Source organism: Arachis ipaensis, chromosome B3 (genome assembly GCF_059453495.1).
Source record: "Arachis ipaensis isolate K30076 ecotype BB chromosome B3, ASM5945349v1, whole genome shotgun sequence".
Taxonomy (NCBI): domain Eukaryota; kingdom Viridiplantae; phylum Streptophyta; class Magnoliopsida; order Fabales; family Fabaceae; genus Arachis; species Arachis ipaensis.
The window spans coordinates 63,899,747-63,971,835 of record NC_142438.1 but is presented as its reverse complement, the minus strand read 5'-3'; the positions used below and the strand labels follow the sequence as shown (position 1 = coordinate 63,971,835).

The 72,089-nt window shown below is 38.4% G+C and overlaps 1 protein-coding gene across 6 annotated transcripts; it reads right to left on the bottom strand.

Annotated features, from left to right (window-relative positions):
* Nucleotides 1–50,574: 50,574 nt before the first annotated feature.
* Nucleotides 50,575–57,081, bottom strand: LOC107630550 (benzoyl-CoA reductase subunit C, putative (DUF630 and DUF632)). 6 transcript variants are annotated; one of them, XM_021118953.2, is made up of 8 exons: nt 56,781–57,079; nt 55,924–56,009; nt 55,414–55,846; nt 54,741–55,280; nt 54,334–54,503; nt 53,112–53,335; nt 52,255–52,585; nt 50,575–51,228 (listed from the first exon to the last, which is right to left on the bottom strand). In XM_021118953.2, exons 4-8 carry the CDS (start codon nt 55,138–55,140, stop codon nt 50,782–50,784), a joined length of 1,572 nt encoding a protein of 523 aa, XP_020974612.1. In that variant the 5' UTR covers nt 55,141–55,280; nt 55,414–55,846; nt 55,924–56,009; nt 56,781–57,079; the 3' UTR covers nt 50,575–50,781. The 6 variants fall into 6 exon arrangements, with proteins under 6 accessions (XP_020974612.1, XP_016189207.1, XP_088366102.1 ...); XM_016333721.3 differs by having other exon boundaries at nt 54,741–55,846; XM_088509976.1 differs by lacking the exon at nt 55,924–56,009.
* Between the last annotated feature and the right edge of the window lie 15,008 nt (nt 57,082–72,089).

The following is a 72,089-nucleotide window of genomic DNA, read 5'->3' as shown; positions in this document are numbered from 1 at the left end:
GAGGTCAAACTTTTGCTCAAACATTGGTCCCCTTGTGTCTATGTGTGGCGCTAACGTTTGCCAAAAAGCTTGAGGCAAACATTGGCGCAAGCTTTTCTCCTCCAGGGTGTGCAAGTGTGGCGCCAACGTTTGCCAAAAAGTTTGAGGCAAACGTTGGTGCAAGCTTTTCTCCTCCAGGGTGTTGGTTTGTGATGCCAACGTGATGAGATATTTTGGTGAAAAACGAATCTCTCACAAAACATCACAAAACTAACCGGCAAGTGTACCGGGTCGTATCAAGTAATAAAAACTCACGGGAGTGAGGTCGATCCCACAGGGATTGAAGGATTGAGCAATTTTAGTTTATTGGTTGATTTAGTCAAGCGAATCAAGATTTGGTTGATGATTGTGTGACTTGCAGAATGTAAATTGCATTGAAGTAAAGAGAACAAGAAATAAATTGCTGAAACTTAAAGAACAAGAAATTAAATGGCAGAAACTTAAAGTGCAAGAAATGTAAATTGCGGAATCTTAAAGTGCAAGGAATATAAATTGCTTGAAATGTAAAGGGAATTGGGGAATGGATTTGCAGAATTTAAACAAGGAAAAACTAAATTGCATCAAACAGAAGAGGGAAAGGGAATTGGGATTGAACCGGATCTTGAAGCAATAAAGTAAATTAACAGAAAAAGCAATAAACAGGGAATTGAAATGGGAAATTTAGATCTCAGGACCCAGAGACTAGAAAACCAAGTCTAGATCTCAATGCCTTCCTAGATCCAACAAGAACAATAGCAAGGAAATTGTAAATTGCAAAGGAATTAGATGAGAAGTAAGTAACAGAAACGGAAATTCAATTAAGCAGTAAATAAATAGAGAGATCCAAGATTGAGATTGAAACAGAATTTCTTCAATTCTCCAATCCAAGATCCAAGACAAAAGTAAATTGAAATTGAAAGCAATGGAAACAAAGAAATTAAAGTTCAAAAGCTCTCCGAAAACTATTATGAAAATTCTAAAAGGAAAGCTCCCTGAATAACTTGAATTCTATCCTATTTATACACTTTCAAAAATGATCTTCAAGCCTTGAGTTGGGCCTTTGTTCTTGGTGGAATTGGGTTGAAAGAGGCCTTGGTTGATTGCTCTTGAAGTTTGAAGAAGAACCGAAATGAACCAATTGAACCGGTTTTGAAGTTAGCCATAGTTGGACCTAACGTTTGAGCCAAAGTTAGGGGTCTAACTTTGGCTCCAACTTTTCATAGCAGCAAGCAACATTCTACTGGTATGGACGTTGGTGCCAACGTTAGGGGTCTAACTTTGACCCTAACGTTGGCAATGCTTTGTGCTAGTGGCGCCAACGTTAGCCTCCAAGTTAGGGGGCTAACGTTGGCGCAAACGTTGGTGCCCCTCCCTTGTGTCTTCATGTGCCAACGTTAGCCTCCAAGTTAGGGGGCTAACGTTGGTGCAAACGTTGGCCCTTCCCCCTTTGTGATTCATGTGCCAACGTTAGCCTCCAAGTTAGGGGGCTAACGTTGGCGCAAACGTTGGTGCCCAGGGGAGAAACTCTCAAGTGCCAACGTTAGCCTCCAAGTTAGGGGGCTAACGTTGGCTCAAACGTGGGGAGCCCAGGGAGTAATCTTCATGCCTAACGTTAGCCTCCAAGTTAGGGGGCTAACGTTGGGGCTAACTTCATGCCTTCCTAGTTCAATTTTCACTTATTCCATTGTCCTCTCTTCACTTCTAGCCATTCCTCTTTGCTTCAATCTTTCTCCAAGCTTTCTTCACCTATCATTAATCAACCAAACTCATCAAAGCTATGCTCAAAATCATGAGATCTTCATTCTTTCATAATATGCAACAAATATAGCATAAAACCTCATGAAATGGCATGAATTCATATATGGTTGGTTCAATCAAGGGAAACATGAAAATCTACTCAATTAGCTTGCTTGTAGCTCAAGAAAGTGCATAATTCTAATGAAAACAAAAGAAAAAGGCTAGCTAAAATAGGCTAGGATGACTTGTCATCACAACACCAAACTTAAAGCTTGCTTGTCCCCAAGCAAGAAATGAATTATGCTCAGAGATTCTTTCAATTAAGATGGATTGAGGAACACTTGTAAAGTACAGTGAGTGAAGTGATCAAGTAACAGTGGGGTGAATTCTAAATCATATGTTCATGCAAGGGCTTCAGTGCTCACTAGTCCTTACATATTGGGAGTCGTAGGTCTTAGGATTTTCATCCAAATGGTATCATGGAGATCTCTTTATATGTAATCACCTTGAAGCAGCTTATAGTTTCTGTGCTCTGGCCTCGACTCTAAGTATCATGTCTCAAAGCGGCTCTTTAGATAAGCTTTCAATCAATACTCCTAAACCAGTTGATTTTAAGGTATTAGGTGTTGAAGCACCCCTAAGGATTTACTTGCTCAAGCCTCTTTCTTTGACACACTTCAACCACAAGCATTTACTAGGATAACAACTCTTTGAGTTTTTGTTTCTTTCTTTCTTTTTCTGCCTAGTAATTGATGCTCAGAGCCTTGGGCCATGTTCTTTTTGTTTTTGTACTTTCTTTACTTTCTTTTGTTTTGTTTGCTGCTTCTCGGATCAATTGATTTTTGAGAATCTCCACAATACTTCTTTGAACTTCATGTCCTGCCTATGAGCTCCCATGCAAGTTTTCACAAGCATGCAACCTCAATACAAAATCATATAACCAGAACCACCACTTTTCCTAATCTTTTGCTTGCCTCAAAATTGTTTAATTCCTCAATCCTTCTTTTCAAAGAACTTTCATGTGATGCATTTCTTGAAAATGGAGTGCAAACAAGTTTTGAAGATAAGAATGTTGTGAATGATCAGACACCTTGCTTATTGAATTATAAAGAAAGACTATGCTATGCAGGCAGGGGTAATTAAAAAAAAACTATGCTATGCAGATAGGCAGGGCAGATCAGGATATAATCCAACTTTCAATCACAGCAATATTTGATGTAAAACAATCACTTAACAATACAACCTGTTGGAGTTTAATTGCTTTCCTTTTTCTCATCATCATTGTTGCTGACCTTCATGTTCATCTTTCTCCTTTTTGATGATGTTCAAACCTCCAAAAGCTTGTATGACATTCTGCAATGATGTTTGAAAGTTGCTTGTTCCCCAAGCACTTGGAAACAATGGTTAGCATGCAGGATTTATTTGTGGGCCTTTGTACTTACTTTGGTGTGGGAACACCAAACTTAGTACCTTGCCAACGGTTCTTGTGCATCAAGATTAACCATGTGTAAAACCCTTTTTCTTTTTCAAAAGTAATAAAACTGAAAACTAAAGAATAGCAAAATAGTTGACTAGTTTATCTAACTGCTTGAAGCTAGCATTATGCAGAAGGTGAGAATATGTTTTATGATGAAATTTTGGTGGAACACCAAACTTAGAATCCTTCATTCTCCCTTAGATTGTTTTGGTGTGCAACACCAAACTTAGCTTCTTGCAATATAGATAAAACTAAGTAACCTTTTTATTGAAATAGCTATGAAAAGAAAGTTACCTCAGGTTGGGTTGCCTCCCAACAAAGCGCTTCTTTATTGTCACTAGCTTGACATACTTCATTCTTTGATCATGGAGGCTGAAAATCATAGTGCCTCAGCTTTTCTCCTCTCACTATGGACTTCCTTCCGGTCTCCTCCATTTCTTGGTGCCCTTCTTCAAAAATTCCAGAGGTGGAGAACTCTCTCCTGGTTCATGTCATACAACCAAAACAGCAAAGATGCACAGAGCATTCTGTAGCTTGAGTGCAGTGGGGGTTAGTAGAGACAAAGTCTCAAACAGTTAGTGTGCAAGTCAAAGATTAAAGAAACAGAAAAAAAATGCTTGATCTAAATCACCACCTCACTTAATCATTGTCAATCTAATCAATCCCCGGCAACGGCGCCAAAAACTTGATGAGATATTTTGGTGAAAAACGAATCTCTCACAAAACATCACAAAACTAACCGGCAAGTGTACCGGGTCGTATCAAGTAATAAAAACTCACGGGAGTGAGGTCGATCCCACAGGGATTGAAGAATTGAGCAATTTTAGTTTAGTGGTTGATTTAGTCAAGCGAATCAAGATTTGGTTGATGATTGTGTGACTTGCAGAATGTAAATTGCATTGAAGTAAAGAGAACAAGAAATAAATTGCTGAAACTTAAAGAACAAGAAATTAAATGGCAGAAACTTAAAGTGCAAGAAATGTAAATTGCGGAATCTTAAAGTCCAAGGAATATAAATTGCTTGAAATGTAAAGGGAATTGGGGAATGGATTTGCAGAATTTAAACAAGAAAAAACTAAATTGCATCAAACAGAAGAGGGAAAGGGAATTGGGATTGAACCGGATCTTGAAGCAATAAAGTAAATTAACAGAAAAAGCAATAAACAGGGAATTGAAATGGGAAATTTAGATCTCAGGACCCAGAGACTAGAAAACCAAGTCTAGATCTCAATGCCTTCCTAGATCCAACAAGAACAATAGCAAGGAAATTGTAAATTGCAAAGGAATTAGATGAGAAGTAAGTAACAGAAACGGAAATTCAATTAAGCAGTAAATAAACAGAGAGATCCAAGATTGAGATTGAAACAGAATTTCTTCAATTCTCCAATCCAAGATCCAAGACAAAAGTAAATTGAAATTGAAAGCAATGGAAACAAAGAAATTAAAGTTCAAAAGCTCTCCGAAAACTATTATGAAAATTCTAAAAGGAAAGCTCCCTGAATAAATTGAATTCTATCCTATTTATACACTTTCAAAAATGATCTTCAAGCCTTGAGTTGGGCCTTTGTTCTTGGTGGAATTGGGTTGAAAGAGGCCTTGGTTGATTGCTCTTGAAGTTTGAAGAAGAACCGAAGTGAACCAATTGAACCGGTTTTGAAGTTAGCCATAGTTGGACCTAACGTTTGAGCCAAAGTTAGGGGTCTAACTTTGGCTCCAACTTTTCATAGCAGCAAGCAACATTCTACTGGTATGGACGTTGGTGCCAACGTTAGGGGTCTAACTTTGACCCTAACGTTGGCAATGCTTTGTGCTAGTGGCGCCAACGTTAGCCTCCAAGTTAGGGGGCTAACGTTGGCGCAAACGTTGGTGCCCCTCCCTTGTGTCTTCATGTGCCAACGTTAGCCTCCAAGTTAGGGGGCTAACGTTGGCACAAACGTTGGCCCTTCCCCCTTTGTGATTCATGTGCCAACGTTAGCCTCCAAGTTAGGGGGCTAACGTTGGCGCAAACGTTGGTGCCCAGGGGAGAAACTCTCAAGTGCCAACGTTAGCCTCCAAGTTAGGGGGCTAACGTTGGCTCAAACGTGGGGAGCCCAGGGAGTAATCTTCATGCCTAACGTTAGCCTCCAAGTTAGGGGGCTAACGTTGGGGCTAACTTCATGCCTTCCTGGTTCAATTTTCACTTATTCCATTGTCCTCTCTTCACTTCTAGCCATTCCTCTTTGCTTCAATCTTTCTCCAAGCTTTCTTCACCTATCATTAATCAACCAAACTCATCAAAGCTATGCTCAAAATCATGAGATCTTCATTCTTTCATAATATGCAACAAATATAGCACAAAACCTCATGAAATGGCATGAATTCATATATGGTTGGTTCAATCAAGGGAAACATGAAAATCTACTCAATTAGCTTGCTTGTAGCTCAAGAAAGTGCATAATTCTAATGAAAACAAAAGAAAAAGGCTAGCTAAAATAGGCTAGGATGACTTGTCATCACAACGTTTGCCAAAAAGTTTGAGGCAAACTTTGGCTCAAACTTTTTGTTCTCTCTTGCTCCTAGTCCTTTCTTCTTCCTTCAACCTTCTTCAAACTCTTTTCACCTATCATCAATCAATCAAAACAATCAAAGCTATGCTCCAAATCATGGGATTGTGTTTCTTTCATAATATATGACAATTATAGCATAAAATCTCATGAATGCATGAATTCATCCATGCTTGATTGAATCAAAGGAAACATGGAAATCTACCCAATTGGCTTGCTTATGGCTTAAGAAAGTGCATAAAATCAATTGAAAACAAAAGAAAAAGGCTAGTGAAACTAGGCTAAGATGACTTGTCATCAAGGTATTTCAGATTTATGATTGTTTTATTCTATTTATGATGCTTTTAATTTAATTTAGATTTTTTTCCTTTTGGCTTTGGTTAAGTAATTGGTAACACTTGAGTTGTCAAACTCAGCAGTTGATTGAGATTTGGGAATTGCTTATTGATTTGGATCGCTCTAAAGCTAGTCTTTCCATAGGAGTCGACTAGGACTTGAGGATCAAATTGATTGGTCCACTTGACTTTCCTTTATTTAGTAAGGGTTGACTAAGTGGGAGCAATAAACAATTCTGATCACACCTGATAAGAATAACTGGGATGGGATTTCCAGTTCTCATAACTTGCCAAGAGTTTTTATAGTTAGTTTGTTTCCATTGCCATTTACTATTGTTGCTTTTTATCTTATACAAAAATCCCAAAATATACCTTTCCATAACCAATAATAAATACACCTCCCTGCAATTCCTTGAGAGATGACCCGAGGTTTAAATACTTCGGTTATCAATTTTATTAGGGGTTTGTTACTTGTGACAACCAAAACTTTTGTATGAAAGGATTCTCTGTTCGTGTAGAAACTATACTTACAACGTGATTATTTTTATAAAATTCTTTACTGGCAAAAATTAGATCGTCAAAATGGCGCTGTTGCCGGGGAATTGCAACTGTGTGCCTTATTATTGGTTATTGTAAATATTTTCTTTTACCTGTTTAATTTTTTTTATTATTTTCATTTTTTAGTTTTTATTAGCTACTATGAGTTCTCACCTCCGTAGCTTTGAGTTTGGTTCTAATGTTGTTGAAAGGAATGGAAGCTATAACAGGAACATGCATCAAGGTGGAAACAATCACAGATGGAAGGAGCCACGAGGATCTGATGAACCCTTTAGGCAACGACACCTTCCAAAGTACCATGGACGACGACCACTCTACAATGCATGCCAAGACAATAGTTACGGTGGACCTCTTCGTGACAACCAACACCCACCAGTATACTATGGACAAGAGCCATTCCGAGGTGCGTACCAAGATGATAGATATGGTGGACCCCTTGTGGTTACCAACAAGCCCCATCATACGCCTATAACCCATCTCCTCAACATAGCTATGAACCACCACACTCACAAGCCACCTACCAACATTCACCTCCATATGATCCTAACCCTTACCCACCCCAATTCCAATCCAATTACTCCCAAGAACCACCACTTCCATATGCACCATGTCCATATCCATCAACCTGAGAATTATAGGAGCGTCTCAAGGAAACAGTGAATAAATTTCATGCAACCCTTCACCAACTAGATCAAGCGATCAATCAACTAGCTTCCCGACGTTCGGACACTAAAGGAACCCCCATGGCTTCATGTGGACAATCTAAAGAAGAACGAAGCATGAAAGAGATACTAGAAACTCCAGTGGACAGTACAGGGCATGACTTTGTACCGGAACAAGTAGAGGAAGCCGTAATTATTGAAGAAGAAGAATTGGCTGAAGACTTAGGAGATGCTGAACCTCCATGGGAACCAAGAATTGAAGAGAATTCCGTCAAACAATTTTCAATCGATGCTGAGGAGGATAGTGCACAACCCCCAAAGCATGTACCTTATGAAGAACTGGACGGAACAGCTCAAGAAGCAAGTTCCCTTGGTACTAAAAGTCATGAATCAAGTTCCCCCAGTAATGAACTTGCTTCCGCAAGTGAATTCTTTGAGACTGGAGAATCTTCCCCAAGTGAATACGAAGATGATACGGAGGTAGACTTTTCTCAACCTCCAATTTATGACTTGAGTGATGAGGAAGATATCGAAGACTTTGATCAAGACGTGGTTGCAGTTGAAGAAGTTTGCAAAGAAGTGGAGGAATTCGCAGAAGAATACAAGGGAGTAGAACTTGCAAAACCACTGGAAACACCTATCCCAAGGCCATTACCACCAAATACAAACTTCAAGTGGGTAGAATCCTTAGCCTTTATCTTTACTTTTCTGTTTGAATATGGTTTGCTTGAAACAGATGGCCAGCTTAGAGCTCTTTGCGGCTTTAAGAGTAAAAGGGCAATGGTTCGTACTCAGAGCTGGTATGCAAGATTCAATGAGGTTCCACGCTTTAATTTGAAGTGCAAGGATTGGTATCAAGTTTGATTGAATGGGTCTCGGAAGATGTTTGGTCATCTTAGTGAGAATTCAAATTCCGTACTACCTGGCTGGAAAAATGTAGATCAAGACAAAGATGGGTACAGAAGCAAGGTTTGGGATCCTGAAATCTATCCTGATAGTCAACACCCGTGGAGCCTGAAAACCTGCTTTGATTTGCTCGAAAGCTTTACATGCCTAGTTTGGGACCCCGGAGGATATTAGAACTGCAAAAGTTGGTGGAGATTTTTGGATGAGTTCAAACACAAGCCACCATGAAAATGAGCTCATCAAAATGTCCAACTTAAGGACTTTAACTAAAAGTGCTAGGTGGGAGACAACCCACCATGGTATGATCGTTCCTTTTTCAATTTTAATTTTATTTTATTTTGTTTGTTTTTAAGTTTTATTTTATTCTATTTTAATGAACCTGGAATTATTCATGACATCCATATCAGCATTGCATTTTGCATCCTACATTAAAAAAACAAAAAGCACCCCACGTGTGTGCATGGGCCATGCGTGGGCGTCAATTGCAAATCGGCGTCAACATCCAACGCCCAGAAAGTTGGGCTGGAATCGTGCAGCTGTAATGCGTTAGGCACAAAATTGGGCCACGCATTCGTGTCAGTGACGCGAACGCGTCACTTTCACTTCACACACACCACGCGAAAGCGTGAGCGACTCATATGCGTCGCGTGAATATTATTACCCCCTAAAATGGAAATAGAGAGTTGCGCCAAAACGACGCTGGAATTGTGCGTTTAGCACAATTCTGAGTGACACGTACGCGTCACTTTCGTTATACCTCACTCACGCGATCGCGTCATTGCCTTTCCACCCTAACCACACATTTGCGTGACCCACGCGTTCGCGTGGATTTGAATCCACTAAGCCAACCCACGCAAAACCCTAGCCCCCTACGTCACCATTTTCCCTTCCCTCCCCCTCTGCACTCTCTCTTCTCCCCTCCCCAACCACCAAATCACCACCACCCCGCCCCGCCTCGCTGCGCCATCGCCACTGCACCGCCCTCGCAAACCCCGCTCCTCCCTTCTCTTCTTCTCCCCTCTTTCTCCCCTTCCACCATTCTCCCTCCACGACCCTTCACTTCATTGCCGAGCCACCACCAGCGTCGCCGCGCCCCTAGAACCACCGACCACCACCCCCCATAACCCTCACCCTCCTTGCCCCCTTCTTTTCTTCCCCCCCACAACCCACTTTCTCCCCCAACCACCCAGAACCGCCGCCCTGCCTCCACCATGGACTGCCGCCACACCGCCCCTCAGCGCCGCCGCATCGCCACCACCACTACCACACCACCACCATCTCTCTGAGCCCAATATTTGTTCCTTTTCCCACCAGGTTCCGCTGATCAACGATTTCTCTTTCAGTTAGTTAGTTGCATTTTTTTTCAAATTTTCTTCAAATTAGGATAGTTAGAGATGCATGATCGTAGTAGATTTTAGGTGGTTAGGTAGCTAGGATGTGGTTAGTGGATTTAGGCCTGATAATTGCGCCGTTCTTGTTACTCGTTTTATTTGCTTCGCAATTCATATGTTGTTCTTTACTATTCTTTAATGCATATTGAGTTTGTTTATTCTGAATTCATGTGAATTACTATTTGTTACTCTTTTCTGCACTACCTTATTACCATATGAACTGTTTCTACTGCTGTTTATTACCCGGGAGTGTCTATTTTTTTGCCAAAATGCTGCCCAATTTTTTTCAACAAATTATGTCACTCAAATTCCATTCATGAATTAGTTTTGGAAATTTCAAGTTTTGCACTACTTGGTTTCAACCAAAGCAATTCATGAATGCACGGGCTAGCTTTCTTATTCTTTCTGATTCCCTTATTCATTAAATAACATTATTGATGATTCCACTTTCATTTTGCAATTCTTTTCTATGATTAATCATCAATAATCTGCAATATTTACTTGCATGTGAGTTACCTGTTATCCAAGTTTCTGCAAATTTTTGTTAACTAGGACCCACGTTACCATGCCACTTACTTTAACTTCACTTTTTAACTACTAACCACCTTAACTTTCTAACTTCTCTTTTGGTTTTTCCTAATTACCTTCAAACCATTTCATGGCATGATGACTGTTGTTCCTGATTAAAAAGAATTCTGTATATTATAGATTTTAGATTGTGATCTTCATTCTCCAACTTTTAACTTGAGTACAGTCCAATATCTTATATTTATTTAACTCACTCAATGCTTATATTGCTACTTTATTCCTCTTTTTCCCCTCTATACTTATATTGATAAATTCCTATTTGCTTACCTGTTTTCCTGCTTTAGTTTCTTAACCTGTATCCTAGAACTTTTGCTTTTCAGGATGTCTGACCCCAAGAGCAAAGGAAAGGGCAAAACAGCCACAGGCAAAAGGAAACGAGGAGAATCCTCCATCACTATCTTAGACATCCTCCATGATGATTCCTGGCAGGAAAGGAATTTTACCCCGTAGGAAAAGGCTGATCAGCTACTAACTGCCACAGACCCTGTAAAGTTTGCCAACAGATATTGTAAGCTGAAGTATCCTATTTTTGCCACTTCCAGGAACCTATACCTGGAAAGGACACTCAAAATCCCAGAAGAACTCAAACAATACACCTCAGAACAAATTAAATAGAGAGGCTGGTTCTTCTTGGAGAAGAACTTGACTGAAGTCAACTCATCCTGGGTCAGAGAATTCTACTGCAACTACTTCAAAACGTCCCTGGATGCAGTACAACTTAGAGGCAAGCAGATTCTGGTTATTGAAGAAGCAATTGAAGAAATCCTCCATCTTCTACCTAAATTAGATCAACCAGATGGTTACCAGAAGGCTGAAGAGGATATGAGATTCATGAGATTTGACTGGGACGCAGTGAAGCAGAGAATAACTATTGATCCTACTGTCCCATGGGTAATGGGAAAGTCGACAGTGACCCCAAAGGGAATAAAGATTATCTATTTGAATGATGAGGCTCGACTTTGGCAGCATATTCTGAGTAACTACGTGATGCCGAGCACTCATGAAACAGAGGTGCCAACGGCCATGATTACCCTCATTTGGTGTGTGATAGAGGGCAAGGACCTATATCTTCCTTGCTTTATCCGGTATTACATGGCCAGGGTCCATGTCAGAGGCACTCTGCCTTTCCCATACTTGATCACACAACTAGGACGCCGAGCTGAGGTGCCCTGGGAGATTGCTGATGAGAAGCCACCTGCCGCCGAATGCAAGAAAATTTTCCCACACAGCAGGAAGTTCCAGGCTTTGGGCTACAGACCTCCCTTCCTCACTGCCTCCGCTGAGCCAGCCACATCTTCTTCTGCCCCTTCAGCATCTACTGCCCTAGCAGCCACTACTGCACACTCGCTTGCTCCCGAGCCCATTTATCACCTCGTGCACCGACTCTTTGCACGCCTGGATCGTATGGAGCGTCGCAACAAGCGACGCTATGAGCACCTAAAGTTGATGATCCGATCCAACAGTTACATCCCCTCAGAGCCTAACACACCATCGGAGCCATCTGATGCAGAGGCAGACGATCATGAGAAGGAGGCACGTGCAGAGGCTGAGCAGGCTGCACCACGTCATGAGGAGCCCCATCAGATATAGCCAACAGATCCAGAGGTCCCTCTATAGACAGAGCCTCCGCTTCAGCAGGCAAATCCTCTGACACTCATAGCGACTGTAGAGCCTCAGCCCACCACAGAGACACCTACTGCCCATCCTTCCAGAGATGACACTTCTTCACTCCCAGCTTGACTAGCTAAATAAGAAGATCCTAATAAGAAAAAGGGAAAGAACAATAAAGGTTGAAAAATAAAAGAAAAAAAAAGAGTAAGCAATAAGGCTAGGCACCAATGGTTTTAATCTTGAGGCATGTGTCTGTGGTGCTCCTGTGTGAGGGATCTACTTGGACGAATAAGCTCTTTGGGGTGCTTTATCACTTGGTAACTTGGGTTAACTAACCCGGGATTATCAGCTAAAAGTCCACTATCAAGAGTAACCTTCACTACAGAGCATTTAGTAACCCAAAGAGGTGCTAGATACCAAGGTCTCAAGAAAAGAAAATAAATAAACTATATGCCTGTGGTGTGTATGTATGGGGGAGAGACTTGAGCAAGTAAGTCCTTAGGGGTGCTTCAACACCTAGCACCTTGAACCAACTGGTTCGGGAGTGTTGGCTGAAAGCTTATTTTAAAGAGTTGCCCCCTTACAGAACACTTAGCTTAAGAACAAAAATAAGCCCTGAAATGACAACAAAAGGATCAATGAATAAAAGTCTCATGGGATGCAATCACAGTAAGTATTCTAGGACATGATAAAGGTCTGAAAGCCAGGAATGAACCTGAGTTGCTATGCATGAAACCACCATAAAACCAGGGACATGACTTCCACAAGAATGACTCATTTCTCTTGGCATTCCATTCATCATTCTCTTGTTCCAGTACTTGCTTAGGGACAAGCAAGCTTTAAGTTTGGTGTTGTGATGCCAAGGCATTTTGGCCAGTTTTACTGACCTTTTTTTTACTGTTTTTAAGGAAGTTTCATGCATTTTCTTAGGAAATAAGCTAGTTTTGGGTAGATATTCACTTACATCTTGATTCAAGCATACATTGTGCACTTTACATGATTTCATGAGGATTTTGCATGAATTATATGATTAATTGGATGATGCATGATCCCATGATTAAGAGCAAGACTTTGATGCACTTTGTTTGATTGATTTCAGGCCAAAAGAAGAAGAGAAGAGCCACGTTAGTTACACTAACGTGGGCACTAACGTGGAAGGAAGGAAAGCCCCAACGTTAGTGAGAAAAGTTAGTGGCATTAACTTTGAAGAAAGGAAATGGAGCCAACGTTAGTGACACTTAACATTATCACTAACGTTGGACCAAGCTCATAAGTGGCCACGTTAGTTGCCACGTTAACTTAGTTAACGTGGCCTCTAACGTTAAAAAGAAAGGGGGGAAGCCAACGTTAGTGACATTCAACATTATCACTAACGTTGGCCAAGTCACATCAAGCCACGTTAACTCCCACGTTAACCTAGTTAACGTGGAAGCTAACGTGAGGAAACAAGGTGGTCCACAACGTTAGTGACACCAAACATTGTCACTAACGTTGGAAGGAACCCACACGAGCCCCAATAAGCCACGTTAACTCCCACGTTAACCTAGTTAACGTGGAAGCTAACGTGAAGAAGGGAGTTGATCGCCAACGTTAGTGACACCCAACATTGTCACTAACGTTGGAATGAGCCCACACAAGCCACTATGAGCCACGTTAACTCCCACGTTAACTTAGTTAACGTGGTAGTTAACGTGAGCAAAAGTCCCACCTGGTAGCCTGACCATGCCTTCTTCAAACACGCATAACTTGAGCCACAAAGCTCCAAATGAGGTGATTCTAGTGGCATTGGAAAGTAGGATTCTAGAGCTTTTCAAGCATATATAGCACTACATAGTTGACACTAAATTTGAGGGAGAAAACCTGCCCCAAAAGTGCAATGATGAATATGGTATCAACCTGTATTAAGGCCAACTGACCTCTTCACCTTCCAAGAAGTGTAACTCGAGTTGTAGAGCTCTAAATGATGCGCTTCTAAAGGAATTGGAAAGTAGACATCCAAGGCTTTTCAACAATATATAATAGTATGGGGTGGACACTAAGTTTGAGCTCCAGAAACTGGTAATAATGAAGCCCTGATCGCTAGCGTTATTGGCACTCAAGTTTTCCAGTAACGCTGGCAACTATGCCAGCGACCATGTCCACTTCAAAGGAGCATAACTTGAGCTAATAGGTCCAATTGAGGTGATTCCAGTTGCGTTAGAAAGCTGACATTCAGAGCTTTCCAACGATATATAATATTCTATAGTGGGCATGAAATTGGAGCACAAACAAGAGGCATCTTTTAAGCCCCAAAAATACCAACTGGACAGCAAGTGCAACGTTAGCCACAATAACTTTAGCACTAACGCCACACTTGTAGCGTTAGTGTGGCTAACTTTAGCACTAACTTTAGCACCTGGACCTCAACTTGACTCACTCTCTCTCAAGTCCACTTCAAAGCTCAAGCAAGCAAGCCCACAATTGTCAACCAATCAAGACCACAAGAAGCATCTAGAATAGGAATTTTCATTTAATTGTAATTTACTTTTAATTTCATTTTGTAATTTAGGAGAGCCTATATAAAGGCCTTAGTTTTTACATTAAAAGCATCTAGGAGGCTGGACAATTCTGGAATGGGGGATTGAAGAGGGGTCTTCGGACTCTCTCCCCTCACATACTTTTCCTTCTCTTTCTTTTAGTTGTAATTTTCATTTATGAATGTTAAATTTTCAATTTCAGTTTGAATCTTCATCTTTACTTGTCTGCACTTTCTTTCTTTTCTATTTTTGTAGAGCAACGATCAACTAACTCTTTACATTGGGTTAGAGAGCTCTATTGTGATTCAATGGATCAATTGTAGTTCTTATTCTTCTTCTTCTTTCTTTTCTCTTGATTTTACTTGAAAGCTTTCGATCTTCATCCAATTGGGTAGTATCTTGGAAAAGAGGCTTTTCAAACTTGGATCTCTTCTGAACCTTGAAAGAGGAATGAAGAGATCATGCTAGAAATGATTTCTCATGCTGGACCAAATTGGGTTTGGATGGATATGTGACTATAATCCTCTCAACACTTGATTTGGGAAATGCATGTGGTATAATCAGTGACCATACTTCATCTCTTCTCATGAGCAATTGACCAAAAATTGGCTATTGATCAAGATTTGAGAGATTGAATTACAAGAAATTGTAATTCGATCAATTAAGATTGCCAAGGAGATCAATGAGTGCATTGATTGAGGAAGAGATGAGAACGAACTTGATCCGGAGGATTGCAATATCTCTTGATCCCAATGTTCATTTTATTTTTAGTTCTTATATTTACTTTTCTTGCCATTTTACTTTTCTGCACTTTATTGCTTTCTTTACTTTTCTGTCAATTTACAATTCTTGCTGCTCATCATCCAAATCTGAACCGTCTAACTAGGATAATCAATTAACCATTGATTGCTTAATCCGTTAATCTCTGTGGGATTCGACCTCACTCTATTGTGAGTTTTTACTTGACGACAATTCGGTACACTTGCCGAAGGAAATTTGTTGTGAGACAAGTTTTCCGTGCATCAGTGAGTATAGAGTCTAGGCTAGCCTAGGTGCCAGCTTAGGGACCTCTTGAACAGGTCAGGACCTGGGATGTTGTATGTATATATATGTATATAGATATTATTTAGCTATATCTAGGGGTGTTCTAACTAACTGTCTATATTCTAATAAAGGTTGAATCACCGAATGTTGTCAACTACTTGTGATGTATTTATGTGTAGTTATTTATAACTATTTTATTTGTTATTATTTGTGAATTGATTATAAATGATTCTGTTTATTAATTCAAACATTTTCAAAAAAAAAGTACCTCGCTAACTAACTATGCTTTTAACAACGAATCAGGCTCATATAATAAATAATAGATAATAATTAGGATGACAAATTGGTAGCACTCAGTTTCTGGTATGTCCTAGGCGTACTGAAAATTGGGTCGTTACAATTTGGTATCAGAGCAGTTCATTCCCAGTAGAGCCTGGGGAGTGGACTGACTATGCTTCATTGCATACTCTGCTTGTGTGTCTCATGCTGTTAGGGTATCTACAAGATACATTTGGCATGAATGTCTATGAGTGCTCATTTTGGGAATGTTCGTGCTTAACTTGAGATATTAAGACTGATCACCTTAATGTTGATTGTTTGGTGCGGATAGACCTTAATGACTACGAATAAGCATAGTTTAATCGAGCTCCGAATGACGAATCGACGTGAGCCACAGCTATCTTCATAGCTGTTATGATCTTCATGGCTATGCCTGTGTGAGATTTGGATGCTGTAAGGAATAGACCGATCTCTTTGTCAGGATGGATTGAAGGAAATAGACCGCTTAAAGATGGATTTCTTGCACGCGGCTGAAATTTTGAGGGCAAAATTTTCTTTTAGGAGGGAAGAATGTAACAACCCCGATTTTTGAGTACGCGAGATCTTTTCTAAAGGCACGGATTTCTCCGGAAGATCAGTAAAGAGAATACCTCTTCTATATCAACAAGTATCTCGATACTCATTGTCATTATGTCATCCTTAACCTAGAACCTTTTCTGAGGCAAGCTCGATAACGCGGTCACAAAGAACCTAGTTTTTGAACCGTATCGGTTAGGAGTTTTGATTCGGTTTTTCGTAAGTAGTCTCATTTTGATGAACCGGACTCGATTCATGAGAGAAGAGAGATAGTAGTATAATATTATCATTATATTAGTATTAGAATATGCTTGAATGATATTATAAGGTTACCTGGTCTGTTTTAGTTAAAAACAGAAAATCGGTTTAACCGGATTTACGGTTTACTAGTGCAGCTTAGCACCAGCACTCTCTGATGACTTTAGCAATGCTAAGGCCTCGTTATACATGTTTTATTATCATAATAAATATGTTACTAGTGTCATTTATGCTAGTAGCTCAGAAAATAATTTTTAGAGATGTTTTTACAAGTGTTCCGATACATCTAGTTTTAGTAGTTATAAACCTGAGATATTTTAATATTAATTTAACCCACCTCCAAGCCAACCAATCACAACTCACCTTACACCCCCAAGACACTCCAAGGCTGATTATTTACTCCCTTTGGCCAAAATTGAAAGGAGAGAAAAGAGAGAAAACTTCATGAACACTTAATCTTCAAAGTTTGATTTCTTCTGAACCAAAACTCAAATCAAAACTCCGATTTCACCAAAATGATCCTCTCTTCTTCCTCTACATAACCATGTGACTTATCAAGGCTGGAAATAAGGTGATATGGCTGTCTCCCTCCCTCTTCAATTCGGTTTTCAAGCAAAACCATGCAAAACATGTGTTTTCTTGATGTTCTTCCTTAGGAATCATGCTTAACTTGACTTGAGGGCCAAGAAACATTAATTTCCAGCAAGTCTAAGGTGAGATATCTCTTCCTAACGTGCTTAGGGAGATTTGGTCAGTTGAGAGTTTGTGGATTTAAAGTTGTTCTTGATGTGTTTTAGGAGGAAAAAGTGCTTTAAGAACAATTCAAAGAGTAACTGGATTTGGAGCAGCAAATCAAGGTAGGGTGTGACGAATTTAATCTTGATTGATTGTGTTTGAGATGTGTGATTATGATATGGTTTGGTTATGCTTGAAATTGATTGCTTATATGAGTTATTCTTGGTGAAAGTTTGTTGAAATTTTGATGAAATTTGATGATATTCAAGCTATGAATGTTGTTCTTGAGGGCTGCTAGAAAAATGAACCCTAGGCCTTAAATTGGGGTTCAATTTATGTTAAAATCATGTAGAAAATATGGGGTTTTAGTGGCTGGAAATTTATTATGAATTTTGGTAAAAATTGGTTGCTAAAAAGACTGAAAAACGGGTAAAAACAGAGAAAGAATCTGAAGAATATACGAAGAACATGAAGAAAACTTTGAGTGTGATGAAGAACATGGAAGAATAGGCCTTAGATCTTGAAAAGGACAAGGAAGTAAAATTTTTGGTGTTTGAGGGGTTATTTTGTAATTTCTGAAAGTTAGGGTGGTTAAAGTAGAAATATTAAAAGTTACGGGTGGTAAAAAGTGAATTTTAAAGGTTAAAAGTTAAAAAGGGGTAATTTTCGAAAATTTAATGATAAAATAATAAATAATAATATTTAATTAAAAATATTATTTTAATAAAAATAATAAAATAATGCGGAAAATGTAGTTTTCTGTAAACGCTTTAGAAAGACAACTTTAAGCGCAGAATCTCATAATTACCTTCATAAAACACTTAGGGAGTGGTAATAACATGTTAGTGAGGCAAAGATAAATGAAAGATAAAAAGTTAAAGAAAAGATAAACACCAAAGAAAAGTCTGTAAAGTTTTAATGACAGAAAAATAGACAGAGATTAGTAAACGAACTAGGAGCAACATAGTTAGTTCTTGAGTTGCACCCAGGGTTAGGTATAATATGAAAAGTTAAACTGTTTCAGTATAGACTTAATGAACCTATACTTGGGACAGGCTAACTATTCATATCGAAATTTACATAAGCTTTAAATACATATGTTTTGAAGAGAAATCAAAGCAGAGTAAAAAAACACAGAGAACAGAGTAACCAGAGAAAAGTAAAGAGATACAGAAAAAAGAGTAATCAGAGCAGAGTAAAAAGACAAAGAGAAAAGAGTAATGTGATAAAGAGAAATGGTTTGAGTTACGATGTTGTAAAAGTAAAAGCTGTAGAGTTTGTATAGCATGATTGAACAGAGAAAGAAAGAGGTACTGCATAAGAATGTGAAAGTGATGATGAATAATGAGAATGATAATGAATGATGATAATGAGAATGATTATGTGATGATCTGCTACGCAAAGGTAGTCAGATAGATGGTGGTACGACCACTGAGATTGCTTTCCTGGGATACTTAGCTATAATGCTATTCTGTAAGTCAGAGAACTCTTACAGAGGTATCGATAACACACGACTAGCATATACTCCTATAAGTCAAAGGAATCTTACAGTGAGAGTGTGTGTATGCTTCTGTAAGTCAAAAGACTCTTACAGAGAGTGTGTTGGGCAGATATAAGTTAACTAGCTCTGCCATGCAAGTCAAAGGACTCTTGCAGTGGGTTGCTAGTGCCGCCCTGCAAGTCAAAGGACTCTTGCAGTGGTTTGCCTCACAAGTCAAAGGACTCTTGCGAGGGACATTGCCAACAGGAAAGCCTTACCTGGTCAGAGGACTCCGGGTAACGTCGGGAGCGGGTATGTAACCGACAAATAAGCTCATTACCTGCACTAGGGCTAGACATGCATCATACTTGGTTATGCATTTCCTTTGTTATGATTGTGGTATGAATGTATGCTTTCCTTGTTTGTATTCTATTCTCTGTTTCTGTTTTGTATTTTCTTGTATCCTTCTGTTTGTGTTCTATTTTCTATTTCTCTATTTCCTCTATTTATCTTCATCTTCTATTTACTGCTTTCTGTATTTTGCCATTCGTTTGCAAAACAACATATAATTAATGAACTTAACTAATAACCCCGACCCTAATAAGAACTCCCCAGTTCTTACCCCTTCTCTCTCCCTTCCCCTTTCAGATGGAAGCAAGAGTTCCTTTCTGTAGTTCGCTGACGACCGTTTGTAAAAAAAGGATTCCGCTCTAGGTAGTCTTCTGAGTCTAGGGTGAATATCATTCTCTGTTTATATGTATATACTGTGAGACCAGCCGATGTCTACACCCCGTTTGTACATGAACTTTAACCTAAATCCTGTGTACGAGACTCCTGTTGTGTGGCTACTTCATGAGGTACCAGAGAGATGTCCTATGGCAATGTCTGATCCTGCAGAGGAGTAGCAGATGATGTTCTACCTTTTGATGACGTTCCACCTGACTTGAGTTTTGAAGACTTAGAACGTACTTTCCCTCAGTTTAGTAGTTTAGAGGGACTAGGTGAGTATAGAGTCTAGGCTAGCCTAGGTGCCAGCTTAGGGACCACTTGAACAGGTCAGGACCTGGGATGTTGTATGTATATATATATATATATATGTATATAGATATTATTTAGCTATATCTAGGGGTGTTCTAACTAACAGTCTATATTCTAATAAAGGCTGAATCACCGAATGTTGTCAACTACTTGTGATGTATTTATGTGTGGTTGTTTATAACTGTTTTATCTGTTATTATTTGTGAATTGATTATAAATGATTCTGTTTATTAATTCAAACGTTTTCAAAAAAAAAAGTACCTCGCTAACTAACTATGCTTTTAACAACGAATCAGGCTCATATAATAAATAATAGATAATAATTAGGATGACAAATTGGTAGCACTCAGTTTCTGGTATGTCCTAGGCGTACTGAAAATTGGGTCGTTACACGCGTGGCGGATGCCACGTGCAGGAATCTGCAGAAAATGCCCTCAGCGATTTCTGGGCCCTTTTTTGGCCCAGATCCAAGTCCAGAAATACAGATTAGAGGCTATAAAGTGGAGGAATCCATCCATTCAGAGAACAACATTCAGAACAATTCATACAACTTTCATAATTCATAATTTTAGGTTTTAGATGTAGTATTTAGAAAGAGAGGCTCTCTCCTCTCTCTTAGGATTAGGATTTAGGATTTCTATTATGATTAGGCTACTTCTCTTCAATTATAAGTTCAATGTTCCTTTAATTTATTTGCTACTTTTATTTATTCTATTACTTTAATTGTTATTTCTCTTTTCAATTTGGCTTATGAATCTTTTCATGTTAGATTTGAATATTCTATTTAATATAATTTGAGGTATTTCAGATTTATGATTGTTTTATTCTATTTATGATGCTTTTAATTTAATTTAGATTTTTCTCCTTTTGGCTTTGGTTAAGTAATTGGTAACACTTGAGTTATCAAACTCAGCAGTTGATTGAGATTTGGGAATTGCTGATTGATTTGGATCGCTCTAAAGCTAGTCTTTCCACAGGAGTTGACTAGGACTTGAGGATCAAATTGATTGGTCCACTTGACTTTCCTTTATTTAGTAAGGGTTAACTAAGTGGGAGCAATAACCAATTCTCATCACACCTGATAAGGATAACTGGGATGGGATTTCCAGTTCTCATACCTTGCCAAGAGTTTTTATAGTTAGTTTATTTCCATTGCCATTTACTATTGTTGCTTTTTATCTTATACAAAAACCCCAAAATATACCTTTCCATAACCAATAATAAATACACCTCCCTGCAATTCCTTGAGAGACAACCCGAGGTTTAAATACTTCGGTTATCAATTTTATTAGGGGTTTGTTACTTGTGACAACCAAAATTTTTGTACGAAAGGATTCTCTGTTGGTTTAGAAACTATACTTACAACGTGATTATTTTTATAAAATTCTTTATCGGCAAAAATAAGATCGTCAGTGGTGTACTGCTGTAATGCAAGTGGAATTCTGAGAGTCTTTTCTAAATATAGGTGCCTTGTATTTACAAAGACCGGATATTTCAGTTCGCAGTAGCGGTTTGCAAACTTAACCGGGTCAGAGGCGGGTACTAATTGATCTTCCTTTTCTTGTGGAGTGAATTTCTTTTCACGCCAGGAATCATCATGTAGTATATCTAACAGAGCCACAGATGACTCTCCTCTTTTCCTTTTACTCGTGCCTGCTTTAGCTTTGCCTTTCCCTTTTGGATCAGACATCCTGAAAAATAGAGTTCCCAGGATATAATTTATTAAACCAAAGCAGAAAAAATAGGAAGGCAAATAGTAAGCAAGTAATTCAAGCAGTAGATGAGCAAAAGAGGAATAAAAGCCAAAGCAGGAAGTGAGTCAGAAAGATATAGAATTTTGGACCGAATGCAAGGTAAAATTCAAAGAGTTCAATCAGAGATCACAATCCAAAAACCATTAAATGAAATGCAGAATGCTTGTGTATCAGGAAACAACAATAAGCATGCCTTGAGAGGGTTGAAAGGAGTTAGTGTAAAACCAAGAGAGAAGTTAGAAAGTCAATGAAGTCAAGAGTTAAAAAGGGAAGTTAAAGTTAGTGGCATGGTACCGTAGTTCCTAGCTAACAGAAGTGCACAGGCTTGAAGAACAAGAAACTCACATTTTGAAGCAACGACGCCATTTTGACAAACGAATTTTTCTGTCGGTAAAGAATTTTTGCAAATAAATTCTCGTTGCAAGTATAGTTTCTAAACCAGCAAAGAATCCTTTGGTACAAAAACTTGTTTGTCAGTAAAGCAAAACCAATAAAAATAATAACCGAAGTATTTAAACCTCGGGTCGTCTCTCAAGAAATTGCAGGGAGGTATGATTTATTATTGGTTATGGAAAAGTATCTTTTTGGGTTTTTGAAATAGGGAACAAGGAAATAAATTGGCAAGAAAGTAAATTAATAATCATGAAAACCCTTGCAAGGTATAAGAACTGAAAATCGCATCCTAGTTATCTTTATCAATTGTGATGAGAATTGTTTATTGCTCCCACTTAGTTAACCCTTACTAAATAAAGGAAAGTCAAGTGGACTAATCAATGGGATTCCTCTAAAGCTAGTCCTTCAATCAGCAAATTCCAATTTTCAATCAACAAGGGGTTTGATAACTCAAGTGTCACCAATTACTCAACCAAAGCTAAGAATGTAAAATGCTAGATTAAAATCATAAATATGAAATACCTCAAATTGCATTAAATAAGAAATTCAAATCTAACATGGAGTTCATAAACCAAATAACAACATAAAGTAATCAATAAGAGAAACAGATAAAATAGTAAGCTAGAATAAATAAAAGTATAAGAGAAACTAAATTAAAGGAACATTGAACCTGGAATTGAGAAGAAATAAACCTAAAAGTAAGAGAAATCCTAAATCCTAAAACCTAAGAGAGAGGAGAGAGCCTCTCTCTCTAGAAAACTACATCTAAAACCTCCAATTGTGAATGAATATTGATGAATCCCTGTGATTTCCCCATTCTGCAGCCTCTATTCTGTGTTTTCAGGCTTGGATTTGGGCCGAAAAGAAGCCCAAAAATCGCTGAGGGCGAATTCTGCAACTTTCTGCACGTGGTGTCTGTCACGCGTGCGCGTAGGTCACGCATGCGTGTCATTCGGCGGTTTTCCTTGTCACGCGTATGCGTCGCTCGTGTTCTGCGCTAGGCACGCATCCGCGTCATCCATGCGTGCGCGTCGCTGCTCGTTTCTCAAATACTTCATTTTTCTCGTTCCTTACACTTTTGCATGTTTCCTTTCTGTCCTCTAAGTCATTTCTGCCCTATAAAGTCTGAAAATACTTAACACACAGATCACGGCATCAAATAGTAATAAAGGATAATGTTTTAATGCCTAGGAAACATGTTTTCACATATATCACAGAATTAGGAAGGATTTGTAAAACCATGCAAATTATGTGAATAAGTGAGCAAAGACTTGATAAAAATCACTCAATTGAGCACAAGATAAATCATAAAATAGTGGTTTATCAGCAATCCCTGGCAATATGTCCAAACACCCCACAAGTATAGCATCGACCATCTCCTTTCGCCAGGTGAAACTGGGCATTGTTGTTTCTTTGGAAGTTTTTGTGACCATAAGAATGACGAGTGGCATGTCCGCCCTTTTTGAGTTCTGGCCTCTTAGGGGAAAATACTTTCCACAACCTCTGCTATGGGTACCCCTGCGAGTATCTCCCGTCAAATTCATCTTCTCAATGCAATCATCCACGAATCTTGCCTCGTTCACTAATTGCGAGAATCTCTTAATCTCAAATAGTTCCATAACGCGCATGATATCTTTCCTCAGCCCTACCTGCTACTTTTCACACTTCCAACCCTCATAGGACTCAGGGGCTCCTCGATATACCCTTGAGTACCTACAGAGCTCCTCGAACTTACTCGTATACTCGGCCACACGTATTGAACCTTGCTTTAGCTGCATAAGCTCTAACTTTCTGGCCTCCCTCACTGACTCAGGAAAATACTTTCTATACAAAATAGTCCGAAAAATCTCCCATGGAATATCCATATTTTGTAGTTGCAGGAATCGACACTCTCCTTGCCACCAATGCTGAGCTTCTCCCAATAATTGATAAGCCGTGTATTTCACGAGCTGATTATTTGGGACATGTTGTGTTCGCAATGCACACTCCACAGCTTGGAACTAGTTGTCTATTTTAGTAGGATTTGTCATCCATTGAAAATCGGTGGATCAACTTCCAGAAAAGCAGCTAGAGTCTTCGGAACATCACCTAAGCTGTCCTCAGCACCCTCTACATTTTCGTTTCTGATTGATTGCCTTATCCGCCACAAAGCATGAGTAGCAATAGCATTGCCCGCTTGAATTGTGTTAGACAAGTTAGTCATCGCCGCCACGAGTTCAGCATGATTGTCCGTCGATGGGTTACTCTCATTTTCTCTTCGAGTACGAGTACGACCTCATCCGCGAGTAGCCATTCAGGGTCCTATCTACACCAAACAATCGATATCAAGGTGATCAGTCTCAATATCAAAAGCCTAGTGCTTTAATTATCCAAAAAAGGCACTCACAAACAAGCATGCTATGAAATATCAAGTAGATAACCTAAATAGCATGAAAGAAAAAATGACCTAGAGTATGCAATGAAGCACAATTGGCCCATCCTTCAGGCTCACGAGGACAAACCGCTCTGATACCACTAAATGTAACACCGTAATTATCCTAAGCCTTACCTCATGCCGTAAAGCAAAGGTTAATCAGAGGTCACGACAATTCTTAGGCTTATACATAAATATATATAGAAGGAATAATAATTCTAGAAGCCCGATGAAGAAATAAGCTCAAAAACTAAGATATAAAAGAGCAAAACGCTCACACAAAGATACAAACTTAAGGCACAAGATATAGATACCAGATAACAGGATATAAGTGTATATGAGAGTATAATAGTCATATGGATCTAGCCACCGCCCACGGAGTTTAAGCTGGCTAGTTACATACAAACAAACAGAGTTCTGAAAGTAAAACAGCTTATACAATATATCACTCTCAAAGTAAGCCTCTAAGGAAAAAGTAAATACAAAAGTGAGAATACTAATAAAAATAAATCAAAGGACTTCAAAATAGGATAAAGGTCCTCCGCTCTGCCACCATCAAAGCAACTCACCGAGGTGGGTTGTGACCTGCATCTGAAAAACAACAACAAAGTATGGAATGAGAACCGGAGGTTCTCAGTATGATAACAGTGCCCAGTAATATAAGGTATAAGACCATGGGACGCTAGAGGCAATCCTAGAGCTTTATATCAACGCAAGATTCAAGCTTAAAGCATAACTAAAATTAAAACCATACTTTAAAACTTAACATTTATAAAATAGGGTAAACTATCTTAAGGGATTTCTAACTATCAGATCACCGCTGTCCCACAGCCTTCACCAACCTAACCACCATGCGATCCCATCGCCACCGCCTACCGAGCCTCCTCAATCCCAGTAGAAAGCACAAATAATTACATACAAGTAATACACAAGAAATAATCAAGTATAGCAAGTAAATCAAGAAGAAATTAGGCATGTTATATAAGTTGGCATAGTATGCAAGTAGACAAAGCAAGCAACCACATAGAAAATGCACATGATGAATGTCTGCCCTATTGGCTGTGATATCACATTGTCGGTTCAGCTGCCAACCCGACACATCTCCATGCAGATGTCGCCCTTCGAAATCATAATGGGAACCCCCGAGATATGGTGCTCGGAACACCGTCCAGGACTTTGTGCCTAAACACTATAGTGATCTGAAGGGATGCGAGCGGGATACTATTGCGACGGACCTCACATCTCAACGTAAGTGGGACGAACCACCGCCCTTACGCTGCATAGCATGTCAACAATGTCTCAGTTTAAAAACATATCATCAGTGATTTTCAAAAATCATTTATTTCAATAATCAGTAGTCCACCACTTCCACAATGCATTTAGAACTCATCAGTCCACCACTCTCACAATTCATTATCAATAATCACTAATACCATATGCCGCCTTCTCACTCAACTAAAACCATCGTCAGTATTGTAGAAACCTAAGCCTCTGTTCTCAAAATTTTTACAAGAAACATCAAACTAGATCGCCAAAGAACTTTTCTATGTTTTAACATCCAAAAACAAGGCAAAAAGTCTTAAATAAGTGTCACAGAAGTTTACAAGCTTGTTCGGAAGGTGAAACAATTAAAAACAAGATTTTAGTTGAAAAACAGGGCATGTGTGTTCGCACAGGGTGTGCGTGCGCACGCCCAGGAGGATTTTCAAAATGTGTGTACGCACAAGCGTAAAATTTTCCAACGTGTGCGTGCGCAAAGGAGTGTGCATGCGCATAGCTTGCAAGACTTTGTTGGTTGTATGTGCGCACAGGGCGTTCTAGCGCTCCCATGAATAGCCACGTCCCCGTGTGTGCGTGTGCACAAGGCTGTGCATGCGCACAAGTTCAAAAATCCACGGGGTGTGCGTGTGCACACAAACCAAAAATCACAAATTCTGCAGCATTCACAGAATTCAGATTTTGGACACCAACTTTCAACGATCATATCTATTTCTACAAAATTCAGATTTCCACAAAATTTAACCCATTTTAAAGATTTTTGAATTATCTTTAATTTGATATAAAAATCATTCAATTTCAAAAACCGTAGCTCAAGCTATATACACATAATTCACAACTAAATCAACCTAGAGTTTCTTTAAAATTACAATTTCACAAGGGTTGAGAATAAACTCACCTTACCAAATGTGGATTGGGTCAAAACCCAATAAGAATCAAGTGCTAGAGTGTACCTAAACACCAAAAATCACAAGATTTCACTCAAAACTAAAACCAAATTTTTGAATTTCACAAAGGCAGAAAACTGGGCAGCAAATTTCAAAATCTTACCTAACGGCACACGAATCGGAGCACCGTAGCTCAAGTTATGCTCCTTTCTCGTCTCAATTCATTTCAGCATGCAAACTTGGGTTTTGTGATGTTATGGGGCTGAATGAGCTTCATTAATTATCTTATATATTGTTGGGATTGAGCCCAACTTGGGCCCTGTCCAACTCCTTAGCGTTTTTTGCCCGTTTGGCCCAATTTCGGGACAAACCTTTAAAACTAGTGCCCGGTTTTCAACTTTAATTATTTTCCTAAGTTTTTCTACTATTTTTACTATTCTTGCATAGTACCGTGTAGACTTAAACCGGTTCGTGGTCTTTCGCGGGTTTTTGCAAAAAAGTACATTTTCCAACTCAGAAAAATCTACTGAGTCAAAAAATCATAATTAAATTTTCTAATTAATATTCTAAAATTTTGACCCTAATTCGGACAATTAAATTATTATTATTTTACGATAATTAATCGGTTAATTAATTCACGACTCTTACACAGCTCACTTTTAACCCTGAGATATAGTGCCCAACTCACTCTTATGCGCATCCTTAGGATATAGTGTCTGGCTCACTCTTTTGGGTTATAGTGCCCGAGTTCACTCTTATGGTAGGAAAGGTTTTGTGAGCAGGAAACTACCTCAGTTGTAAACCCCGAGTAATTAGTGAATGATTATCTAATAAACTAATTATCATTTAAAGAAATTAAGAAATTAAATTTCATAAGTTAGAATGGTAGAAATAATTAAAATATGAATTTTGATACTAATTTTAAAGATTTTGGCCCAAAAATCGGGCTAACGGGCCGAACCGGTTAGACCGGACCCAAACCGGGCCCATGGACCAATATATAAAAGAGAGAACTCAGTCCATCTTCCTCATTTCTGAATGAGAGGCACGCTGAAACCTAAAGAGGGGGGGGAGGGGGAGAACGCAAGTTATAACCCAAAACCCTAGCTCAAACTTCAATCTCACATATTTTTCAATCTGGAGCTCCGATTGACGAGCCATCAGCAGCCACACGTTTTTCTCAAAATTTTCTACAAAACCCATTGAACAATTTGGTAAGAATCTAGGTATTTCTCACACAGCCAGTCTTCCCCTAATTTTGAAAATTTAAGGGTTTGATTTTGAGGGATTATTTGATTTTCGTGCTTTAGGGTTGAATTAAACTTGGAGACTTGCTGGGTGTTGTCCCAAACTCTTGTTAGTAAGGTGAGAAACCTCTAAACCTTGTAAAATTGTTAAATTAGTAAACCCTATATTAATTTTAGTAATGTTGGTACGGAATTAGATTGCATATATGTGATTTGGAACCAAATTGATGGTGTTGGAAGCTTGATTTTAGACCTTGGAGGCTGAGTTGCTATTGGTGTACATTTTGGCATTTGTGTCATTGGTGGGACAGCGGTGTTTGTGGTGTTCCGGGCTTAGGGAGGAATCGACCAAGGTATGGTTTTGGTTTCTCATAGATAATATATAATGCTTTGTGAAAACGTAGGCTACACGACCAAATGATATGTTGAGGCATGTATGTATGTTAAGGGTTAGAAATCTTAATAAAATTGTTGAGTTATCTTGAAATGGGTTGATGAATGATGATTTTGATGGTGATGAATGAGAATAATGAATGTGAATATGTGAATCCTGATAATTTGATGAATTGTATTTGTATAAATTGAGAATTTTCGGAATGAAGTTTCCCAACTTGAGGTATAGTAGGATTGATAGAGTATGGAGCTGTGTTAGATGTATTTGGGTCATTTTGAAGAGTGTATATTGGTTTTGAAATGAAAACTTGGTAAAAATAGAGGTTGGTGATTTTTGAGAAAAATTGATTTTGTTGACCGAACTTCAGCGGGCCATAACCTGGCTTCCGGACCCCCAAACTTTTCCAAACTTATTTTGAATGAAAATTTGGTCCATAAACTTTACGCCGTTCAAAGAACAGACTAAAAATAATCTTTAATATAAAAGTTTTGTTCGTTGATGAATCCATATTTGATGATGAATTTTGGCTTGAAATGAATAGATTTCATCACATAATCTCACATTTATTTATTAAAATAGCTTGCATTTGTGATTTCCTTCTAAATTGCACTTAATTGCAAAAACATGTTTTTTTAGGCTCAAAAAATGCTAATTTTAATTCTCCTAAATTCCATTCGATGCCTTGATATGTCTATTAAGTGAATTCAGGTCTTAGGAATTGAGGTTTGATTGGAAGAGATGGAAAAAGGAGTAAGCAAGAGTAGAAAATCATGAAGAAATGAAGATTTTTGGATATCTGCATCTGTGCGTATGCATCATTACAACGTGCATACGCACACTTCATTTTCCCCTCACCTGCGTACGCGGGACTACTGTCACATGCCTCATTAGTGGAAACACGCTAGGGGCGATTTCTGAGCTGTTTTTGGCACAGTTTGAAGCCCAATTCGAAGCTTAGAGGCTAGGGGTGAAGCAAGCTTGAGGACATACATTCCATTAGCTTAGTTTTAGAAAGTTTGGAGTTTTAGAGAGAGAAACTCCTCCGTCTCTCTAGGTTTTAGTGTTTCTTATTTATTTTCATTTCAATCCATGAACTAGACTCTTGTCAATTTCAGTTTTTATTACTCTAATTGTTGTTTCTCTTATCTAATTTTACTTAGCACTCTTGCAATTTTAGTTATTTTGGGTTATGATTTTGGATCTTGTTGGATTTTGATCTTATTAATGCATTGAAGTTTTTCATGTTCTAATTGTGTTATTTGAGTTGTTATTGTTGATTATTGCAAGTGGGTACTTTTAATTTGGATTGTTTTCTCTATTTTATGATGATTTTTACCATTGCTCACCAAGTGTTTGAAGAAATGTTACTTATGACTATAGAGTAGACTTTCTCTCTTGGCCTTGGGGTAGAATAATTAGAGACTCTTGAATTGCAAGAATTTAGTATTAATTGGTAATTGAAGATTGCTTGTTAGCTTGAACTCCACTAAATCTAGTCTTTCCCTAGGATTTGACTAGGAATTGTGGACTAGAGTTAATGTTGCTCACTTGACTTTCCTTCAATTGTTAGAGGATAACTAAGTGGGAGCGATAGGAATTTACCGTCATATTTGAGGAATGCCATGAGGATAGACATTCTAATTTCCACCCCTAGCCAAGGTTTCTTATATTGATTGATTGACTTTTCTCTTATTGACTTTGATTTCTTAGTTCTCTTAGCTTGATTACTTGCATTTAGTTATATGTTATTGTTATTGCTATCTTTCTATTGAATGCTTGATAATTCATTAATTGTTGAATGCTAGTTTTAGTTGCTTGAATTTATTTGTTAGTTGCTCAATATTTTAAATTCAAGTCACTTTACTTTTCCCGTACTCAACTCAAAAACCCCCAAAAAATCCTAACCAATGATGTGCATCATGTTGCAATTCCTAGGAAAGACGACCCGGGATTCCACTCCCGGTATTTGATTTGATAGTTGTGACATTATTCTAAACTTTGATTTGGGATACTCGTCGGTTGTGACTATACTTTGCGACATTGAATTGGAAAATCCTTTGGTAATTTCTTTACTGACATTTATCTCGCGTCAAGTTTTTGGCGCCGTTTCCGTGGAACTTGCAATGGTGTTATATTGTTGGTTAGTGTGAATATGTTTATACGTGAATAGCTACTCTTTTCTTGATTGTTTGTTAGTTTAGTTCTTAATTAGGATTTATAGTTAGTAGTAATTGGTAGTTACTTTATTCTAGTATATCTTGTTGTTATGAGCTCTATGTTTCTTCTCTCTAATAACATGTTCATTGCCGGATCCGAGTCCCTTTTGATCCCGAAATTGAAAGAACTTTTATACATATTAGGCAAGCTCGGCATCGGTTAGCCTTTGAAGGTGGTGATGACAACTCATTTTAGGCCAGTTTTACAAGCCTTTTTCATTAGTTTTTATTTGGTTTTCATGCATTTCTTAGGCAATAAGTAAGTTTTTGGATGAGAAATTCATGTTTGTCTTGATTCAATCAAACAGCGTTAAATTGGTGCATTTTCATAAGATTTATGCAAGAATTGTTTGATGATATGAATGATGCAAGATTTGATGATTATGCCAAGGCTTTGATGTATCTGCTTGGTTGATGACAGGCAAGAAAGAAGCAGAGAAGTGGAAAAGAGCACCTTAGCGCTCTGTTTGTTTCAAAGAGAGCTACGTTCCTCACCAAGAAAGTTTTGCTAGCTACACGTACGTGTGGGTAACGCATACACGTCGAAGTGGAGATTTGTGGAAGACCAAGTGTACGCATGCATGACGCGTACGCGTGGATATGAGGAGTGTTCTTTAGCCAAGAACGCTATGTTCTCTTTCAACGAGCGCCTGCGACACTTTCAAAATGGGATTGAAGATTTGCCACCAACGCACACGCGTGCATGACGCGTACGCATGGAGGACGCGCAAGCATGAATAGAGTGGCAGCGTGGAAGTGCAAATTTGACATCCACGCGCACGCGTAGAGGATGCGCACGCGTGGGGAGCGCTCATGGCACGAACGTAGCGCTCACTTAAAGAGCGCTACCAAAGGACGCGCACGCATGTATGATACGCATATGCATGATAGAGGCTGGAGATGGCGAGGACGCGCACGCGTATGTTACGCGTACGCATCGATGTGCAGAAAGCGCAAGGGACGCAGACGCGCAAGAGACGTGTACGCGTCGGTGACTAAGCGCTACGCTCTCTTATAGAACGCTACCTTCTCCTGAAGCAGAATTGAAGTGCAAATTAAAAGACCTACTCTAGCTTGCTTCAACAGAGGCCAAGGGCCCACATCCAAGCATTGAAAGCCCCATTATGGGGATGAGAAGAAGAGTATACATAGAAGGTTTTAAGAATGAAAAGGGGGGGAGGCTAGAGACGGATGCAGTAGGAGTAGGAGTAGGGTAGGAGGCTTTGGTACCTAGAGGATTAGAAACTCCAGGGAATGTAGTGACTGATACACTTTTTCTTTTCCGTAATTTTGCATTTCAGTTGCACAAGATTCAATTTAATTCTATTGTAATTTCAATTTCCTGCATCTCTGTTCTTTTGAAATTTTACATTTCTGTTTTAATTTTCCTGCTCAGAGCGATAACCCATTGAACACCAATTCATTCGGGGGAGGAGCTCTATTTTAATTCACATGATTAAATGAACATCTTTTTCTTCTCAATTCATCTGGGTAGCTAAGAAATAACTTCTATTTTGATTGAGATCCATTCACTCCGGAAGGGGGTTTGAATCTGTTGAATTTCCATGTGAGCTTTGGAAGGGAAATCATGGAAATTAGAATTGAAGCTCTGTTTCTCACAGCTCTCTTGATCAACACCATTCGGAAGGAATTGAGATCTTGAAAGTCTGTGTGGCTTATGGATGAGAGACATGTACTTAACCTCTTCTCATGACAATTAGATCAAGGAATTGGTAATATTGATTGTGATTAGAGAGATTGGATTGCCAAGGAATTGGGATCCAATTAATTTCAATCTGCCATAGATCTACTCATATGATTGAGAAAGGAGTTGAAACCCATTGATTCATTTTGGATTATGATATCTCCAATCCCTAATGAATTTTCCTTTCTGTTACTTGTTCTTGAGTTCACTTTAATTGTTTTAATTTACTACTTCATGTCATTTCCTAGCACCCAATTCCCATTTACATTTCTAGCAATTTAGAATTGATGCAATTTAAGTTTCTGTCAATTTATATTCTCTGCAATTTACATTCTGTTAGTATGATTTCACTCAATTCACCACTGTTAGCTTAACTAAACTAATCACCTCATTAAAGTTGCTTGATCCATCAATCCTCATGGGATTGACCTCACTCACGTGAGTTTTACTACTTGATGCGACCTTGTACACTTGCCGGTTAGTTTGTGTGGAATTGATTTCCCCTCATCAAGTTTTTGGCGCCGTTGCAGGGGATTGATTTAGATCGACAATGATTAAGTGGGTGATAATCCTAGATTAAGCATTTTCTTTGTTTTTGTCATTTAAGTTCTTTTAATTCTCTATTTTCTACTGATACTAAGGTGTTTGTGTTATTACCTCACTAAGAAATTCTTATATGTGACATGAGGAGTCTCAATTTTCCTTGGTGATTGTGTTTTACAAAATTCAAATGGAGTTCACCTCATCTTTTGATCAAACAAATTTCATGGGATATTACCCACCACCAGAAAAAGATTCAAGTCATTATCCTAATGGTGGCTGGGAATATCACCAAGAAATGGCAGATTATGAGCAATCCACCCAGTGGGGATATGCTCCAGGGCCATAAAATGATCAAGCAGATTTCATGAGATATTGCCCACCACCACAAGATGATTTATGTCATTATCCTCATGGTGACAAGGAATATCAACAAGGAATGAGGGAGTATGAACAATCAAGTGAAATGAGCTATCTTCCAGAGCCACAAAGTGACTCATATTATTATGATAGTTACACAAATTATGGCTGGGAAGGGAATTTCAATGCTTCATATTCTAATCATCTAAAGACATCATCATTTGATTGTGCTGTCAATATATTCATGCAAGATTGCTCCCTAAGCCCACAAAATAATCCATACATTGATGAATACAACAACTACTCAAGCTATGGGTGGGAGGATCAAAACCAAATAGCATTCAATAATCTATACTCCACCTATCAAGAGCCATCATCACTTTAGAGTACCTTCAATGCATTAATGCAAAATTGTCCAACCTCACCTCCCAGTTTTTAATTTGAAAATCCTTCATCGCTTGACTATGCCTCAACACAAAGTTTCCTCCATGATCCATACAACTCATCTCACCAAATACAAAATTCATTTCACTACAAAGAAGGCTCATTTCAACATCCACAAAATTCATTTCACAACTCACAAAACTCATTTCATACCCCCTCAAAACAACTTCACCACAACACATCCAAGTCCACAAAATTACTCTCAACCTTCATCTCTTGGGCTAGCAGTTGAGGATCACCTTCAAAAGTCCATAGAATATCAGGAAAGAACTAGAGAATTCTTGGAAAGACAAGAACAATCTTGGAAAGAGCAAGAAATCCTTTATAAGAAGATGGATGGGCATTTAGAGCAAATGAGGAAACACCTAAGACTGCCAAGCATTCAGGATGAAGACCAATCTGTGAATGAGGAAGTGGAAGAAGAGGCCCCTGTATCAAGTAAAATTTCAATAAAGAATGAGGTTGTGGAGGTATGTGAGCCTAGGATTTTATATCCACAGAGGCTATGTGAGTTGACAGAGGAACATGAAGACTCACTCCCAAAGGACTTAGTGGAATATCATGTAGAAGAAAGGGAGGAAGTCAATCAAGGGAATTCATACTAAAGTGACGCAGAAAGTTGCATAGAGGAAGGGTTCATTGAACCACCAATTGAAGAGGCTTTTGATGAAGAGCACACTCCAACCATCACACAACACCCAAGTATTGATATCCAAGAGGTGAAGGCAACCAACAAGAGCACCGAGGAGAGGATTATGACCAAGCAACCATTGACCATATCAAGGAAAAAGGAAAGGTCAACTACAAGCAATCCAACCCCTGTTACCCCAACAAGCAAATAAAATCAAGCAAATAACAAAAGGAAGCTTGCTGGGAAGAGGCCAAGGCAGGGGACACTAACTAGCTCTTCTCTCCCCTTGAGTTCATTCCTCTTATCAAACTGAAAGAAGAGGAAGAAAGTCATGAACAGCATGTCAAGCTAGTGACATTAAAGAAGCGCTTGTTGGGAGGCAACCCAACTAAAGTAACTCTCTTTTCCTTTACTGTTTCAATAAGAAAGTTCAGTAGATTTCTCTGTATTGCAAGGAGCTACGTTTGGTGTTGCACACCAAAGAAATTTAAGGGTGAATGTGTAATTCTAAGTTTGGTGTTTGACGATCGGATTCTGTCAGTAAAGAATTTTTATAAAAATAATCACGTTGTAAGTATAGTTTCTAAACCAACAGAGAATCCTTTCGTACAAAAATTTGATTGTCACAAGTAACAAAACCCAATAAAATTTATAACCGAAGTATTTAAACCTCGGGTCGTCTCTCAAGGAATTACAAGAAAGTATGATTTATTATTGGTTATGGAAAAAGTATATTTTGTTTTGGGTTTTTAAAATAAGGAACAAGTAATTTAAATGACAAGAAAAATAAATTAATAATTAGAAAATCTCTTGGCAAGGTATGAGAACTGGAAATCCTATCCTAGTTATCCTTATCAAGTGTGATGAGAATTGGATTTTGCTCCCACTTAGTTAACCCTTACTAAATAAAGGAAAGTCAAGTGAACTAATTAACTTGATTCCTCAAGTCCTAGTTAACTCCTATGGAAAGACTAGCTTTAGAGGGATCCAAATCAATCAGCAATCCCAATTTCCAATCAACTGCTGAGTTTGATAACTCAAGTGTAACCAATTACTCAACCAAAGCCAAAAGGGAAGAAAATCTACTTGAATGAAAATAAATTAGATTAATTAGAACCATCAATAACATAAATTAAAGAAAGCAATCATAAATCTGAAATACATCAATATGTATTAATTAAGAAAATCAATCCTAACATGGAGTTCATAAACCAAATTGAAAAGATAAATAACAATTAAAGTAATAGAATAAAAAAAGTAGAAAATAAATTAAAGGAACATTGAACCTATGATTGAAGAGAAGTAGCCTAATCATAATAGAAATCCTAAATCCTAATCCTAATCCTAAATTCTAAGAGAGAGGAGAGAGACTCTCTCTCTCTAAAAGCTACATCTAAACCTAAAATTATGTATATGAGAGTTGTGTTATGTTATCTATGAATGGATTGATTCTCCCACTTTATAGCCTCTAATCTGTGTTTTCTGCGCCGAAAACTGGGTCGGAAATAGCACAGAAATTGCTGGAAATGAAATCTGCCACGCTGGTTTTTCTGCAGAACGACGCGTCCGCGTGATTCACGAGTGTGCGTCATTTCTCTCTATGGCTACTATAACGAATTATATATCATTTCGAAGCCTCAGACGTTAGCTTTCCAATGCAACTGGAACCACTTAATTTGGACCTCTGTAGCTCAAGTTATTACCGTTTGAGTGCGAAGAGGTCAGGCTGGACAGCTTAGCAATTTCTTCAACTTCTTGTATTCCTTCCACTTTTGCATGCTTCCTTTCCATCCTCTAAGCTATTCCTGCCCTATAAACTCTGAAAACATTTAACACACATATCAAGGCATCGAATGGTAATAAGAGAGGATTAAAATTAGCTAAATTAAGACCAAAGAAACATGTTTTCAATCATAGCACAAGACGAGGAAGGAAAATATAAAACCATGCAATTAGTATGAATAAGTATGCAAAGGCTTGATAAAAATCACTCAATTGAGCACAAGATAAACCATAAAATAGTTGTTTATCAACCTCCCCACACTTAAATATTAGCATATCCTCATGCTAAGCTCAAGAGAAGCTATAAAGAAGTGAAGAGGAATGGTAAAATGTATGAAATGCAACCTATCTATATGAATGCAACTACATGCAAAATATTTCTACCTACTTGGTTAAAAGTAAACAAATCTTTTAAGAACAAATATGAACTAAATTTTGCTAATTCAAATCACAAAATAAAGTACAAGTAAACTTGCAGAAGAAAATAGCTCATGAAAGCCGGGAACAAAGAATCGAGCACCGAACCCTCACCGGAAGTGTATACACTCTAATCTCTCAGGTGTTTAAGGTTCGACTCTCTCGATTCTCTACTAACCTTGATTTCTAAGGCTTGCTTTTCTTATACCAATTAACAAAGAATTAATGCACAGATAAACAAATCAAGAGGTCTTTTAAGGGTTGTAATGGGGTTAGGGTCAAGGTAGGATTGTATTTGGCCAAGTGGACTAAAATCTGAATCCTTAATTAACTCAAACTTTTCCCACCTAACTTAAGACAATCCATGTAATTAAAATACAAAACCTAACTGTCCATTAACCATGTTTTCCACATATTCATGCATTCTAACTTTAGTACAACTCATATGCATTGCTACCAACATTTACTTTGGGGCATTTTGTCCCCTTTTTGTTATTTGCTCTTTTTTTTTTCCTTTAATTTTTTTCTTTTCTTTTTTTTTTATATATATGCCTATATTTTTTTCTTTTGTTTTTCTCAATGCATATGATTGAATTATTGAATGCATGAACATGTCCTAAACATTTCTTTCATATTTTCATAAAAATATATAACACCCAATTCTTAAACCAATGTTTCCAAACCCACTTTTTCCCACACTTAATTCATGAGCACTCTCACTAGTCTAAGCTAACCAAGTATTCAAATAAAGGATATTATTGTTTTCCGCTTAGAGTTAATGATGTGCTAAAGTAAAGAATAAAAGGGGTAAAATAGGCTCAACATTGGTTTGCAAAGGATAATGAAAAGGGTAAGGCCATATGGATATCTGACGAGAGAACTTTTGCGTGGTCTAGAAAATTGCGGATAAATCCTCATTGCAAGTATAGTTTCTAAACCTTCAAAAGTCCTTTCATACAAACGTTTGGGTGTCACAAGTAACAAACCCCTTAAAAATTGTTAACCGAGTATTCAAACATCGGGTCGTCTTTTCAAGGAACTGCGAGAAAGTATGTTCTTATTATCGGTTATAAAGGTTGTAATCGGGGTTTAGAAGGTGAGAAGCAAGTAATTTAAATGACGAGTGGATTAAATGGTAATTAAAAATAAATAATAACTGTAAAATAACTTTTGGCAAGATAAGGGAAATTAGAAGTCCAAATTAGTTATCTCTCTCAACTATAATGAAAGTTGAATCTAAACTCCACTTGGTCAACCTTTACCAGGGCAAAGGAAAGTCAAGGGACTAATTAAATTGACCTTTGAATCCTAATTATTTCCTAAGAAAAGGTTGGGATTATTTAAGCTCAACTCAATTAGCAAGATATCGATTATCAATTACGTTGAGTTTAATAACTGTTGAGTTACTGAATTCTTAACCAGGACCAAAAGGGAAAAAAAGTAAAATTGCTGAAATAATAAAAATGTCATTAGATGGGAGGCAATGATAACTTAAATCAAAGAGAACAATCATAAACTGAAAATACCTCAAATATCATTAATTCAAATAGAAATCTGTAACATGGAATAATTCATAATTTAAATTATAATAATCAATTCAAATATTGGAATCAAATAAATAAAAGTAAAACTGAAATAAAAGAACATTAAAACTTGGATCCAGAGTTACTCCCAAAACAAGAAGAAGTCCTAAATCCTAAGAGAGAGAGAGAATCTCTCTCTAAACTAAATCTAAATCATGAAAACTAGAAATTGGCGAGCTCTCCCTGAATGGATGCATTCCACCACTTTATAACCTCTGATCTATGCTTTCTGTACTTAGATCTGGGCCAAAAAGGGCTTCAGAAATCGCTAGGGGCGTATTCTATAAATTCTGATACGTGGCCTCTGTCACGCGTCCGCGTGGGTCACGCGGTCGCGTCATCTGGAGCTTTTCCTTTCCACGCGGTCGCGTCAGTCACGCGTCCGCGTCGTGGGTGTTCTACTCAAGGCGCGCGGTCGCGTCAGTCATGCGGCCGCGTCACTGCTTCTTTGCTTCTGGCATGCAATCGCGTCGTCCATGCGATCGCATGAATACCAGTTTCCTTAAAGCTCCGTTTTGCCTTCTCCTTCCATTTTTGTATGTTTCCTTTTTCATCCTTTAAGTCATTCAGCCTTAGGAAACCTGAAGCTACTCAACACACTAATCACGACATCGAATGGAAATAAAGGTAATAAAAATAATTAATTTTTAAAGCTTAGGAAACATGTTTTTCACAATATGACATAATAAGGAAGGGAAAGTAAAACCATGCAATTAATGTGAATAAGTAGGTGAAGAGTTGAATAAATCACTCTAATTAAGCACAAAAGAACTCATGAAATATGGGTTTATCAACCTCTCTACACTTAAACACTAGCATGTCCTCATGCTAAATCCAAGGTAAATAATTAAGGTTAAAGTGATGGAATGTTATGAAATGCAACCTATGCTAAATGCATCTACCTAATGAGTCATGCAATTCTAATTCATCCACTCATATATAAAGCCTACATGTAGTCAAATTATTTCACATTCTCAAGGAGATATATATACATATATAGCTAACCCTCAAATAATAAAGCACTTTTTTGCAAATGAGATGAGAGAAAAAAACTTGCAAGACAATCAGAGATAAATGTTAATGAGCTTTTGAACCCTCATGGATTTTGTGTTTTCTCTCTAATCACTCAGTGTTTATTGGGTTAATCACTCTATTCTTCTTTTTATTCTTCCTTTCTATAACCTTGTTTTTCGTCTAACCAATCAACAATTATAGAACATAGTCATACCAAAACTCATGAGGTCTTTAATTAAGGTTGTAATGGGGTCAAGGCAAAGGGTAAGGATATATGTATAAGGCTAAGTGAGCTAATAAGTGAATCCTTAATTAGACTAAGATCTCACCTAACATACATACTTAGTAAAACAATGCTTCTTTACCTATTCTCCCTATTTTCTCACTTTTGATGTCACATGCTCATGTTTCAATTCTTGTTTTTTGTCCCATATGCATTGCTTTTTATTTTTGCATTGGAGAGTTCTTTTTGTATCCCCTTATTTACAAGCTTGAAAACTAACTTTTTTTTGTTTGAATACACATGGTAATTTTAATTAATTTGAATTTTCATGAGCCTGCTTCCCAAAATTTTGAGTTGCTTTATTCTTTTTAATTTTTCTACCTTTTGTCTTTATCAACTATGTTCCCAATAAGTTTTCCACATTTTACTCTATTTATAATTTTCTATCTTAAGCTAACCAAGGATTCACTTGGGATTTTCTTTTATTTTTCTGCTTAAGGCTAGTAATTTGGCTAAAATAGAATAAGGGGGTTTTTTTAAAAAGCTCAAAGGGGGCTAACAAAGGCGATGTAAAAGGTAGGCTAATTTGGGGTAAGTGAGCTAAAATCAAATGATGGCCTCAATCATTATTTTGAGATGTACCTGATGTGTATTTTTGGAGAACGAATTCCAAACACACAAATCTAACCGGCAAGTGCACCGGGTCGCATCAAGTAATAATAACTCACGGGAGTGAGGTCGATCCCACAGGGATTGAAGGATTGAGCAATTTTAGCTTAGTGGTTGATTTAGTCAAGCGAATCAAGATTTGGTTGAGTGATTTGTGATTAACAGAATTTAAATTGCATGAAAATTAAAGGGAATGGGTAAATCGCATGAAAGTAAAGAGCAGAGAAGGTAAATGTGCTGAATCTTAAAGAACAAGAAATTAAATGGCAGAAACTTAGAACGCAAGAAATGTAAATTGCAGAATCTTAAAGTGCAAGAAATGTAAATGGCTTGAATTGTAAAGGGAATTGGGAATTGGATTTGCAGAAATAAATCAAGGAAAAGTAAAATTGCAACAAGCAGAGAAGTAAAGGAGGACTTGAATTGAACCGGATCTTAAAACAGAAATGTAAATGAGCTTGAAGCAGTAAACAGAAATTGAAAATGGGAAATCCGGATCTCAGGACCCAAGAGACTAGATAACCAAGTCTAGATCTCAAATGCCTTCCTAGATCCAACAAGAACAATTGCAAAGGAAATGTAAATTGCAGAGAAAGTAGATGAGAGAACAAGTAACAGAAACTGAAATTCAATTAAGCAGAAAATTAAACAAGATCCCAAGGGGAGATTGAAACAGAAGTTCTTCAATTCTCCACCCAAGATCCGAAGCAAGAAAATTAAAGAGTGCTGGGCAAGAACAAGGAAGAAGAGAGATCAATTCTCCTCCCCAATTCTCCTGAATTAAAACAACAATGCTAGAATGTAAAAGTGAGCTCCCAATCAAACCAGAAAAGAAAGCTCTATGAAAACTAAAAAGGGAAGCTTCCTCAAAAACTTAAATCCTATGCTATTTATACACTTTCTTCAAATGGTCTTCAAGCCTTCAATTGGGCCTTTGCTCTTGGTGGAATTAGGTTGATAGAGGCCTTGGTTGATTGCTCTTGGAGTTTGGAGAAGAACCGAATTGAACCGGGTTTGGAATCATGAAAGCTTGAGTAAAAGTTTGAGTAAAAGTTTGAGGCAAACTTTTACTCCAACTTTTCACATCAGCCACCCTCTTTTGCTGATACCAACGTTGGGGCAAAAGTTTGGGGTCTAACTTTTGCTCCAACGTTGGCCTCCCCTTGCACACTCATGGCGCCAACGTTAGCCAAAAAGTTAGAGGCTAACGTTGGCGCAAACTTTTGCTCTCCAGGGTGTGTTGTTCATGCGCCAACGTTTGCCAAAAAGTTAGGGGCTAACGTTGGCGCAAACTTTTGCTCTCCAGGGTGTTGATTTGTGATGCCAAAAGTTTGCCAAAAAGTTTAAGGCTAACTTTTGCTCCAGCTTTTTGTCCAAAAGTTTGCACAAAAGTTTGAGGCTAACTTTTGGTCCAGCTTTTTGCTCCATGGTTCATTTTCACTTATTCCAAAAGTTTGAGCTAAAGTTTGAGGCAAACTTTTGCTCAAACTTTTTGTCCTCTCTTCCTCCTAGCCATTCCTTCTTTCTTCAACCTTTCTCCAAGCTTTCTTCACCTATTATTAATCAACCAAACACATCAAAGCTATGCTCAAAATCATGAGATATTCATTCCTTCATAATATGTGACAATTATAGCATAAAACCTCATGAAATAGCATGAATTCATACATGGTTGATTAAATCAATGGAAGCATGAAAATCTACCCAATTGGCTTGCTTGTGGCTCAAGAAAGTGCATAATTCAATTGAAAACAAAAGAAAAAGGCTAATGAAACTAGGCTAAGATGACTTGTCATCAGTACCTATATTCTATAATCGAACATATAGACTATAACAAAGTAAAGAACACCAGAATAAGAAAGAAGGTTGGAACACACAGGAATAAAAATTATGGTTTGAATGTAACCATACAGTTAAGCTCAAAACTCACAGGCTATGTGTTCTCTAGCTGAAAAATCATTTATCACTTATGTACGTCATGCAGGTTTAGTTAAAAATTCTCATTATTCTCTTAAAAAGTAATTTAGGGTAGCCTTTGAAGTTTTAATGTTTCTCCTTGATGAAATGTTGTCAGTTTAACTACATCATGTAATGCTATATATACAAGGTTTTATGGATCAAAATCTATTATGTTCAAGTTCCTAGCTTACTCTTTTTTATATTTGTCAATTTAAACTAAGCTATAACTAAGCTGTCTTATGTAAAAAAGGTAAACTATACTAATTGATCCACTCATAAGTTAGAATTGCAAACTAAACTAAATAACTAAAATGAACTAAATAACTAAAATATGAGCAAAAAATGCAAAATGCAGAAAATAGAGTAAAATACACAAGTAGCAATGTATAAGTACTCAGAAAATAACAATAAAAGAAAAAGAGAAAAATACAGAAAAATATCCAAAATAAAAGAAAAAGTATGTAGTAGTTCACCAAAATAAACGCCAGAGATGGCGACCTCCCCACACTTAAAATGAAGCATCGTCCCTGATGCTCAATCAAGCCGGGTGTGAAGGAGTGTCATCACTGGGAGGGATGGTAGCTGGGGTCTCTGTGGCGGTGGTGGGCTGAGAGTCTGGCTGCTGTAGAGGGGATGCTGACTAGATCGGGATCTCAAGATCCGCAGCCTCAAGCTGATGTGGGGCCTCCTGCTGTGGTGTAGCGTGCTCTGTGCTTGCTTGCTGATGAGTCTCTGCCTGGGAATGAGGCTCCTCCTCGTGCTCATCCTCCTCTTCCTCTGATGGCTCTGATGGTGTGTCGGGCTCGGAGGGGATGTCGGCGCCCTGTCTGATCATCAGCTTTAGATGGGAATAGCGTCGCCTGCTGCGGCGCTCCAATCTCTCATACCGGCGCCTGTTACGGCACTCCATCTGATCAAGCTGGCGGAATAGACGGTGCACGAGGCGATAAACTGGCTCAGAGGCGGGTGGAGGTGCAGTGGTGGCAGCAGGGGCAGCTGGGGCAGCTGTGGATGAAGAGGTTCCAGCAGACGGAGGGGCTGTCTCATCAGTAGCAGTGACAGATGGTGGTCTGTGGCCCAAAGCAAGGAAGTTCCTACTGTGAGGGATGATCTTCCTGCAGTCCGCTGCTGGTGGTCACTCATCGGCATCCTCCCAAGGCACATCAGCCTGACGGCCTAGCCGTGTAACCAGATAAGGAAAGGGGAGGGTGCCTCGGACGTGGACCCTGGCCATATAATGCCGGATAAAACGAGGCAAGTACAGGTCCTTACCCTCCAGCAGACACCAGAGGAGGGTGATCATGGCAACCGGGATCTCAGTCTCATGAGTACTCGGCATCACATAATTGATCAAGATCTGATGCCATAGCTGAGCCTCATTATTCAAGTACACTCTCTTGATCCCTCTAGGCATAGTGGTGTCCTGACCCATCTCCCAAGGAACAGCAGGGTCGAGAGCTATCCGTGCCTTCACAGTATCCCAATCAAATCGCATCTGGCCCATGTCCTCCTCAGCCTGTGCATAACCACTCTGTCAGTGGTCTCTCCAGAAAGAACCAGCCCCGTTGCTTGATTTGCTCAGTGGTGTATTGCTGGAGGGCTTCTGGAATCTTCAAGGTACATTCCAGGTATAGATTTATGGAGTTTGCAAAAGTCGGGTACTTCAGCTCACAGTACCGGTTTGCAAATTTTATAGGATCAGTCGAAGGGAGCAGCTGGTCAGCTTTTTTCTACTGTGTGAAGTTCTTCTCCCGCCATGAGGAATCGTGCATTAGAGCAATGATGGACTGGGAGGAATCTCTGCTCTTGCGCTTGCCAGTAGCCTTGCCTTTGCCTTTCCTTTGTGAGGCAGACATCCTGAAAAACAGAAAACCAAGAAATGGATAAAATAGGAAAGCAAATAGGCAATTTAAACAAAGGAAACTCAAAGCGGTAAGGGAGAAATAGAATAAGGAAAATGAGTAATTGAAATGTGATTGAATTAATATTAAATGGAAAGAAAAAAAATCAATATGCCATAGTGAGAATGTTAGAGGAAGTGAAAGTAATCAGAAAAGAGATCAAGAGGGTTAGTATGGTAAAAAGAAATTAGTAAATTAAAATTAGTGAGTTAGGAAAGTAAGTGGCATAGAAAATATTCCATATAACAATGATTCACAGATAAGAATAGAAGTACTCATAATCGAATAAAGAAAACAGGGTGATGCTGATTCGAATAGAAATAAAGAAATCAGAAATTGGAATCAGTGAATCACAAATGCAGGTTATGAACCAGGAAATCAAAGAGGATAAGAAAATGGCCCTAGCATTCATGAAATGGTTTGGGGGGAGCAGAGTAAAACAGAGTTGCAAAACCAAAACAAGAATGAAAACAATTTTCAAAAAAAAAAAAAAATTGGGCAGCATTCCGGCTAAAATTGGATTGTCCCGGAAAATAAACAGCAATCATATCAGTTCATATGAATTAAAAAAATCAAGATGCATGTACATAGATATAAAATAAACATAAAAACTCAATGTAAACAGCAGCAACATACAAGAAAGCAGCATATGAATCATGATTATAGCAGCAACAGATTTGCACATAGGATAAAACAGAAGTAAGAACAGTGCAAGTAAACAGACCTAGATCCACTAACCACAGCCTAAGCTACCTAACAACCTAAAAATCCACTACAACATGCAAGTCTAGCTATCCTAATCATGAACATAAACGGAATAAAAAATACAGAAAAGTGACGGACGGATAAAAAGGGTTGCGTGTTGCGGAACCTGGTAAGCGGAAGGGGTGGAACAGGGAAGAAGGTGGCTGCGGTGGCGTCCGGCGCGGTGGTGGTGCACGGCGTCGCGGTGGCGGCTGAGGGGGCAGTGGCGGAGGGAGGTATTAGAGTTAGTGAGAGAGGGAGAGGATAGGGGAAGGGAGGGTGGTGGTTGTTGCTGGCCGAAGGGGGCGGGTGGCGGAGAGGGGGGGCGCGGCTGGATGGCCGGCGGTGGCTGGGCGGTGCTCGCGAAGGTGGCTGTGGTGGAGAGGGAAGGAGAGAGGAAGAAGGAAGAAAAGAGAAGGGGAGGGGATGGTACGGTGGCGGCGTCTGGGCGGCGGCGGCGTTGGGGTGGTGGCGTGGTGGCTGGCCGGCGGTGGCTGGGGCAAGAGGAACAGAGAAGGAGAAGAGGGTTGGGGGTGAAGGGGGGGCTGCACGACTAATAGGGTTCGCGGGGCTGGGGGGTTATATTTTCGAATCCACGCGGCCGCGTGGGGCACGCGGTCGCGTGGTTGGGGTGAAAATGGGGGAGACGCGATCGCGTGGGGTGCGCGATCGGATGAGAGGGGGAAAAGAGGGGTGACGCGATCGCATGGGTTGCGCGATCGCGTCGCTGGAATTCGTGCTAAACGCACGACTCCAGCGCCGTTTCAGCGCAACTCTCTGTCTCTTTTTGGGGTGATATGCAATCCATGCGACACGATCGCGTCGCTCACGCGGTCGCGTGGGATTGGTATTGGGTAAGCGACGCGATCGCATGGGGCATGCGATCGCGTGGGCCAATTTGTGCGAAACGCACAAGAGCCGCACGATTCCAGCCCAACTTTTTGTTCGTTGGATCCTTACGCCGATATATATATCACGCGGCCACGTGGGTCACGCGGTCGCATGGGTGGTGTTTTTCGCGATATGATGCGATCGCATGGGGCATGCGGTCGCGTCGTGCAACCCCTTTTTTTTTAACTGAAAAATGCAGGATGCAGTGATTAACATGAATGCTATGCATGATTCCAGGTTAATGTTAAAATAAAAAAAAGGGTAAATTGAAAACAATAGACAAGAAATAGATTGAGAAAGAAGCGACCATACCATGGTGGGTTGTCTCCCACCTAGCACTTTTAGTTAAAGTCCTTAAGTTGGACATTGGAAGAGTATCCTGTTATGGTGGCTTATGTTTAAATTCGTCCAGTTTGGATCAAGGTTAGGATACCTTGCTTGTAACGGTTGAAGTACGATATCCGGAGCTCCTTGCTCATGCAAAGTGATCCGGCGTGGCTCCGCCATGTGTGGCTCACCTGTAGGATGCAAAGATGTATCAGTAGTGCCAACAGAAGAATAGGAAGTAGCGGACTCCAAGTCACTCTCGGTGACGTCTAGTGATTCGGTGTTTTCCTCAAGAGAGGCCGAAGTACTAGGCGTGTAGTCCAATCGCCTTCTAGCTTGCCGAGTGTGTAATAAAGTTCTTTCAATCTCAGGATCAAAGTTGGCTAAGCTAGAATTCGGTTGAGACCGAGTCATCAAACTTGAAAGTCATAGTACAAATGCAAAAGAATTTTAAACTATAGCTAAGTATTGAAAGAGCAAAATATCTACAATATTCACATATTCACATAACCAATATCAAGGCATATGTTGCAACCATTCCCCGGCAACGACGCCAAAAATTTAACGAACGCCCCAGCGGTGTATTGGTAGATTTCTCTTTAATAACACCTCGTTGTGAGTATAGTTCTACCAACAACAATCCTCGGGGGGTCAAATTTAGAAAAGGGATTTGGTTGTCACAAGTTCAACCCCAATAGAAATAACCGAAGTATTCAAACCTCGGGTCGTCTCACAAGGAATGGGCAAACATGTACTTCGACATTGGTTAGAAATCCGGGGTTGTGAGTTATGAGCATGAAAATAAATGGAAATCTTAACAAGCAAGTAATCTTAAATTGCAATAAACTAATTCAACCACCTAAGTAAAACTTGAGCAATTCCAATGAACAAGAAATATTCTATTTAATTCTACTTAAACCAAACAAGTAACTATAACTAAGGCAATTGAAATTGGAAATTGGGTTCAAATATGAATGATAAAAACAACTCTTGACTAGGCATGGGAATTGGGCTCACAATCCTTGTCCAACAACTATATCTTGACAATTATGAGGAACCAAGCTCATTAAGTCTACCCCCAAAGTCTTAAGTATGTGATATCTACCCCTAGACTTGAGGTATGTCAAATGGCTTTGGCCGCATCAACCCATAAGTCCCAACCTACCTACTAATTAAATTAGTAGTGGGTTGGCGTCAATGAGTATCAAATTGACCACCAAGGGCTCCGAAATCATCAGATCTATTAGACCCAATGACTCAAGTTTACCCAATTCCCTTGACCTAGGCCAAGAGTGGAAAAGACTACTCCATAATCAAAGTAAACAATTCATCAAACACTTGGTAAGCATTAATAAAAGAGATGTTCAAAATAGCAATTAAATTGAATTCCACAAATACCCACTAACAATTATCAACATACAATCAAGTAATCAACAAGATTAAACATAAAAATCATCAATGTAACATCAACAAGTCAAGATTCACAACATTCATGAAATGGGTATAAGATGACAATTGACAAGAATCATAAAACTATCACTAAATGTAAGCAAGATTGTAACAAGGAATTCAAATTTAACAATTAAAACTGCAATTAACAAAATCCAATTCACAAATCAACAAGAGAAGATCAAAATGGAAACTAGATCTAGAGAGGAACAAGGGTTTCTCTCTCTAGAATAACCAAAGAACCAAAAACTAGCTAAAAATTGTGTCCTAGTGTGAAATTGAGTCATCTCTCCTTTTCCCCTAACATCCTTGGGTCTTTTCCATGCAGAAACAGCTTGAAATTGGGCCTCCTTGGCCTCAGAAATCGCCAGGCACGACTTCTCTTAATGAGGTCACGTGCAGCTTCCCACGCATGTGCGCCAAGTGCGCGCGCGCGCCGATTGCTTTCATGATCCACGCGTGCGCGCCAGTTGCGCGTGCGCGTTAATAGGAATCTTCCAATCTGCGCGGATGCGTCCATCCTTTCGCGCCGCTTCCAGCCAATCCCATCCACGCGTGCGCGTGGAGTGCGCAGACGCGCCGATACTGCTGCTCCCAAGACTTCAATTCTTCATGTTCCTCCCTTTTTGTACATGCTTTCTCCCTCTCTTCTAAGTCATTCCTACCCTATAATTCCTGAAATTACTCAACAAAAACATCACGGCATCGAATGGCAATAGAAGAGGATTAAAATATGGCAATTTCAAGGCAAAATAAGCATGTTTTTCATCATAGAGTAATATTGGAAAGTGAACACAAAACCATGCATTTCTTGTGAATAAGTGTGAGAAATATTGATAAAATTCCCCAAAATAGGCGCAAGATAAACCACGAAATCGGGGTTTATCAGCCTGACTTCTCATTGTCGGCCTACTATCTTCACATCATGGACCACCTCATGGACTTGGTTATCGTCTTTATCCCGGATCAATGACACAATGCAGTTCATCTTCTCTCAAAATTCACGCTACACCTTCTGAAAAATGTCATTGGCATATTCGGATTGAAACTACACTTCAATCTCGCTGTTGGAGCAACATGGCACAACCTTATTCAGAGAGTTAAAATCCTTTGTGGCCTCCTTTTCCACCCAAGACATTAGAGCATTGTTGTACTGACTTACGGCCAAGGTTGTCTGCGAATTCAGATACTTGTCAAACAAAAAATGGACGCTCTCGTTTCTCTGAGTGGATGATATTCCAGCCCAGAAGTCACCCTTCAGATACACTAGAACCCAGTATCTGTAATCATTCCACATCCCTTGCAACCATTCGTTATCCTCGAGACAGTAGGCATTCACAAAACCAGTCCAATTGTCTTCAAACTCCTCTATAGTCAAAATTTGGTAGAGGACTTCACTCAAGAAGTATAGATTGCCCGTGATGGTTATCTCTGATAAAGGCAGCAAACAGCTTGTCGTACTTGTTTGTTAGGTATGTCGTATCAAAGCTAACAACATTCCCAAAGTACTCGTACAAGGCAATACTCTGAGGATCAGCAAAAAATATCCAAATAATTCGACATTCCTCATCGTAATCACCGTCATAGTAAAAATGGTTGTCTCGCTCCTTTATCTATCTAAAATAGTCTATCACCGCTTTACCATCACCTCCTTTCCTAATTGACCTCATATCCAAATCAATAAAATTTCTCACATCTTTTTCCCCAAAACAAAGGCTATCAGGCCCGCCGGCATGGTTAAGCAGCTTTTGAAATATCTTAAATACTCGAATGCCGACTTGAGAATCAATTTGGCAAGTTCATTTAACCTGCATAGAAATAACCTTATTTCTCCTCAATATGCTAGAATTAGTGCAATTCAGATCGTGACAGTGTTCGAGTTTAACTACCCTAATAATCCAACTACCGCCGACATCGGAAGAGGCAATCATCCTGGCTTTACACCCTGTAGGTCCTTTTGGATAGGTCTTCCTCGTTTCATCAACCTTTGATTCGGCTTTGCCCTCCCGGTTGCAGACAAGCATAACATGGTATACAACCTTATCGGCATTCTTTTTCGAATTCCTATTCCTCCAGTCAAAACCAACTCTTCTTGGGTAGGTGTCGTAGAATTCGATTATTGCATCCAGAGATTCAAATTCCATCCCAACAATGGGAACATCATCACCAGTCTCTGACTCCATGACGGAACCTCAATTGATAACACACTTCCGAAAGTTCCCTGGAAGAAACTCACAAAGGAGTCGACAAAGTTAATATCTAACAACAAATGCTTAAACCAACAACACAAATAAAATCAACGGAAACATATGGAATCAAATAAATGCATTAAATGCAATCAATAGAATTTAAGTTGAAAACCAAAAGACTACTTTGCAAAACAACGATGTTTTGGTTCAGGTAATAACCGGAAAACTCTGCCTCCAAACTAACTAATGATTAATAACTAACAAAAACATTTCAAAGTCACTATATTGGTTGCAACTATCCTAAGCAATTTTCACAAGCCATTTCTTAATTTGTTTAATTCAATATTGAAACTAAAAAAAAAGTCTAATCTCAACACGGGCCGTGTGACATCAGTCTGATTCTCACACGGGCTATATCACAGTCCTCTCCCGTTTGATCTCTCACACAGGGCGTGTTATAGCCCTCTAATTTATCACATGGGCCGTGTGACAGCCATCACCATCTGTCTCAAAGCGAGCTACTTTATCACCTGGGTCGTGAGATAGCCATCTGATCTCTCGCACGGACGTGTTAAAGCGAGACGCTTTCTAACATGGATCGTATGACAACCATCTAACCTCTAGCATAGGCATGTCAAAGAAAACTGGTTTCTCACACGGCATTGTGAAAGCCCACGGAACCCCCGGGTGTCCAGTCCAACGAAATTAACATCAAACATGAATTACGAATTAAATTGATGAAATCCTAAATCAAACACGAATTTAATGGATGAAAGCCAAAATTTGGCTGGGTAAAACTGCCCTATATTTCCCCCACCAGGCTCCGTTAACAATCAAACTGAAACTCTGAAATCGTCAAAATCACAAGTATTGATATAATCATCCAATCAAATCTCAAATCTAAAAAATTGAGTTCAGCTAGGTAAAACAACAAGTAGCATAAAGTAGTAGAGGCTTAAAGACTACATACCTCAAACACAGTAACGTAATCGCCAGGGGAGTCAACTATCAGACCCCGATTTTGTTGTGGCGCTGCAATTTTGTTGTGACGCCGCGATTTTGTTGTGGGGTTGAAGAGGATAAACAGTGCACTGGCTGGGATTTTCGTAGAAAAGGAAAAAAGAGGGTATATTCTTTGGCGACAAATCAAACAAACGGAATTTAAGTTTTGGGGGAAAACGAGTTTTGGGGGAAATAACTATGTAGTATTCCGTTGGTGAAATAACATGGCTCTTTTGGATATTACTTCCATTTTAAACTTTTAAAAGGGTTTCCAGAGGGTATATTGTACACTGTAGGCATCTAAAATTGGATGAAATGCGAAACTTTCAAATTCATCTATTGAATTTCAAATTCATATATTGAATTCGCTTGGACCGAATATGGAAGTGCGAGTCAAAATCCAACGTTCCTTAGAGAAATTAAACCTCCTCTTCTCATTTGATTTTATCACATTTGATTTCAGTATACATACATTTCTCCTTTTCAATTTTCTTTCAGTCTACATATCCTCAAGAATGACAACACTATATACATCACCAAAGTATATTTTCAGCTCATAATCAATCTGAAGCATAGACTAACTCTTCTCATAGCATCACATCAAAAGAAATTACTCATCAGTTCTGTGATGCAGTAGTATCAGTGGATTCTACTTGTTCGACAGGGTTCTGGATACCCTCAATAGCCTCGGCCGAAGCATTCGAAAATTCCATCAGTGACTGGAAAAGTTGGGGAAGTCTAGTTTTGAGGTGATTTAGAGTCATGGTCCTACTACACTGGACAGCACCCATGTAAGTTGCTGTCATACGATCTACTTCCTTCTTCAGGGCTTCTGTTTTGTTTCTTTTAAGCGATAACGGGTGCATGGGGCTCATATTAACAGGTATATCTTCATTTTCAAAGGTGTACTTGAATTTTTCCTCCATCTCGCTCAGGGACTCCGAGCATCTTCGCCACCGCATTTTGAGTTTGTTCAACCGCTTCAGAATGTTATCTTCCTGCGCCTGCTGGTCAATTATTGAATGGATAGATGACAATAGGCCCTTTATTGCATCAGAGGCATCCTGTAACCGCAGTGCCAGAAAAATTATAAACCTGACTGCTGATATACAAAGAACAAATCCACCTGCATTATGAAATACTCTACACCTAATGAGGAAAGTAAAACATGTTTTTTCTTGCAGCGGTAAGAAGTGTTCATTCAGAATAAGTCATGTTGGTAAATTTGTGGTAGGCTTAGAAACTCATGATCATGGAGATATATACACACCAAAATTTAGTAACGGAAAAAAAAATGCAAAGAGTATGTCTTTTCAGGTTTGTTCTGTAAGATCAAGAACCGTTAAAAGTTTCCTTTTTTTTCCCCAGCATTATGATATATAAATATGCTGATAAAACTAGATGATAGGTAGGTACGTAGAGATCTTAGTGATGGGGTAAGTGGAAAATAGTGACAACGCTAGGGTAAACACTGATTGTAATTGTGTGCTAGCGTTAGTCATAATAAGGAATGGCACAGTCGTCCTAGTCACATAGAATGATGATGTAGTCATGTAGATGACATGGATCGGGCTCATTTCCACTCGGTGGAAAAGGTTATGAGACCATGTGCAGAGGTGACGGTTTAGATTGGTCCCAAAACGTTTAAGACTTTCGTTAGTCTGAAAAAGGTTTGATAAAGGTACAAAAGAAATGTTTATAAATTTACGAGAGACTTACTAAATTTGATCATACTTTACAGTACACAAGTAAAGCCTTGTATGATAGTTGAACTCTCTAAGATAACTTGAGTTTACAACGGAAGGTTACTTGACTATGTTACTTAGCTTACTATAAAACTTGGATTTGACAAACTTGAATAGAATTGGGAAACTTTTCATTCTGCGTGCAAGTTGAAAAGCTGGAAGCCAAGAACAAGAGTAGGTCGCGTGCGCTAGTTTTAGTTACTTTCAACTAAACTGACTAAAAGACAAAAAGAAAATCCAGAGCTATGCCTTGATAGTCCCTTCTTAGAAGCGTCTACTGAAATAATTAATAAAAAAATCGAGGAAAAAGAAACAAACTGACATCAAATTTTGGTAAGAAAGTACCTTGTTAGGTAGTCTGTCAAGGCCAAGTTCCCACTGTTGACAAATGGAATGAATCAATGAGGAATTATCACTAGATTCATGGCCATCCCAGAGGCATTTGGTAAGCTGAATCCACCTACAGAGGGTCCTTACGTACTCGCGTTGAGATTTCACAAGCTTGCAAAAGCTAGAGTACCAGTAAGAGGCTTCTGTCTGAAACTGAATGGTAGCCCGGTGATGATCTTCGGTGTTTTGTAATACGTTTTGATTATCGCTGAGGTTACTCAGCTGCTGACAAATGAGTGTTTGGGCCTGATGACACTTATTCATTGTCCTCCACATTTTTATCAACCTGCAAGGTTTTAGAGAGAAACCCATGGTATGATTCAGATATATTTACAATATTCAATCATGTTCATCATCTGTCAACTGAATCACTCTATTTTTGCAACATTCAAGAGAGAATGACATTAAGTATCATTCTTTATCAGGCAAATTCAACATGCAATTCCTCTCGGAAAAAATCACATCTCTTCTTTTCAGCTCTCTTCCCCCTTCTCTTTTATAAAAAAGCAGCCACTGCCTCATTATTATTGATGCTATTATAGCATAAGTAACAAGCAATGTGGATTCTAAAACATCATGTTTAAGACGAAATATGCAACTGCATTGATGACAACCAATGCAAGATCCATAACATAATTGTAATGGCAAAACATCATTATAAATGCAACTGAACGAGATGAACAACCACCCAATTTCTTGACATATTTCCTAGAATATAAGATAAAAACTATTGAAAAAATCAGAATTATGCTAATTGCTAAGAAATGATTAAGTTGGAGAAAGTGTAGTGTATCCAATTTACAGAGATATACCCTGCAGTTAATGCACCCAGCTGGGGTAACAGCTCCTCGTCTATAAGGTACAAAATTGATGAAGTTGTTTCGGTGATCAATTGTCGCAGATCCAATAAATGAGAGTTCAGGTTCTCAACATTTGATCTAGTTTTGTCAGTCTTCATCCAATCAATGTTCTCATTCTCTTGCTTTTGCAATAATAAAGACTTCCTCTCGAACTCCAGTTTGACGATTACTTCTTCCTACAGGACACATTTTAAACAATGTGAAAAGAAAGACATTCATGCCTAACGATTTCAAATCCAAAAACAAGGTTTAGTGTTAAATTTAGAGGTCAAATATAATGAAATTTATAATTGAAGTGTAATACATTGTAGTTGAAGTATATCAACCCAACCTATGAGTTGGTTGCTGAGTGGTATGTAAATTAGTCCCTGTAGATGGGGACAATAATCCAATTCCTGATTTTTTAAATGGGGAGTAATTATAAATCTTCCATACCCACTCAATTTTTTTCAATTCAAAAAAGAATATATCAAAAAAAGAAAAGAAAAGAAGACCTCAACTTTCAATATTATTTTTATGTTTTACTCTTCAATAATTAAGTCACTAAATCAATGGATGGCACTATGATCTATTCTAATAAAATGTCCAACTCCAAATATTTCCTCCATCAATAAAGCCATAATAGTTTCTACTACCTCCATGATTACTAAAACATAAAGAAGCATGTCTAGTCATAAGTATGAAGCAGACAAAACAGATCTTTCTGCAATATTTCCAACATACTTGGAATTGGGACAGCAATAAAGGGATAGTAGTAAACCAGTCATTTCATTGGATATGCTAGCAACTAAGACATCATAAGATTTTTCAGTCATGCAGGATAAAGCTGGAATATATGGAATTTTTCGCTATCATGTCACCCTTCTACTTTTCAAGGAAGAGATAGTTCTGGAATAATGTGCCTTGAATTTTAGTACTTAAAAAAAAAAAACTCTCTAGATAACTTTTGCCTTAAACGAGAGTCTACCTCAAGAGCAACTCTATAATATCTTTCAAACAACAACAATAAAGCCATATCCCACTAGATGAGGTTGACTACATGAATCCCATTGAAAACACAACTTTGCTTCACATTTGCACTAAACAGGGAGTTTCTTTTTCTTTAGAACGTAAAAAGAAAGAAAATAAAAGGAAGTAAGTTGAATAGCTGATTGGTTATAGTATCTTGGCTTACCTTTACTGCCTTGAAAAGTTTCTTCTCTGCAGCATGTAACTTTTTAAGGGTGGCACAATGAGCCCCAGGCTTGCATGGTTCGCTAGGACCAAAAGACTCAGCAGCATCTCTGGCTCGATATCTACTCCGTGACAATATACTGAAGACCTTTGCAGAATTGCCTCTCTTCCCTACAAATACATGATGTCAAAAATAAACATGTGAGTGATAAATCCGATCGCCAGAATACACAGGAATTAATCACTTAATCACAATCGGCATGTTATCAATAACTTGTATTCAATGACATGCCGATTGTCCTACATATTCTACTACAATTGTTTCCCACTTAAGTTTTCATGTTATTTACTTATGGGATTAAGCCCTTATCCGTTGTTCTTCTACAGCAAATGAAATTGTAGCCTTACCATCTAGATGCCCAGAATTAGACCGCAGAAGAGTATCTCCTCCACTGACATCAATAAGAATAGCAATTTCCTTTACACAAGCTGATGCTTTCAGGAAAAACTCATCTAACTCTGTACCTATTGCCTCCAATGTTTTCTCCCTTCTAGTTCTCTTGACCTCAACGACAGGCATATCTGTACCATCCTTTCCAAACAAGCTTCTGGTGGAGGTATTATCATCAACTGGCTGCTTTCCACTACGTGATCTTACACCACTCGGAACAACTTCTGGTTCCGGGTCTTCATCCTCAAATTCTGTTTTGGTTTCTTCCCAGTTCTCGTCCTCTGCTGATTCCACTATTTCAAAGTTTTGAACTTCGGTCGAAAATATCCAGGACCCCATACCTGCATCATTTTGCATTGGAGGAACATTGTTGCAAACATCCTCAGAGGTCACCTCTTGGGGATCATGTGGTGTAGCTTCGTCAGCGACAAGCGGAGGCAGTGGTGGTGGTGGTCGCACCGGGGAAGTAGGGAGATGAGTGCGAGGAGAAGGCGGCCCTGCAACACCATTATAGGTACTATCAAATTCTAAAATCTCAGATTCTGTGAACTGCCGGAGGGTGCCGCCAGTGTTCCTCAATGCTTTCAAATATGCTAAAAGGGAATCAGAAAACTCCCCTCTAATACTCACTAGCTGCTTTATTAGTTTCTTCCTCTCTTTGCAGATGCCAACCTTCTCATCCTCATCAAAACTTGACAAAATACAACCCATGTTACAAAGATAATTGCTTAGCTAATTACACCTTTCACAGCTGAATATCAGAGAATCCAATCAACAATGCTACACTAATTTTGCAAAATAATCAAGAATAGCCAGTAGGACTTTCTCCATTCGTCTTAACTCTAACTTCATCCAAATTTCACAAGAAAACAAACACCTTCCTTTCAACAACTTAATTATGAACCTCACAAATCATAAATCTTTCAACATAAAACCTCCAGCTTTATTATGCAGCGATCTTTTGTGATGCCAAGAGCTCAGGTACTTTGCTTTGTTAACGGATTCTGGTAACTCAATAATCTTTGCAACCACCAATTTTTCGACAACTAGAAATTCTCCTCACCTACAAAAAGCAAAAAATTACATGAATCACAAAGAACAAATAAAGACAGAGTACTAAGTCAGCAATTGCAATCTTACCAAAAACACTAAAAACACGAACTAACTCAAATCCAGCTTCATCAGTTTTTCCAATATATTTCTTGCTTGAGTAAATAGCCCATAATCTGGAAAATAGTATGTTTGTTACACTAATCAAAAACCTCGAAATGGAGAAGAAGAAACCCATTCCCATGATCAAACCAAACAGGGTACTAAGCTATAACAAAAGAAGCAGCTGCAAACATAAATTTCGAGATCCCGGCAGAAATTCAAAATGGTATCAGAATTCTGTGACAGAGACCCTAAAAGCGTTGAGAGAGAGAGAGATAGAGAGGAAAACAGTTATTCTGACTTAGAACTAAGCTGTCTGAGACAAACCACTGTTTCACTCAGCATAAACAATTCTTCTGCAACACGTTCAAATGGATTCTCCCAAGTTCAGTAAGAGTTTCTACGCATTAGGAGCATATTTGAAAATATAGAGAGACTGAGAGAGAGGGAGTGGACGAAAATATATAACCAAAATTGTACTCAGCATTCAAAAAACATCATTCTACAATGCAAACTCAACACTGATTCACCCCTTGCAACCATATTTGTTCGTTGTGCAAAATGTGAAAACATAAAGGGGGAATATCCACATTTAAAATAACAATTAATAATAAAAAGAAGCATTCAATAGAATTAGAAACCCCACTCGTTGTTGCTTTACTAAACAAAATTACAACACCCCCCCCCCCCCCCCCGGGGGGCCTTTTTTTCTCTCTTCCCTTCTTGAAAGCCGGAAGCAGGAGAAGAAGGATCCAAAGAAGAAGAGAATGCACTAGGCATTGGCAACAACAATGTTATAATAGTATTATTTAGAAGGAAAGTGGTAGAAAGGGAGACACCCTTACCAGAGCATGCAGCAGCACATGGTTCAACAACAAGATTAGAGATTAATTAGTTGTTATTAGCATCGTAGTGCGTGTATGGGCGCGCGCGTGTGGTCTTTGAGCATATCATGTGGCTTAACAGCACAAGCACAAGGTACTTGAGATTTGAGAGAGCATGAATAGTGCACCGGACACCGGTATTTTATCAGTAGTGATGATAAATTGTTAACTTATATAAAAGTTTTCATAAACAATGATTTGAAAAGTTTAATTTTTCTCATTAATGTGATCAACGTAAAAATATTGTTATGTTTGTTCACAAAAACGTTATGTAATAAGAGAGAGGTATATATATAATTTTAAACTGACAAGTGACAACACACTAAAATTAATTTCATATTTTAAATACTAAATTAATTTTATATCTATCTAATTTTGTCAACAAAATATTAAATATAAAATATTTCTGTTACTTTTTCTATCTCATCCTTCTCGAAAGTCTTACTCTTTTTTTCTCTCTGTTTTCCCCTTACAAGATTAAATGAAATATTCATTTATGCCCTTTGCTTCTCTAAGTATTTTAAAAGATTAGTCTCATCATTCCTCTCAAGAAAGGAAAATTCCTAAATACACATTATTATTATTATTATTATTATTATTATTATTATTATTATTATTCAATCAATCATTCATTCATTCATAGGCACATTCAATCATAGGCATGGGGATGCATGGATGCTTCTCGATAAACTTCTTCTAAACTTTTAACATGCATTTTAATTTAATTTTATGGCAGAATTGTTTATTAGGTGAATTATTGAATGAATCTCCTAAAATTCTTTAAACACTTTATTAAAGCTTTGTCTGACAGATAATCTGAAATCAAAGACTTATCTGTATTTGGACATTGATTTGGCAATGTTAACATTGTTCTTTTGAAGTGGAATTCCGACAGAGAACGGGTGTAAAGTTATATATACCTTAAAGTTTAAGATACATCTAAAGTTTTATCATTAGTCATTAGCCTCCTTAGTTTATTTGCATGATGGACATTGCACTTTATCTTTTGGTAAACTTTTTAGGATTAAGATAGCATTGCTTGTCACACGGGAATGCAAATGTATGACTTAAAAGGTTTAATATCCTTCACGACAACTCGATGGCTGCTTGTGATTATTGTCTTTCAATTGACTACTAAATATTGAACATTATCGCCATACCAAATTTTCTTGCATCTTTTGTTTCATTTTTCATCAAGAATTGAATTGTTGGAGTTTTTTTTTTTTTCAAAGCAGCTACTTCAATCAAGCTGCCAAAAATGTCTTTCTGCAAAAACATTAGAAAGACATTTTAAAAATGTTGGCTAAAGAAAAATAGAATCACTAAGCAAACTAGAAGATTTTTAAAAATAATTAATTATTAATTTGATATCCAAAAGATCCAAACGTTGATAAAAAAAATTCCTAAAAAAGGTTGTTGACAAAATAATCCCTGAGTAATTTGAAATTTAGCGGTGGTTAATGCAGCGAAATATATTGATGTTGCTATGCTATCAAAATTTAGCGACAGCTTGACCAAATTTTTGCAAACATAAAATTTAGCATCGGAAAAAATCTGTGTTGCCAAACCGGCCTATTGCGTTTAGCGGCAGTTTTTTTTTTTAACCGCCGCAAAATTACATAGCCCTTATGCATAATTTGTATGTTGTTTCTTTTTAAAAAATCAATGGAATATAATCTGAATAAGTTCACATGCAAATTGTAGCGACCCAATTTTCAGCAAATCCGGATCACTGCCAGTTATCAGGTGCTACTTCTCAGTAACCCTATAAAACTCTAAATCCTTTAATATTTAATACATATGAGTCTATCGCACTAGCGAAATTGCATATGTTAGTCAGGTTTATACTCTTATTTTATTTGTTTTAAAGTTAGACTCAGGCTTCACCATAAATACACCATATAGATCATGATATAAAACAGTTAATATAGCATTGGCAAAAACAAATGGCATATAATTCATAGATTTAAATAAAACGTCATTCACATATATATACATAAATATATACAGACTAGCAACTCCCCAGATACCTAGTCCATGCAGCAAACCCTTAAACTAGTACCCGGTCTAACCAAAGAAAATATCAAGTCCTATCCCTCAAAAGGCTACAAAAGTGAAGGATAACAGAGTCTAACAAACAAGAACTATCTACCCTACAATCATTCCACTGTCGAGGCACAAGTTTGCAGACTTCATCTCAGGACTAGTCTCGAGCATTACTCGCAATATCACCTGTAAGGGTCCTGAAACACACGCTCCTTTGGTACCTTTATGAATATAACTCCAGTAGCGGCGATCAAGTCGGAATCCTCCAACTGTGGTGGAAGGAGAAGAGAAGGGGTGAGAACCTATATGGTTCCTAGTAAGATACTAACGCGAAAACATATCTCTCTTGTTGTTCCTAGGGTTCTTGGGTCTAACATCCTGAGGTATTTTGTTACTTAATTTCTTAACCTTAGTTCTTTTACTAACTCTTCCCACCTTTCCGTATTCTTAACTTTCAAAGTTTCTTTATTAATCTATTCTCTTATTCTTATCATAACTTACAGATTATAAATGGACACAAAAAAATCATAATACAAACAAGTACACAAATAACATAGCAAATGGAAAACACAGAGAATGAATGATCACTACAAGATACACGGGAAATTGCAACGACAAATTACCGGTGATTTTTTGAACCACCACGGATTGACAGAATAACGGCAGTTCTGATAGTGTTGTCATGCTCCGTTCCAAATTGATCGGGATAACAGTGGTTTTGGGTCCCAACCACAACAAATAGCATTTTGGAGAGTAAAGATAAAATCTTCTCTTTTCTTAGTCCAAGGCCAATCTTCTCTTTTTCACACGAACCCAAAGGGAGCGAAACAAGCTTTGCGAATCCTTGTCGCCGGGTAGCTCCCCTCCATCAATTCCAGCTACTACGTCCTTACCCATCACTGATATTCTCACTACACTGTGTAGCTCCCGCACGCGAAAGAAAAGTTGAAGGGAACTTCTATTGTTCCTCCCTCCACCATGCACGTCCGTGTCTTCATGGAGTCGTGTGACTACCGATCCATCCTGTTGTCGTCATCCTTCCCCCTTGCCCTGTTGTACGCTACTCGATCGCTCTCTAAACCTTACACCCCAAACCCTAATTTCCCCCTCTCTCTGGTTCATTCTTCCCCATTGCCTTGTTGTTCCAATTTTCCCCCTTTGTATTCTTAATTTTGTCCCAATTTAATGTGTTTTCTTTTTGACCGATTAATTTACCTCCAATTTCATACCTTTATCTTGTGTATTTTGGTTGGAACCATGTTCTGATTCGAACTTTAGCTTGTCACCGTCACCCACCGTCTGCTCCCTCTTTCAGTCTAGCACTCCCTTATTTTCAGGTTGGTTCCGTTAGTTATTTTTTTAATCGGTACTGATTTGATTTTGATTTACATGTTTATTCCTTTTGATGTCAACATTCATAAAAATAAATTTTCATTGTTATCTATATCATTGCTGCATGGATACAAAATATAATACAAACATGTGTATCAAAGGCAAAACAAACAAAATAAGTTTTTTCAAACAAGAATGTGTGTGTGTGTGTTGGGGAGGTTAAAGGGAGGGGGTTAGAACATAAACACAGAAAAAGATAAAGCTAAAACTAAATTCATCTTGTCATAGCAAAAAATTAAAATTTCATGGTATGAGACACATGAAATAGACATGCATGAAAATCCATGAAATCCACCTCACTTGAAAATGACTGTCCTGCTTAATCATACATTGGTACAGGAAGAAAGTATGATGTAGCAACACTTGCAAATTTTATTTTCATATCTTTTGTTAGAGATAACAGGAGAATTTGCATACTTTCTTCTATGCAGACAAATATATAGATAAGACTGTAAAAGTGAACAACACTGCACTAATAAACAACAAACTTCTCCTCAAGGATAACGCAACAAACTTACTCAAAAGTAGTACTCCACAAATCTGTATATCTTGTATCTAGTAATTTGATAGAGTGTTCTATGTAACACCCTACCACACAGAGTTTTATGCTTAAGTCATAAAATAGATGTAGTGAGGTATTACGACCTCTAAAAGTATACATACATACATATATATATATATATATATATATATATATAGTTGAAAGGAATTTTAACTAGAAGCCTGTGAAGAAGAGTTGAGCAAGGCATTAAACAGAAAATTGCATCACTCGTGTAAGCGATAAATATGAGAGAAGAATTCCAAAAATACATATAGCAAGGCTTCTAACTCGGCTCGCAAAGCTAAAACCGACCAAAGTAAATACACACACACACACACACACACACACACACACACACACACACACACACACATATAAGATTCCCAAAAAACCTAGAATATAATTTACAGAACCTGTTTCTCCAAGGCAACCTCTAGGAGGGACAAAAATAAAATACAAGGTGAAGAATCTATATACCTTTATAAATATAAACAAAATACGCCCCTGAGTCCTAAGAGTTCTTCGCTTCATCAGAGTCTCCAGAACACAGAGTGGTGCTTCTCAACCTGCATCTGAAAAACAATAATATTGTATGGGATGAGAACTAGGGGTTCTTAATATGGTTAAGGTGCCCACATATATAATAAATAAGGCCACGGGAAAGCCAGAGGCAATCGTAGAATGCCAACACTCAAATTATAAAACTTAAGGAACTAAAATAGAAACCATAAACTGGGGGTAGTTCTTTAAGGTTCTAAACTTGGTCAAATTCTAATCAAAACCCTCAATCCTCCGCCTGTCCTCCAATCCTCCAACTCTGGTAAAACCACAAGCAAACAAACAAACAAGTCAAGAACATACAGAAAGCACATATGACAAGTAGGCAGTTAGCAATTAACATGCCTTAAAAATTAAGCAAGCCAAGACCATGCACAAACAAGAAAATCAAATATGTGCACATGATGCATGCTTGTCCTACAGCTGATGAGTCTCATCTGTCGTTTATAAAGCCAAACCCGACATGTCCGGTAAAAGTGTTGCAAATCCTCCCCCCTCCACACTTAAACTTAGCACGGTCCTCTGTGCTAACAAATGTGTCAATCAATGGGAGGGGTAGGTGGTGCGGCCTCAGGCTGTGGTGATAGAGCTACCTCAACGTCAGCCACCGGCATCTCAGCATCTGCCGCCTGTGTATCAGTCTCGACCTGTACCTCAGCTGCTGACTCAGCATCCTCAGCCTCTGAGAGCTCTTCAAGAGTGTCTAACTTTTCAATCATAGGGTTCCACTCTCTATTTTGCAGCTTGATGTTTTGATACTTCCAGTTTATGTGCCTCTCCAAGCGCTCTAGCCGCTCCAAGAGCTTGAGACCGAGCTCTTGAGTCCTGAGGGCCTGAAGAATAGATGATGATTGTGTTGGAGGTCAGCTCGGCTCACTGGTGGTTACTTTCCTCTTCTTCTTCTTCTTTGCATCAACAAAGCCTGGGTAATCCTTCAGCCAATCACCATGAGGAATGTACAAGTCCTTGTTTCGCCAAGGTAGGTGGATAATCATCTTCTTCCCACACAAGGCTAGCTTTGGCAATCATCTTAGTGATCATAACTGGAAAAGCCCCCTTCCGCTTGATGGATATTGGCACCTTCCACATCAAATGCTTGATAACCTTGGGCAAATTCACCGGCTCTCCCTCCAACATAACCCAAACAAAAACAGCCATCTTCCATGTAATAGTAGTCTCATGAATAGTCGGTATAGCATAGTTGGTCAAGAGTTGTTTCCATATCCAAGCATCATAAGTGAGTTGCTTAATCGGGAGTCCAATTGGCGTAGAATTATCCTCCAAACTCATAACCCATGCCGAGTTCGGAATAGCTATCTTTTTCAGAATCCTATCCCAATCCAAGGTGCCTAGTTGGCGGTCGGCTTGCGCCTTCGCATAAGCACATCACCTTTTTATCTTAGGCGGGATGTTCAGAATCTTCGAAATTGGACCTTCTGTGATGGGAATTTGTTTACCCCGGACAAGAATGGACTTGAGGTTGGCATTGTGAAAGTTGGCATAAAACTCCAACACCCATGGTTCATTCACCTCCCTCAATTCCCTATCCATAAAGCACTGATAAACTCCAATTTTGTGGTTTATTTTAGGCTTAATTTAGGGGATTTTATCAAATTTTCTCACATTTATTCAATGAAATATCATGGTTTTGTAATTCTCTCTAAATTTGTGCTTAAGTGTGAAAACATGCTTTTTAAGCCTTAAAATAGCTAAATTTAATTTACTTTAATTCCATTCGATACCTTGATATGTTTGTTAAGTGATTTTAGGTTTAGAAGGCAAAGATTGGATTGAAGGAATGAAGAAAAAGCATGCAAAGTGGGAGAACTCATGAAGAAATGAAGGAATCGCAAAGCTGTCAATACTGACCTCTTCGTACTTAATCGATCATAACTTGAGCTACAGAGAACCAAATGAGGCGGTTTTAATTGCGTTGGAAAGCTAACATCTGGGGCTTCAAAATGATAAAATTTTCCATAGTTGCCTAGTGTCTAAGGACGCGTATGCGTGCATCATTCGTACGCGTGAAAAGTTGCACGTGACTCACTTAAGGCAACTCGTGGCTAGCGATTTCTGAAGCATTTTGGGCCCAATCCAACTCAGATGCTATTGAACCCAAGGATTGAAGAGGGGATAAACCAAGTAGTCATAGTTTAGTTTTTATCATGTTTTAGGGTAGAATTCTAGAGAGAGAGGCTCTCTCCTCTCTCTAGATTTAGGATAGAAATTAAGATAAAGTTAGGTTAATCTCTCACAAATTTCTCTTTCAATTCTTGTTTTGATTTCAATTCTCTTTATATTTTAGTGTTCTATTGTCTTAATATTCTTAGTTACTCTTGTTAGTTTCTTGTTTTGCTCTCTTATATGTTTATGAATAATTGTTGGACCTCAATTTCTTCTCATGCAATTTTATATTTCTATGCTTTTGATGTTTACTTCACTTGCTATTGTTGATTTCTTGCTTGTGTTAGTTATGGGTTTCATTAATTCTAGCATTTTGTGATGTTTACTTTTCTTGCATTCTAAGTGTTTGATAAAATGTTTACACTAGATTTTGAGTAGTTTTCTTTACTCTTGGCCTAGGCTAAGGGAATTGAGTGACCTTGAGTCATTAGGTCTCATTGAATTGGTGATTTGAGAATCCTATGTGGTCAATTTGATAACCATTGACTTTAGCCTACTACTAAGTCAATTAGTAGCTAGGTTAGGTGGTGGGCAAAATCGTGATCTTCAACAATGGCGCCAATGGCTTGGTGCTTTCAAACGTGAATCACACTTTATCACAATTCCGCACAACTAACCAGCAAGTGCACTGGGTCGTCCAAGTAATAAACCTTACGTGAGTAAGGGTCGATCCCACGGAGATTGTCGGCTTGAAGCAAGCTATGGTCACCGTGTAAATCTCAGTAAGGCGGATTCAGATAGTTATGGAGATTTGATAATCAAAACATAATTGAAATATAAACTAGGATAGAGATACTTATGTAATTCATTGGTGAGAATTTCAGATAAGCATATAGAGATGCCTTTCGTTCCTCTGAACCTCTGCTTTCCTGCTGTCTTCATCCAATCATTCCTACTCCTTTCCATGGCAAGCTTTATGTAGGGCATCACCGTTGTCAATGGCTACATCCCATCCTCTCTGTGAAAATGGTCCAATGCGCTGTCACTGCATGGCTAATCATCTGTCGGTTCTCGATCATACTGGAATAGGATTTACTATCCTTTTCTGTCTGTCACTACGCCCAGCACTCGCGAGTTTGAAGCTCGTCACAGCCATCCCTTTCCAGATCCTACTCGGAATATCACAGACAAGGTTTAGACTTTCCGGATCTCAAGAATGGCCATCCATGGGTTCTAACTTATACCACAAAGATTCTAATATCTTGGACTCGGTCCTCTGTATTAGATATCTAAGAGATACTCATTCTAGCTTGTTTGCATGTAGAACGGAAGTGTTTGTCAGGCACGCATTCATAGGTGAGAATGATGATGAGCGTCACATAATCATCACATTCATCATGTTCTTGGGTGCGAATGGATATCTTAGAGAAGGAATAAGCTTGAATTGAATAGAAAAACAGTAGTACTTTGTATTAATTCATGAGGAACAGCAGAGCTCCACACCTTAATCTATGGAGTGTAGAAACTCTACCGTTGAAAATACATAAGTGATAAGGTCCAGGCATGGCCGAATGGCCAGCCCCCAAACGTGATCTAAAGATGAAACTAAAGATGTTCCAAAGATATCCAAAGATGTAAATACAATAGTAAAAAGTCCTATTTATACTAAACTAGTTACTAGGGTTTACAGAAATGAGTAAATGATGCAGAAATCCACTTCTGGGGCCCACTTGGTGTGTGCTTGGGCTGAGCATTGAGCTTTACACGTGTAGAGTCTTCTCTTGGAGTTGAACACCAGTTTGTAACCTGTTTCTGGCGTTTAACTCCACTTTGCAACCTGTTTCTGGCGTTTAACTCCAGAATACAGCATGGAACTGGCGTTGAACGCCAGTTTGCGTCGTCTAAACTTAGGCAAAATATGGACTATTATATATTGCTGGAAAGCCCTGGATGTCTACTTTCCAACGCAATTGAAAGCAAGCCATTCGAAGTTCTGTAGCTCCAGAAAATCCACTTTGAATGCAGGGAGGTCAGAATCCAACAGCATCTGCAGTCCTTCTTCAACCTCTGAATCTAATTTTTGCTCAAGTCCCTCAATTTCAGCCAGAAAATACCTGAAATCACAAAAAAACACACAAACTCATAGTAAAGTCCAGAAATATGAATTTTATTTAAAAAGTAATAAAAATATACTAAAAACTAACTAAATCATACTAAAAACGATGTAAAAACAATGCCAAAAGCGTATAAATTTTCCGCTCATCACAACACCAAACTTAAATTGTTGCTTGTCCCCAAGTAACTGAAAATCAAATAGGATAAAAAGAAGAGAATATACTATAAATTCCAAAATATCAATGAAACTTAGCTCTAATCAGATGAGCCGGACTTGTAGCTTTTTGCCTCTTGAATAGTTTTGGCATCTCACTTTATCCATTGAAGTTCATAATGATTGGCATCTATAGAAACTTAGAATTCAGATAGTGTTATTGATTTTCCTAGTTCAGTATGTTGATTCTTGAACACAGCTACCTTATGAGTCTTGGTCGTGGCCCTAAGCACTTTGTTTTCCAGTATTATCGCCGGATACATAAATGCCACAGACCCATAACTGGGTGAACCTTTTCAGATTGTGACTCAGCTTTGCTAAAGTCCCCAATTAGAGGTGTCCAGGATTCTTAAGCACACTCTGTTTTTGCTTTGGATTTCAACTTTAACCGCTCAGTCTCAAGTTTTCACTTGACACCTTCACGCCACAAGCACATGGTTAGGGACAGCTTGGTTTAGCCGCTTAGGCCAGGATTTTATTCCTTTAGGCCCTCCTATCCACTGATGCTCAAAGCTTTGGATCCTTTTTATTACCCTTGCCTTTTGGTTTTAAGGGCTATTGGCTTTTTGCTCTTGCCTTTTGGTTTAAAGAGCTTTTGGCTTTTTCTGCTTGCTTTTTCTTTTTCTCTTTTTTTTTTCGCCATTTTTTTCTGCAAGCTTTTGTATTCACTGCTTTTTCTTGCTTCAAGAATCTTTTTTATGATTTTTCAGATTATCAAATAACATTTCTCCTTTTTCCTTATTCTTCAAGAGCCAACATATTTAACATTCATAAACATGAAATTCAAAAGACATATGCACTGTTCAAGCATACATTCAGAAAACAAAAAGTATTGCCACCACATCAAAATAATTAAACTAGTTTCAAGGATAAATTCGAAACTATGTACTTCTTGTTCTTTTGTTTTTAAAACATTTTTCATTCAAGAGAGGTAATGGATTCATATTCATAACTTTAAGGCGTAGACACTTAGACACTAATGATCATATAGTAAAGACACAAACATAATTAAACATGAAGCATGGAAACTGATGTGCATAAACTTGATATGCTACGATTTAGGAAATTGCACGATCGGCGAAATTCCTTCCGGCAAGTGCACCGGTTATCGTCAAGTAAAAACTCACAATAGAGTGAGGTCGAATCCCACAAGGATTGGTTGAGTGAGCAATTCGGATTAGAAGTATGTTCTAGTTGAGCGGAATCAAGATTTAGATGAGAATTGCGGAATGTAAAATTGCATGAATTAAAGAGCGAGAAGCTAAATTGCTGAAATTAAAAGGGATGGGGATGATTGCATGAATTTAATTGCAGAATGTAAAGAGAAAGTGGTAAATCAGAAATGGGGAGTTCATTGGGTGTTAGGAGATATTGAGATCTCCGAATCAAAACAACTTTTATCCCTTCCTCAACCAATGCATTCATTGAATTTTGCTTGGCAATCTTATATAATTGGATCCCAATCCCTTGGCTCACCAATTCTCTCTAAAAACAAACAAATTCCCAATCCCTTGGTTTAAATGTTCATAAGAAGAGATGATGCTCGATCACTGATTATACCACACAGTTTCATGAACCACAATTTGGTAGGATTACATGTCACAATATCCATCCAAACCCCAATCCAATTCACTGTGAGAAAGCTTCTCTAGCATGAATCCTCCATTCCTTTCCCAAGGTTCCGAAGGATTCCAATTATGGGTAGTTTCTTTCCCAAGACAACTACCCAATGGAATTAGATCGAGAAGCTTTCTAACAAAATTCAAGAGAAAAGATTGAAGAAGAAGATAAAACTATTATTGATTCATTGAATTACAATAGAGCTCCCTAACCCAATGAAAGGGGTTTAGTGAGTCATAGCTCTGAATTCAATTACAAAACTAAAAGAAAATGATCCAAAGTTCTCCGTGTCCCCCCTCTCAAAAAGTGTCAACTAACTTAAATTCTATCCTATTTATACACTTTCTAAATTGAGCTTCTGTTGTGTTTCTTGGGCTTTGAGGCCTTTCCCTGATTTCCTTTTGCTTTGGGTTTATGGTCCATAATCCTGATGAGGCTGTGATCCAATTCTGTAACATTCATTGAGCAAACTTAGTGATAAACAAGTAATGACACAAGACTCAACAAATTGAAGCTCCAGATTCATCAATTCTTCAGGCCCAATCCCATAAACCATGATATTCAATTGGGTTTCATACCATAATACGTTTAAGTTAATGTTTGTGCTCAAATGCTAACTTAAACTTCAATATATTTGGCCCAGAAATCATTTCAAAAAGTGGCGTTTAAGTTGAAGTTTAAGTTTTAGTTTAAGGTTAAACTGAAACTTAAACGTGGAAATGGAAGAAAGCAACCCAGGAGTGTGAAATGTCGAACACGTTTAAGCTTCAGTTTAAGGTTAAACTGAAGCTTAAACGTGGAAATGAAGAAAGCAACCCTGGAGGAGCAATTGGGTCGAACACGTTTAAGCTTCAGTTTAAGGTTAAACTGAAGCTTAAACGTGGAAATGAGAAAGCAACCCTGGAGGAGAGAAATAGTCGAACACGTTTAAGCTCCAGTTTAACCTTAAACTGGAGCTTAAACGTGGAAATGCTCCTGGTGCCTTTCTTACTTCTGGCGTTTAACCTCCAGTTTAAGGTTAAACTGGAGGTTAAACGTGGAAATGCTTCCTTGGTGAAATTCTCATTCTGGCGTTTAACTTCCAGTTTAAGGTTAAACTGGAGGTTAAACGCCAGTTCCAGCATTTCTTAGCCTTCATGATTCTGGCGTTTAAGCTCCAGTTTAGGCTTAAACTGGAACTTAAACGCCATTTCCAGCATTATATGGTTTGGTAGTTTAAGTTCCAGTTTAAGCTTAAACTGGAACTTAAACTCCACATGTGATATTCAAGCTTCCTTTATTGATTTTGTTGCTTCCTTGCCTAGCCTCTTCTTCCCTGAAATCATCCAAACAATTGCATCAAAGTCTTGCAAAATTTCATGAGAAATCTTCCATTCATAGCATTCAAGTAATATAACTAAAAACTCATGGAATTTGCATCAAAATCATACTGTTTGGATGGTTCATTGCTTTGTTATTCATTTAACCATTCTTGGTTACTTTAAGCTCAAGAAAATGCATAAAACAACTAAAACTAATAGAAAAATGCTAGTGAAACTAGCCTAAGATGCCTTGGCATCACAACACCAAACTTAATACTTGCTTGTCCCTAAGCAAGTCCTGAGTTATTTGAGAAGAAAGTATGAAACAGAAAGCAATTAAATTGGCTACATTAGTAAGCACTTGAAGTTCATCAGAAGGGTTTTATGCAGAAAGTTGCAGTATCACTTTTTCATTCTTATCAGGTAAGATTATCACTTTTTCATTGCATCCATCAAACACTACTATGGCCTCTTGTTACTCTTATGTCCTTGGCACTTTTCTCTTCTTTGTTTTTCTTTTCTTTTTCTTAGAGCTCCTTTGCTCCTTGTTTGCTTAGTGTCATGTGTTGCACAAGCCTTTGGCATTTTCTTTTTCTTATCACTGCACTACACATATCCACTCCAGGCATTTTAGTTCACATTTCTTCTTGAGACATTGGTGTCCAGCACCTCTTTGTGTGACTAAATATTTTGTATTTAGGTTGCTCTTGATAATGGACTTTTGGTTGATAATCCCGGGTTAGTTAACCCAAGTTACCAAGTGTTGAAACACTCCTCAGAACCTATTCATCCAAGCATATCCTTAATACATAAACACCACAGGCATTTGTCTCAGAAGTTCAAACCATTGGTGCCTAGCTTATTTTCTCAATTTTTTTTGCTTTTTGGTTGCCCTTTTTCAGTGGCTTTTTCTTCTTCTTTTTCTTTCTTTTTCATGGCCAAAGACATTTATTCATCAAGATCCATAGACAGTTTTCAATTTCTACACAAAAAATGATAATTCTACACTCTATTTCCAGTGATCTGACTAAACAATCAAGCATGCATACCACCACTTAATTCTACTTGATTTGTCACTAATCGAGCCAAGTTACTTTTGTTCAAACTTTTCTTTTATTTTTGGAAATAGAACAAGCATGGCAAGCATTTGTTTAAGAAGGTGAAGTTATATCCAAACATCTAGGCATTCACTTTATTCAAAGCAGTAAACAGACACTCATACTAAAAACTTCACATTCCAGAAAGATTCAACAATTACAGTTTAAACCAGAACAAGCATGCTTTTGTTTGCCTTTTAAAGAATGGTCAAGGAACACCACCACCTTGTGAAATTTCTTGTTTTCTCTTTGTTGCCAGGAAACAATTTGATTTCTCCTTCTTCTCCTAATTGTTGCTTCATGTTCTTTCTCAGATCCTTGTTTCCTTTCCTGCAAAGAGTGATGAAGTTGCTTGCTTCTCAAGCACTTGAGTGGTTAGCTCAACTATGTATGGGCAAGTGTCTGCGTCTTAAGTTGGTGTGTGAACACCAAACTTAGTATCCTACTTACTCCTCTGCTCTTTGAGTCCTTGAATTCTCCTTGGAATGAAGTTGCTGCTAAGGATTTTAAGCATTCCTGTGATTGCTTAGAATGGTAGTTCCTTTCATATAATTCAAAGGTTGTTGTGTTCAGTTGATCTGTGTGGTGGAACACCAAACTTAGAGTCACACATTCCCCTTTGAATTATTGATCCACGAATTCATTGTTTGGTGTGAAACACCAAACTTAATTCTTTGCAATGCACAAAAACTACTTCACCTTTTTATTGAAACAAATAAAAGAAACAGCAAGGGAGTATTACCTCAGGTTGGGTTGCCTCCCAACAAGCGCTTCTTTAACGTCACTAGCTTGATGGTTGTCCTTTGTTAGGGTGGATTGTAGTGCTTGATGTCTTCTCCTCTCACTATGAAAACGTCCCCATTTGATTCCTTCATGACTTCTAAATGTTCCATAGAAAGAACTTTCCTGATTGTGAACACTTGAGGGAGCTGGGAAGGAATGGTTTTGAGGCCAGGTGGGATTGGCAGATAATGACTTGATATCACTTTATCTCCCGGAGAGAAACCTTCAGTGGGAATTTTCTTGTTTCTCCACCCTCTTGGGAATTTCTTTACAATTCTTCCCTTTCTCTTGAGGATTTCTTCATTGACCCTTATGCCAGGAGGATCCTTCTGATCTGTTTCTATTGATTCTTGTGGCTTTAACTCTTGCAATTCTTGTTTGCCTTCCAAGGACTGTTTCAGAGTTTCAGCTGCTGGATTGCTTTCCTCCAAACACAGATGGCTACTATCATCCTTAGGCTTTTCAGGTTCTGGTTCAGGCTCAGATGCAGGTTTGAAAACATTGAAAATGAGCTGTTCATCATGTATTCTCAAAATTAGCTCTCCTTGTTCTACATCTATGAGCGCTCTAGCAGTGGCTAGAAATGGCCTTCCCAGAATGATAGGGTGTAGGTAGCTTTCCTCCATGTCCATAATGACAAAGTCTGCGGGGAAGAAATAATTTCCCACTTTCACCAGCACATTCTCAACTACCCCTTCAGCTTGCTTCTGAGTTTTGTCAGCCAGTTGTATGATTACATCAGTAGATCTCACCTCATTCAGTTGTAGCCTCTTCATAAGAGTCAGAGGCATCACATTTATGCTAGCTCCTAGATCACAGAATCCTTTGTCAATTTTTGTTTCCCCTATGATGCAGGGGATATGAAAACTTCCTGGGTCTGTTTTCTTAGAGACTATGTCCTTCTTGATGAGGGCACTGCATTCTTTGTTCATTATTACAGTTTGTCCTCCCTTCAAAACTCTTTTCTTGCTCAGCAATTCCTTTAAATACTTGATATGTGTAGGCATGTGCTGGAGAATCTCAAGGAAGGGAATATTGATATGGAGAGACTTAAATGTCTCTAAAAACCTTGAATATGTTTTCCCTTTTTCACCTCCTCCTAACCTCTGAGGAAATGGTGCTTTTGGTTGGTATGTTTCCAGCATGCCTTTTTGCAGTTCCTTGGCTTGCTCAGTTTCACTTTCCTGCTTAGCTTCTTCCACACCTTCCTTCAAGATTTCTGGCTCCTGTTCTGAGGGTCTGATTCCTTCTTCTTCTGAGACTTCCTTCAATATGGTGATGGCCTTGCATTCTTCCCATCTCACTCCCTTTTGTTCCCCTTTAGGATTCTTTTCTGTGTCACTAGGGAACACTGCAGTTGACTTGGGGGCCTGTTGAGATAGCTCTCCTACTTGAGACTCCATCCTCTTGAGTTTTTCACCATGGTTCCTTAAGGTAGATCTCACATCATCCCTAAAGCTTTTCAACTCACTTATGTCC

Bases quoted from the DNA above. Each gene is read 5' to 3' on its own strand.
- LOC107630550 (XM_016333723.3), bottom strand. From the start codon at position 55,494: ATGGGTTGTATTTTGTCAAGTTTTGATGAGGATGAGAAGGTTGGCATC. The intron at 54,504-54,740 runs GTAAGGCTACAA...ATGTATTTGTAG, and splicing joins TAATTCTGGGCATCTAGATG to GGAAGAGAGGCAATTCTGCA. The intron at 52,586-53,111 runs GTATATCTCTGT...AAAACCTTGCAG, and splicing joins CTGGGTGCATTAACTGCAGG to GTTGATAAAAATGTGGAGGA.